Source organism: Malaya genurostris, chromosome 2 (assembly GCF_030247185.1).
Source record: "Malaya genurostris strain Urasoe2022 chromosome 2, Malgen_1.1, whole genome shotgun sequence".
Classification (NCBI taxonomy): domain Eukaryota; kingdom Metazoa; phylum Arthropoda; class Insecta; order Diptera; family Culicidae; genus Malaya; species Malaya genurostris.
In genome coordinates, this window is record NC_080571.1 from 54606200 (window position 1) to 54678288 (window position 72089).

General features: G+C 36.4%; 2 protein-coding genes across 6 annotated transcripts in view; one reads left to right on the forward strand and one right to left on the reverse strand.

Annotated features, from left to right (window-relative positions):
* Nucleotides 1-8141: 8141 nt before the first annotated feature.
* Nucleotides 8142-50066, reverse strand: LOC131429553 (zinc transporter ZIP1). 4 transcript variants are annotated; one of them, XM_058593751.1, is made up of 3 exons: nt 49923-50066; nt 8969-9638; nt 8142-8908 (listed from the first exon to the last, which is right to left on the reverse strand). In XM_058593751.1, exons 2-3 carry the CDS (start codon nt 9466-9468, stop codon nt 8308-8310), a joined length of 1101 nt encoding a protein of 366 aa, XP_058449734.1. In that variant the 5' UTR covers nt 9469-9638; nt 49923-50066; the 3' UTR covers nt 8142-8307. The 4 variants fall into 4 exon arrangements, with proteins under 4 accessions (XP_058449734.1, XP_058449732.1, XP_058449733.1 ...); XM_058593749.1 differs by having other exon boundaries at nt 49872-50031; XM_058593750.1 differs by lacking the exon at nt 49923-50066 and adding an exon at nt 19071-19138.
* A 16072-nt stretch (nt 50067-66138) lies between these two features.
* Nucleotides 66139-72089, forward strand: part of LOC131431627 (tubulin polyglutamylase TTLL13-like) — a 14384-nt gene continuing 8433 nt past the window's right edge. For both annotated transcript variants that reach the window (XM_058597453.1, XM_058597454.1), the window contains exon 1: nt 66139-66750. In XM_058597453.1, coding sequence (XP_058453436.1) covers nt 66416-66750 — 335 coding nt within the window. In that variant the 5' untranslated portion in view covers nt 66139-66415. The remainder of the gene's footprint in view (nt 66751-72089) is intronic.

The window sequence follows — 72089 nt, forward strand, 5'->3', positions numbered from 1 at the left end:
GGCTGCACGAATGTTGTCCTTCAACGCTTGAATTTTCTCTGGCTTGTCCACATAACACTTATCTTTGACAGCCCTCCAAAGATAATAGTCTAACGGCGTCAAATCACAGCTCCGAGGCGGCCAAACGACATCCGAATTTCGACTGATAATTCGATCTTCGAAGACTGTGCGCAGAAGATCGATCGTAGCGTTGGCTGTGTGGCACGGAGCGCCGTCTTGTTGGAACTAAATGGTGTCCAAGTCTTCCTTTTAAAGTAACGGGAAGAACCAATCGCTAATCAGCCATTAACCGTGGCGGCGGCTCCTGCCTCATTTTCGAAGAAAAATGGCCCAATGATGCCGCCAGACCAAAATCCGCAATAAACCTTCACTCTCTGAGGATGCATCGGCTTCTCCATGATAACGTGCGGGTTTCCGTCCCCCATATGCGACAATTTTGCTTCATCCGAGAAGATGATTTTTTGGTAATTTTTTCCGCAACATTACCATTATTTTCAAAGTAAAACTGCACTCTTTTCACACGTTCCTCAAGCATATACACAACCATTTTCGATCAGCGGAAGGATAAAGCTAAGTTTCTGTCAAATAAGAAGTGACATTAAGGTTACCAATGTCGAAATAACCGCTAGTTCAAAAAAAAAGTTAGATGGCGGACCCTGTACTACGTGTGGTTGAAACGGTCAAAACAAGTTGTCTCAATTGCCTCAATAGCTAGCGAAATGAGTAAAAACAAAGGTCCCTAGTCCATCGCTGTTCAGCATGAACTTTGCACAATGTTAACGAAATGATTTATTTGAAATGACTAATTTTGATACGGTTCGGATAATTCATGCAAAAACGGCATAAGTTGCATATTTAACTAGCTAAATAATTCATACATTTCAGATTTGTTTAGTCTGTTTTTTGTGAGTTGATTTTGCTCTTGTTTAGAAAGCAAGAAAATCTCTTCCGATAACCGGTTCCAAACAGCTCAACATTGTAAGAAAACAACTAAATATTTTAGATCAACTAAATTTTTCTTATCGTACCTGTCATGTAACTTTTCTCATTCTATTCTGAGTAGCAACTAGAGCAAAATGAGATTTTATTTACTGTAGAATTGACCATACTCTTAAAAGTCAAGACCACTCCATTGAAAATTTGGCAGGAACAAAATGTTCCTTGAAATATTTCTCTTATCTGATCGAGATAACGATCAATTTATTACTTTTTATTCGAAGATGGAACTACCGTATGCGTGATTATGTTTGCTATATTGAGCCACGTCAGAATTTAAAAAGTTCGCTGAAATTTTGGTTTCGATTTTTTTTTGTTTATTCAAATGGGGGATGTTTTTACGAGTCTTGAACTCAAAGTCTTCTTAAATCATCGATTCAGTTTCCACTTCCTGAAAATACGGCGTTTCCGAAACGCACGGCAGGTTCTAGTATTGTAGACAGAATTCGATAGTCCCACGACAAAAGGGCCTAACTGCGTATGAGAGCCTCTCGTTGTTTACTTTCTCTTTTGATTATTACGGAGCCATTATTGCAAATTCTCTAAAGTTTCCAACATAAATCGAAAGCTTGTAGTTTTACTTTGAAAGTTTTGCGAAGAGTAAAGCGTCAAATATAAAATCAGTTCGGTAAATCGTTAAACAAAAAGTAAACAAAGAGAAACTGTCATTTGCAGTTAGGCCCTTTTGTCGTGGGACGGTCGAATTCATATATCTCCAGGTAAGAAGTGTATCGAAAATAAGCTATCCACAAATTTTTCTTTCAAATTATGATAAAAAACGATATTTTATTTATACTAAAAATAGATCCTTTATTGTACGAGGTTAAACTTGAGAGTAATGAAAACCGAATGAAATTTAAGTTATTCCTTCAAGAATTTTCGAACTTTTGATCGAACGCTCTTCATCAAGTTCCGGGCAAGTGTTGCATCGCATTTTTTGTAAGCTTGAGACCAAACTTTTTTGAACTCCTGCATGTTCCCAGCTGCCTTAGCAGTCTTCTTGAAGACCCTCTTCACGATTGCCCAGTAACGTTCGATGGGTCGAAGCTGAGGGAAATTTGGTGGATTGATATTTTTCTCGACGAAATTTATACACCCTTTTCCGCAAGTCAATTGAGAGTGGTTTTGACATAGTGAGCCGACGCTAAATCCGGCCAAAACAGTGTAGGTGTACTATGCTTCTTATATAAAGGTAGCAATCTCTTCTGGAGACACTCAGATCGATAGATTTCTGCATTTATAGTTCCAGTAATGTAAAAAATGGCTGACTTCAAACCACAGGAACATATTGCTTGCCATACCAGTACCTTTCGACCGAGTTTCTCTACTTCCCAAGTAAAAATTTTTGTTACGCTAGCTTATTTGTGACTAGATTGCAACCAGAAATTTGAGTAAACTAGTTGAAACTTAGTCACCATCGACATTATAAACATTGAATGAATCCAGAATACTTTTCCATCAGCAATAAAAAGGCAGTAGAGTACTTGAAATCACAAACTTGATACAAGGTACAAATTTCACAACGATTTTAAAACTGTCGAACGGAATTCAATTTTAATTAACTGTTTTTTATGCGTCTTCAAGCAAGATCTGTTTATAAGAGCAAATTCAGCAGCTGCGAGATTCATATGGGTGGTCTATAATTTAACTGAAACTGAAACAAACGTATCCCCAGCAAGCCGTTCTAGTTTTATTTATTCGACCAGTTCTTCTGTCAAATTTAAAACTGGTCTACGATGCCGTTCTATTTTTTTTGTATATTTGAAACACGAGTAAAACACTGCTGGGGCTGCCAGTTTGTTTTGTTATAAAATCCAGATTTAAATTTTGTAACTGACATAAATTATGCATCTAGAACTAAAACACTTCTGAATATGCCCTAAATATATTAAAAATAAACAACGAAATATAGGGTTCTATGGTCAGAATGCTCAAGATTAATCCATTATTATCGCCAAAAAGTAGCTTTTATAACAGTAATATCCTGGTTTTATTTAAGTTTTATACACTTCTTGCGACTCCATAGTGTGTTCGCTATATTCAAGCCAACAAAAGTTTTCTAGGTTACATTTTCGTTATCATTACGTTGGGAAAACCAACCGATAGCTATCTATATCAATGCAGAAATAGTATGCTATAATCTTGTAATATCTATGTTACTGCTATATCAATTCACAGTAACGATTTACATAGACGCTTACGTGTTTATAATGGTTTTGCGACGGAAAATAAACCTTTTTGAAACTAGTAGCTAAAAGCATAGCTGTTTGTTAGAATCAAGTAACGATAACTTGCAAATGATAGTTAGTTTAAAGTTTATGTTATAAAGAAACACTGCTGTCACCTTGTTTTAACCAGTGTAACATAAAAAACATGTTCGTGCTCTTGTTTCAACATCGTTGGGCTAAGTGGTATCAGAACTAGTTACGGGTTGCCACTATTTAAGTAAAATAAACTTATTTCTAACTAGTAGTTAGAAGCATAGTTGTGATTGAAGATATGCTTGAATTAAGTAACGATAACTTATGAATTATAATTAAAGCGATATGACAAACAGATTTGGTGATTGGAAACCTTTATAACTATTTCGTAACTAGTTATGTTATGAAGAAACATTTCTGTCACCTTGTTTTAACTAGTATAACTTAAAAAACATATTCGTGCTCTTGTTGCAACATAGTTTGGACTATGTTGTATCAAAACTAGTTACGGATTGTTACTTGGGTTGAATCGACCTGTCCGCATCGCTCACATCCTCCCCAACAACGACAGTTAAGCATTGTGGACCTGAAAGGAGTCCTCCTTTACATAAGTCCCATCGTCCATCAAAACGCATGCATCCGGACACTGCAAAAGACGCGAATACAATTTCCGGGCCTTGTTGTTGCTCGCTTCTTCTGTTTTACACTTTGTTTCGAGATTTTCTGCTTCTTGTAGGTCTTCAGGTGATTTCACCTCTTGATATGCTGGATCATTCCGACACTCGTTCCTGCTTTTTTGGCCAAATCACGTATTGACATTGATTTTTTCTTCAAGACTATAGAGATACCACTTTCTGGTCCAGTTTCCGGGGTTTCTGCCTCTTTCTGGTAGCTCATCCAACGAATAGTGTTCTTCAAATTTATTAATGATGGTTTTACCACTGGCATGATGAATTCCAAACCGCTTTGCCAATTTTCGCATAGTAATACCCTTCTCACATATCCATGTGTCCAGAACCCTAATTTTCACTTCTTTTTCAATACGCGACATTTTCAAAACGCGGAATTTCAACCGCACAAACAAGTAAACATACGAAAGCTAACAGCCAAACACACAGCATGCTGTGATCTGAACATAAAAAAACATCACAAATACATGCGTACAACACGAATGTATGTGGATAGCTTATTTTCGATACACTTCTTATGTGTCAATGTTGTTCTGAGGCTTGCTATACTCGGGTGGCTTAAACCCTAGAACGCTTTCGTGACTATTTCTTCACGTAAAAGCTTTTTGCGGTACATTTGTACCCCAGAACTGAAATCTCTCTACAATCACTAAATTTCAATGTATTTACAAAAAAACGATATAGCCAAAACCCATCATAAAGAATCCTCTATAGTTTGGTCAATTTTACTATGAGATACCCGTACCCGAAGCTAGCTCCTATCCGGGGAAATTATTTCGCCAATTAAACTATTCTGCATATGGAAACACATGAAGTGACAGTCTAATTGACTAGAAGAATTCGAGATCACAATCGTCACTGCTGCAATCACACATCAGCTGAGATCATTAAATAGATGATGACGCTGATGTACCTCTATAAGCAGTAAAAGAGACAAAAACAAAACTTCAAATCAGCGTCTGACGGCAAAGCAGAATGCGATGATAGACTTACAATGCGCTGTGTGTGTTTTCTGTCAGCAGGGTTTTAATAAAGATAGGACTATAACTGAATGCTGTGGTGGTCAAGTAAAGCGAAGTATGCTCGGTTCATCCTGTCGATTCTCGATGAACATTAGAAAAGGTCCCAAGTGCAAATGACAGTTGCTCTTGGTACACTCTCTCTCATTTATTACGGCGAATTCCAGTAATTTCCAACAAATTCAACAGTGCATATCGAAAGTTGATGGTTTTTGCTATTATCCTATGTGAAATGTTAGATGGAAAGATTGCTGATTGGACCGTAATATTTGAAAGAGAAAGTTAACAAAGAGAAACTGTCATTTGCACTTGGGACCTTTTCTAATGTTCGTCTTCAATTAGGCTGTCTCTTCATGTGTTTTCATATGCAGGGTAGGTTAATCGAAAACTTTTTATGTATTTCAGGAACTTATTAAGCGCACAGGATCTTATTCAGACGGTGTCTTCACAAATACAGTTTTACACATGGGGAGGACGCTTAGAACAATGTGTAAATCACACATTAACACAATGTGTTGGTGCATTTATCAATATGGGCACTTTTGTTTTCATACAGTTGCACAGTTGCAGCACACAAAGGGCTCAGTTTGACAAGTAGCTGTTTCATGGGGCACAGAATGACACACTTAGGCTCACAGTACGAGGTCTGTTCAAAAAGTTCCCGGAATTTTTTAATTGCGCGCGTCTGGAGAGTCCGGTGGTCAACATTTTTTTTATTGTGTTGGTACATATGTTCCTAATATATGGTGAAATTTTCAGCTGTATTCATTGTTTACATTCTGTCTTGTAGCGGCTGGTGTAGACGTGTTTTTTTGAGCTCGGCGATTTTTGTTAGTTTAAACAATGGAAGAATTGAAGAGTCAAAAAATTTGTATTAAATTTTGCGTGAAAAATGAAATAAAGTGTAACCAAGTGTGCGAAATGTTACAGAGAGCCTACGGTGAGTCTGCTATGAAAAAAACAAGTGTTTACGAGTGGTATAAGCGTTTCCAAGATGGCCGCGAAGACGTTGAAGACGACGAACGCTCCGGTCGACCCAGCACGTCAATAATCGATGAAAATGTGGGAAAAGTGGAAAAAATGATTATGGATGAATAGTGATTCACTATTAGAGAAGTTGCTGATGAAGTTGGCATATCAGTTGGCTCATGCCATCATATTTTTTCAAATGTTTTGGGCATGAAACGAGTGGCAGCAAAATTCGTTCCAAAACTGCTGAATTTTGATCAAAAAAACAAACGCATTACCATCGCTCAGGAGCTGTTAAACGACGTCAACGACGATCCAAATTTACTTGAAAGGGTCATAACTGGTGATGAAACATGGGTGTACGGTTATGATGTCGAAACAAAAGCACAATCGTCCACGTGGAAGCACCCAACGTCACCAAGACAAAAATCGCCGAGCTCAAAAAACACGTCTACACCAGCCGCTACAAGACGGAATGTAAACAATGAATACAGCTGAAAATTTCACCATACATTAGGGACATATGTACCAACACAATAAAAAAAAATGTTGACCACCGGACTCTCCAGACGCGCGCAATTAAAAAATTCCAGGAACTTTTTGAACAGACCTCGTACATCACGTGTTTTTTTTAGAGGTACAATATAGTTTGTGTTAAGCGACTCTCCCCTTGGTTTTACAGTTTTCACATGCACAAGGTTTTCTACGTAGAAAACTTAGAATATAGTTACTTATGCAGAATACATAAACGGCACAATACCTTTTTTCATTTTTTCAATCCTTCTCACAAATTTTGAAAACATGGTTTTGAGTAAAACGCGTGTAAAATTTAGATACGAATCGAATTATCGAAAACCATTTCAAACCATCATTCAGAGCGACAATGAACAACATGAACGAACGAACGATAACAAAGTTACTTCGGTTATCGGTCCTCGGTTTCCGGTTTCGTAAGCACCGGAAGTTGAGATAAAAATCTTTAAAATAGGAATTATGTCCGTTTTTCTTATAAATGTTTACCACTAGGTGAATTAAAACAGGGTTCACCACTAGGTGAATTAAAACAGTTTTTTTTGGTCTACGGGAATACTTCCCAGTAAATTCGAACATCGGACGCATCGTGCACGAAAGCTTTTGATTGCGTTTCGAGCTTACATAGTATATCGATAGAACAAAAGAGTGAAGATATACCAAAGCAGAGAGCGGATATCCAATACTCAGGTGATGAGATATATCGGGGTTGGATTTCCAACCTCAAACATAGGGCCAGAGTTTTTCTGGCCCTAAGAGGCGAATGACCTAAAGGTTAAAGCCTCCATGATCGAAACAAAAGAATGTTTAACACTCTTTCACACCCTATCGGGGAGACGTCGGCTCCAAAATGCCTTGCTTGATATTCCTTCGCTCTGTTTCTCTAGCGATACATAATGTAAACATTAAGCTTTTTTAGGTCGACGCGGTTGATGCAAATGGTGCAGAATTGTCCGATGACGGGCCGATCGAAGCGCTACGATCGGCCCCATATCGTGCTCAATCGGTCCGATAGTCAGGCCGATGATCGGACTTATACGGGTCGACAAATTTCACTGGGTTAGATCTTCATAAGCTTTGAGAGTACAAACGGTAAGAAGACTAAGGGAGAAGTAAAATTAGTTAGTATACTACAAATCAGTATTGTATACAAACTAATGCGTATGAACCACTATGCATTATGGTATATAATAACTAAATGATCAATTTTCCAACACGGAAATACATAAAATCAATAACAATTGTATGAGAGAAAGCAGTTACATTGTGGCAATTAATTAGGAGCGTAAGATTGGGCTTTTGAACCACTGCTGTTCAATGTCTCGAAACGTGGTAATGGTACAATTTTTATTTTTGTATTGACATTCAAGTCTTTTTTTTATGCGAGTATACTATAACTTTGAAAATTCGCAAAAGAGACTTGAATGTATTTGAATCATCGATGAGTTACTTCGGTGTAGGACAGAAAAGGATGTCATGATTACACCCAAATTGAAACGAGTATAGACGCAGTACAGCACTAAAAACATAAACGGCATTCGACGTCTATCTGTCCAAACACTATGCTGTAGAAATCAACTGGAGTAAACTTTCTTTGCAAACCTATCCATTCAATCAATCGCTGTCGAGAATGATTAGTTCCATTTTACGCAATAATTCAAAATTCGTTTACCAATCAATTGTCATAACGCATATCAAGGTCGAAACGATTTCGGCATGGAGAAAGTAAATCGATATTTTCGTTCACTTGCTTCTAGCATCTTGCTATTCAAAAATGAATGCATTTATTGTGGAAGCATATCGGTACACACTAAACTTTTCTTCATAATTTTTACTATACATTACTATACATTCAAATTTTGTTAACTAAAATAAAACTTTAATAGTATCACTACATTAGCGCTAGTGCTCTGAGATAGCTAGACTTAAAATAGACATCACCGTGAAACCTAGGATCACTGCAATTAGTTGCAGAAGGCCGACTTGTTGCGAGCGCATGGTTGCCCGCTTTCCGCGTTCCCGCGGAAGTACTTCGCTGACTGTCACGTACAGTAGCGTACCACCAGCCACTCCCTGAAGAATCGGTATCACCAGCATGTTGAATGTTTGACCGATGTCATCCAGTACCATTCCGACACCGATGCCGGCGACCGATCCAACCGAGAAGGTTAAAATTTGCAAAACGTGAGACAAATTGTTATGGCTTCCATTGGAGCATATTTCCACACCAAGACAGAAGCCTACCACGTATTTGTGGGCACTGACGGCACCCAACAGCAGCAGTACCTGTGGTGCAGAGCTCTGGACGCCTATGGCCAATCCTTCGAGCAACGAATGCACAATTAGTGCTAATAGAAGGCTGAACGTGCCAGTAACTTGCTTCTCGCGGACACCGGCGTCCACCATCACCCGTGGAAGACTTTCGTTAGAGCTTCCAATATGCTCTATATTTTCAATGTCTGCCCTTTCTGACGATCGCTGCGGGATCTGAATATTACTTTCCCTGAAAAAGGTACATCCACGATATTACATCCGAATGTGCTAAATAATTGTACACACTTACCCTTTGGTTAACAACGTTGTCTCTTCACTGGTGCCATATCTACGACCATCCAGATCTCCGCCGGTAGAATCACGACTAATTCTCCTTGCCGCCACAATGGACTGTTCGCCATGACTGTGACCGTGACCGCCAACTCCGAACAGGTGACTGATTTCGTCAACCGTATAGATTAGAAAGAATCCAATGCAAAATACGATCTCGGCGTACTGGTTCAAAGCCGGGCGCAGCTCGGGCAGCATGTGGACCAGGGCCGTTGCCAGTAGCACCCCGGCACCGAAGCATAGTAGGAATGAGATTAACACCGGAAAGCGCTCTCTGTTGCGCTGTGAAATAAACAGCGGTAAAATTCCAGCGAGAAAGCTTCCGGCACCTAGAGCAAGGATGGCCAACAGTTTTGCCTCATTCTTACTGATATCCGATTCTCCGTCTGCCGCCACCAGGTGTGTGATGTTGGATTCCACTCCGTGCAGGAATGATTCGGTGACGCTGGAGGACTCCATCGTGCAGTGCGGGAGGAGACGGTCCCAATTCGAGATCGTTTACTGTGCTTCGAGACTTCGGTGGAGCTGGAGAGGCTCTTTCAGTATTGTATCATCGAAGGCACACGTCCGCTTATCATTTGTTTATCGTTCGTTGACAAAACTGTCCGGTAGTTAGATAAGAGCCGACTCTGAAACGTGCAAAAGAAAAGATAAAATGTGAGTTCGACGGTGTTTTGTTGTTTTTGAGAGAAATAAGAGGCCAATGTCACATTGTCTGTATAATTGCTGGGGTTATCTAAGATTGCAGTTAGTAGTAGAGGTATGATTCGTAACCGATTCGGTTGCAGGAATAATAGTAAACCTACTTGTTAAGTGAGACTATTTCAGAAATAAAAAATAAAACTAAATTATAGATTTCATATTGATTAATTTTAGCTCTTCAATAAAAATTGGAGTTAAAAACGAATAGTTTTTATAGTTTATTACACAAAAAAATCGAAGAAGAAACTTCACAAAAACTAGGCTGGAAAAAACTGATGAAAAGAATAGCACAGAGGAAGATTTGTGAAAGTCCAGTCTTCCAGACATCGAAGATGTAACTTTTTCTTCCTGGAGAACTCATTCTATCAATTAAACTACTCTGGATATGAAGAAAAACAACTCAGAAAGTAACCCAATTAAACGGAACACCACACATGCTCTGACTTTACACGGCCGCGTTTTGAGCTTAGTTTAACCCAATGGAAAAGCAGATTGGATAAAACTGATGAGTGAAATAATAAAAATGAAAAGTTATGCAAATAAGGCAGATTGGTATTTGATGATTGGGACGAAAATGACAAAAAAATGAAACTCATCGGCAATGCAAAGTCAGAACGAGTGCACAGTTTTGATCAATCATGTATTCATCACATTCAGAGTATTTCAATTATGAGAACGGTTTCCCCAGATAGAAGAAGGCTGCAAGTAAAAATTCTTCCTCTGGGATGAGGCCCAAGCATAATCGGTTTCAAACGACTTGAAAAAAAATTGGACTTTAAAGACGGAGTGCGCTACGGAGGGCCTACATTTTTGAGAAGGCTTTGCTGCAGAAGAATCCGAACCAAATGCATCAAGAGCTTACGGCACCATTGTGTGCGACACAATACGCCATTTTACTGCACACAAAAAGATTGAAAATCATCCAAAGGGTTGGAAATTGAGTGCTGTACAAATCGAATCCGAACGATGCCAAACGGCGATTTCACATGTCCGAAAAAATTGAGGAGCAGCATGAAAATAAGTGGTTTTAGCATAGGAGAGCCACTGTTGACCAAAATTGATCTTAATTGGAACAAAATAAACATTTCGAACCCGGCGAGCCGACCAAATCGGCTATGCTTTGCACATAGTACTAGTACAAACTGATTGCTAGCGGTTAAACCTTCAAAGCATCATTGTATTGAGACCGAATATATATTTATAGGCAGATATTAAAGGAAAACCGAAATAAAACAAAAACAAGCTCTAGTCCGAAAACTTTCACGAACACTACTTTTGATAATAATGGATAAAAAATCATGCCCTACCTGTCTTATAGTACAGTTTTGACACCATCCTACTATTTATTTCGATTCGCGTGGGACGCTCTTATCAGATTGAAAATTATGTAATAATTTCATTACAACAAAGTCTTAAATTTGGGGAAGATCAACGGAAACTTCCTTGCAGATCTTTTGTTAAATGGTTTGGGAAAATATATTTTTTAGTAGATAACTTCGGTAATCGATATATCGTAAATTATTGTTCAAACTATTTCAGATTTATTATTGTTACCGTAGTGGTAGTTCGCACTATTTAGATTCCCATAATAGTATAACAGTTCGGCTGAAAAGTTCGTATCGTTTAATAGAAACACACATTTTTTGACAAAATTCGTTTTTATTATTCAACATAATTGCCATCAGAGGCGATACAGCGATTATAGCGATCTTCCAACTTTTCGATACCATTTTTGTAGTACGATTTGTCCTTTGCCTCAAAATAGGCCTCAGTTTCAGCGATTACCTCTTCATTGCTTCTAAATTTTTTACCAGCGAGCATTCTCTTGAGGTCTGAGAACAGGAAAAAGTCACTGGGGCCAAATCTGGAGAATACGGTGGATGAGGGAGCAATTCGAAGCCCAATTCGTTCAATTTCAGCATGGTTTTCATCGACTTGTGACACGGTGCATTGTCTTGATGAAACAAAACTTTTTTCTTCTTCAAATGAGGCCGTTTTTTTTTAAATTTCGTCCTTTAAACGCTCTAATAACGCTATATAATAGTCACTGTTGATGGTTTTTCCCTTTTCAAGGTAGTCGATGAAAATTATACCATGCGAATCCTAAAATACAGACGCCATAACCTTACCGGCCGATTGTTGAGTCTTTCCACGCTTTGGGTTCGGTTCATCACGTGCAGTCCATTCAGCTGACTGTCGATTGGACTCCGGAGTGAAGTGATGGAGCCATGTTTCGTCCATTGTTATATATCGACGAAAAAATCGGTTTTATTTCGATATAACAGCTCCAAACACTGCTCAGAATCATCAATTCGTTGTTGTTTTTGATCGATTGTGAGCTCACGCGCACCCATTTTGCACAAAGCTTTCTCATATCCAAATATTCGTGAATAATATGTCCAACACGTTCCTTTGATATCTTTAGGGTGTCAGCTATCTCGATCAACTTCACTTTACGGTCATTGAAAATCATTTTGTGGATTTTTTTCATGTTTTCATCGGTAACTGCCTCTTTTGGACGTCCACTGCGATCATCGTCTTCGGTGCTCATATGACCAGTACGAAATTTTGCAAACCACTTACGAATTGTTGCTTCGCCCGGTGCAGAGTCTGGATTACACTCTTCAAGACATTTTTTGGTATCGGCGGCACTTTTTTTCATCAAAAAGTAGTGTTTCATCAACACACGAAATTCCTTTTTTCCATTTATTTCACAATAACAAAACTAGCTTCACTCAAAATGCAATATCTCACAAACTAATAATCAGACAGCTGTCAAATTTATACACGTATCTTTTGAAGGTTGGTACTAACTGAAAATGGTATGGATTTATTTCTAGTGGCGCCCTCTCATAGAAACGATACGAACTTTTCAGCCGATCTGTTATACGTGATTATGAATACAAAGTCATCAATACATGGCTAGATAAATTAAAATAGAATTTTGTATGATGCATTCAGTTGTGTTAAAAAGTCTCAAGTTAAAATCAAGGGAATTAATTTTTGTAATTGATTTTTATTAGATTGACGTGACGTCACAAATGAACAAGAATTCAACCTTGACAGTTCAGCGGTACTGTTTACAAACAAGCTTAAACTAAATCGAGGAACACATCTCAAACAATCATCTTTACACTTCACAACTAGTCACTGGTATTTGATAAATCTCAAAAACGAACCGAATCGTTAACAAATGTTTTGAAACTCTATTTAGGCGATATGAACCGTGAACGGTCTCATCCGTTTGTCTACAGACTAAAAAAAGTCTATTCACAAACGATACCGCTGAACTGTCAAAATGTGTTTATCCGATTGAGGTTAGCTGTGAAGGTAATAAACCTGATTGTAAAGGGTGATTTTTTAAGAGGTATAAGATTTGATTGTCAAAAAGTAACAAAAAAATTTAGAAAATTGGTGAAATCTTTATTGGAATCGATAGGACGATCAATATAATTTAATGTTTGAAGATGATTTCATGCAAATGTTAGCCGCGGCTCTGCTTTAGATGACCCATACGCAAGATCCGACCCATAATCCACACCAAACAGTGATTTTTATTTTTGGATGCATAGGTAGCTCTTGCAATGCTTCTGGCTGGTCTTTACTCCATTGCGCAATTTTGCTTGTTGACGTACCAAAAATGAGCTTCGCCGCTGAACACAATTTTTCGATAAAAAAGAAGTTCTTCCTCCAACTTTGCTAGCGCCCATTCATGATTACATTATAGACCAAACGACGATTCATGATTAATTTATAGAACACCGTGAAACAGTGTTGTCAAAAAGATATCAACAAAAAAATCACCCTTTACTTAATAGAATTATACAATGTATTTATTTAGCTAATTATTATTTGCCAAGTAACTATAAAAAATCAAAAAATCTTATTTTTAAGAATGGAAGATATTTTTCAAATATGGACGCTATGTGTCAAAGAATTTTTCTGAAACATGTATGCCCTCTGACGAATTCTGTGTGTCAAGTATACTGAAGTCTTTTTTTATGCGAGTTTACCTACCGCATGAAAAAAACGCATAAAAAACCGCATAACTGTGAAACTTCGCATAAAAAAACCGCATAACTCTGCAACTTCGCATAAAAAACCGCATAACTCTGAAACTTCGCATAAAAAACCGCATAACTTTGAAAATTCGCATTAAAAAGTCGCATAAAAAAACCGCAGAAAAAAAGAGCTCAGTGTATATTCCTGTCATTGTTTACATGCGCGAAACCGACTGTGATCGCGGAAAATGGCTCGAAAAAAGGAAATTTCACATGTAAAACATTTACAAATGCTTTTTTTATTTCAGATAAGTGGGAATAACTATTCGTGTTTGATGTTTAAATATTCAACGAAAACGCTATGGTCGACAAAAAAATTAATCTTTATCACGCTATTTGAACACACCTCATAATTCTCGGTTGAATTTTCATAAGGCCGTAAGAGCAAGTGACTTTGTGTTATTTCTCTTCTATTAATTACCAAGCGGTTTTAACGATTATCACTTAACTCTTTGTATAAAATGATACCCAAAACTTTCCATTTCCAAACAGAATTGTAAAATCCAAGAAAAAATTTACGATCACGTCACAATAATCGAAAGAGAACAAAGAGAAACTGTCACTTGCTCACACGGCCATTTGAAAAATGAACCGAGCATTTGAGTTTCGACCATTCGAATCCGTAAACAGGAACAATATGTCAAAATTTGAGTATGGGTTTGAGTAAAATTCATTCAAGCATAAATCAAATAAACATAGATTTCCCAGTGTAATAGTAATGTAGTTGAGAAACCCGTGACACCAAAAGCACCGTCTGGTGGAGAATGGGTGCGTAAATGCTCCTAAAATGCATGCAAAAAGTTGCCTGCGCATTTAACACAACCACAGTAGCTAATGGAAATAAGTACACCCGTTTGTCACTAGAGGTGCTGTTAGTGTCACCGTACTGTGAGAAATCTATGTTTATTTGATTTATGATTCAAGCCATAAGTTCTCTCGCATTTAATCATACATTAGAGTAGGCGTTGAGATTTCGAACATTTGATGTGAAAATAATACTTCAACCAAATACAAATAATAATACCCCTAAGTCCCATATAAACGAATCGCCAATGTTTGGTTCACAGCATGAACAAGTAAGCCTAGCAAATATCTCCCTTTCGTTGCGATAGTGTGAAAATGTGAAAGGAGATCGTTTCTGGCAACGCTTTATGCTAGTTGCTACGGTGCAAAACAAACTTGTTTGTTTATCGTTGCTGTATTAAACTGCAACAATCAGTCTAAATATCGCCGGCTAATAAACCGAGAAGCTTTCGAAATGGTGAGAAGTTGCTTAGTAGAGGGATGTGACACACGAACAGGGTCGTCCGAAATTTCGCTCCATAGTTTTACTAAGGATCAAATATGTAAGTAATATGTTTACATATTTTTCATTATAATAAACAGTAACTATAGTGAACGTGTTCAGTGTTGCTAGTTTTATAGGAAATTCGTTAAAGTACATTGTCACTCTGACAGTGTATCATGACAATGTACCGCACGATGCAAAATGTGTCCTTGAAAATTTGTCGGAGTACTCCGTATTATAATTTGTATTTGCTTCAACCACGTTTTGTGTGTATTTTTCAGTGTATTTCCAATCTTGGATCATTCTTATCAAATTTTAAAATGCAGGAAGAAATCAATTCTCGTGGCCGTATCCTGAACTTGTTTGTAAAACTATCAACGATCAATCATTGACCATGATTTTAATAGAAATTTGTGCGGTTTCAATTAGTGTTGAGTGTTTAGTGAGAAATCCAAAATCGTTCAATTCTGACTAAGGGCACTTTTTTTAAGAATGAGTAGCGTGTCACTCATTTTTGAGTTATGTTCAATGAGGATGATGATCGAAACATTTTATTGATGCAAGCAAAATTGGTCCGAAACAACAGCATACAGCATATCGGTATCAACAAAAGTCTGACGAACTCAATTTCGGCGGATTCTGTTGAACGTCGATTGTGAGAAAAGAGGAATATTTAGAATTTTTGTTCTTTCAATGCACGATTTTTATGAGGTTTTTACCCGGCTCTTTGATGCAGATTTCCGAAGTTACTCGTTTTTCCGAAGTGACGTGTTTTTTACGCAGATTTCCAAAGCTTACGCGGTTTTTTACTTCAATTTTCAAGGTAATCCGGTTTTGTTGTTCTGTCTTAGAAATCCATGAAACATTGTAATCTTAAGTTAATCTTTGGCATAGCTTGTAATGTTGTAAAGCCGTTTGGTATGCCATTTGATATGTGGTATTATTCACAAACAAATACAAATAATAGTTTGTATTTGTCACTAGTACATGTTTATTCATCGCTACGAGTACAAATGTTTGTCAAGATAGCAATCCATAGTTTCCCCTACCGCACAGTGCACAGTGGTTCAAAAGCGCAATTTCACGCTCTTAATTGATAACTGATAGGAACGTGGTTTGTGAGGTACAGTATCTTCAGCAAAGTTGCTCAGAATGCCATCTTTTGGCAAAATTTATTAATGTGATTAATCCCCCTAAAAGGGAGATAAAAATATTATTTTAGTTCAGAGCAAATATTGGGGCTAAGTTACTTCAACAAAGTTGTTCAGAAAGTTATTTCAAACAAATTTGCTGAAGGTACTATTCCCGTAGCTTGAGTGTAATTCATGATATAATGTATTTTCTGAAAAAGGTGTCCTAAAACCAGTTTTTGTAAGAAAACACATATATTTTCAATGTATATGAGTTTTTCATGTTATGCAAAGTTTTTCGTCATTAAAAACTACACAACTTTCTCAAACATACTATGCTGCTATCATTTCAGTTTAATGCAATAGAGCCATTTTTTATGTTTTTTTTTACAAAATTTCAAACTGTCTATCATCAAAAAGCGCAGAAAGGTGCAGATGAGACTACCTTCATATCAAACTACTTCAAAAGAGCTTTCATACCGTGGTTGAATTACTCGTCCGCGATCGTCTGCAGGCGAAATATGTTTCTCTCAAATATCCTTGTCCTTGACATTTGCAATGATAAGGTTCACTTCATGTCAGATCAGATTTCAATATATATTCATTACAATGGTAGTTGCCACAAAATGCGATTTTTTTTCACATCGAAGTCTATAAATTGAATAGTTTAGTAACTGTTTTTTCACGACTAAAAAAAAAGCAATCATCAAATCGAATTATGTTATGTCATCTTCTGGTAGAGAAAAGTATGATCAAAACTAATTTTTTTAGTTATTTGTATTTATTTTATGATAGCTGACAATGTTCTTAACCAGCTAAAAGACTCTTAGCATCGTCCGACAGATGCTTCTAGGACTGTTTTTACCATTCACGAATATTTGTAACCAAAGGATTCGATGAAACTAATAACCAATTCATGGGATCCCGATTCATAAGTAAATAAAAAAATAATTTTTGTATAGAAATTACGTGAAAAACACTCAAAATCTTATTTTCATCAAAACTGTAAGATGAAAAAAAATCATTGAATAAAAATATTTTTTTACTCGAAATTGTTACTACCCTCTTAATAAAAATTAAGGGACCTCCTCCAACAGTCGCGTCATACAATACTGAGAAACTTTTGTAAAGACACCTAAGCACGTCAATGAAAGCCAGTACAGACTTTTGACCGTCTTTTTTCAGTTTCCGTCCACTGTGTACCGCTCTGATTAGTTCACGCCTTTTTTTTTTGTGATAACGGCCAATAAGCCAACTGTCAACTTCCACTATCGAAAAAAATTGCAGACGAGCTATGAAAAATAGAGTATTAAATTTAACACCAGACGAAAGAGAAAACTTTTCTCTGTCGTTTACTATAATGACTAACTCTCAGCGAGTGCCGAGTCATTCGAAATTGCTCTTCAAAGTAAATGTTTTTGGATGGTTTATTGCCCGTTATCACAAAAAAGGCGTGAATTTTTCTTACGTTTCGTGTTCGACTCTTCAGTGCATAGCAGTTCAAAATATTGTACCGTAACGTAATATTGCTACTGATATGCTCAACAGCGTTCTGATAGAAGGTTGTGACACGATGCCTGATTAAGTTTGTATTCATTGTCCCGCCAAATCTATGTGCCAGAAACTACGCAACATCGATAACTTATAATGGATTTTTTATAATATAATTAAATATATAATCATTATATTAGTTTAAAGTTTAACCATTAATCAATGAAAAATGCGACGTTTCCGGACTTATCATTCTAGCGGTTCTATCACTCATCGATCTGCTTTTATCAAAAATAAACAATATAATAAACAACACAATATAACAATATGTCTGCTCGTTACTATTGTGAAAAAGGTAAACTGAAACACAGAACAATGATCACAACAACATGCTATGATTCCAGATTCACTACGATTTATTACATAGTGCATCGAAATTCAATGATCAAATATTTTTTCTGTTCCATTGAATTTCACATCACCCTATAACGAGTCCCTTTGCCACCGGCCTATTCATTCCGTTTATGTATCCATCGAATGAACTCACGACCAACCTGTATAAAACGAATATAACGAGCTACTTTGCAATAGATCCTATCAGCATTGGATTCACTGAACAAACGATAGACGATAAAACCCATGAAAACAAAAATAAACAGATTCCATGATGACAAAATCAACACTAAAATAGATTGAATTTTTTTCTAACTATAAAATCTGAATATCTTTTCGAAATAGACAAATAAACACTCTTCTGGTAAATGAACTCGTAACGAGAAAATGCTTATACTTTTCGCCGACACTACCTATCGAAAATGATGTCTATATTGGCACCAAATGAATGAGTCAATAACTGCTGCGGCATTGCGAAGCATATGAAAGTGATGCCCTGCTCGTACCCGTATCATCTCTATTTTGTTTTCATGGTCACGTTTATCACAACAGACAGAAACCGAATACTTATAGTTTGCCTTTGTGTTTTATTCCAGAACCAGAATAATTCCAGCGAGAAACTTTAAAACTATATAAATCCAAAACAATGCACCTGTTGATCAAATTTGACGTTCATTTCGCTGAAACTGTCATTTAACTGTCAATTTCACTCGAATTTAATGGCATAAATTTCCAATTTCTGGTGCAATTCAACATTAATAGCACTTAAATGTCACAAGAAATTAAGACACTCTTCGGGTCACGAATGCATCTTTCACCGAGCGCATGATTACTCAACAACGCGAATGTAGGCCACAGGTGCTACAGGTTCGACTAGTCGCGCGTCTGGTGCAATAGTCCGATCGCCGTCGAATTCTGGTCGAAGGTTGCTTGCAAAATTCACTCGGATCGCAATTTCTACTTAAATAAACAATTATTAGACTTTTACTGACTCACCCTGAAATCGATGTTGATGTTTTCCCGATCCGCTGCTGGTTGGAAATGAACTAAACGTGAGTGCTAAGTAAAACACCGAGACACCGAGCAATATTGGCACTGGTACCGATGGATGAGTCTTATGTTGTTCCAAACGATATAATAACATTTTTTTTGTTCGATTGGAAAAAGTCAGCTTTTCTTGATGTTGTAATCATTGTGATTTATTCGAAATAATCTGCGCTCATTTTCAAAATGCGTATCGACAGACTTATGTTAAAGCATGAAATAAATGGTAATATTTTTTGACACGTTTAAAACATTTCATTCGTCGAAATTCTAATATCAGCGTTTCCGTTATAAAATTTGTATGCTTTTACATGATGATTTGGAGCTATTTCGAAAAACAAAACATGTAAGCATATTTCATCAGGCGTCTTTCACAAATTTTGACACGCTTCAAGAGATGGGCGTGTGAATTCCAGATATTATGACAGATTGCGAGCGACAAAGCGAATTAAAGGACTCGGTAAAACCGACGACACGACCAGGTACTCAATAGAAAAATCCGAATTAAAAGTGTTCGTGAACGATTCACCTTTAGTTGGAACAATATTGAGCATCCCTTTTTTAATGATAAAAATAATTTTCTCGACCAACACTGTTCTAATAAGATAAATAAACAAAAACAAAACTAGTCAAGGAATTTTCTAATTTTGCTCCCATTTCTGGAACGGACACCGAACCAAATTCAGATATTTTTTTTTCAAACATGCTCAGAAACATCAAGTTGGGTTTAATGCAGTGCCGTAGTTGTTCAAATTTAATTGGTTAGTCGTTGACTTTGTTGATGGGGCGCCTGGATTTCCGTGGTACAGGGGCGCATTGCAATTGACTGAAGTTAGATTTTTTAACGGGGTTTGCTGTTTCTTCATCTTCGTATTTTTGTATACAACAGTTATATAGTTCTATTATCAGACTTATTTGTTGCGAGCGAGGCGCCGTATTTTCCTCAACAACTCATTTCTAACTCTTTTGTAAGTTTCGTGAAACTCTACAATTGCCACACAAATCAACCATGAAGACTCATTTGCAACAGACATAAGTGTTATCATAATCTGAATGTTAATGTTTCTAAGTACCCAGGTGTTGAGATTTCCACTTTCTGTATTTATTATTCTTTCAAATAATAGTTCCGATTGTGTGATTTTGAGATAGAGTTCAAAATCTACTTCTTCAAAACTGCACAGAAAGAAATTATGAATTTTACAGGTGACATAATTCTTACTAATTAACAGCCAAGCAGATATGTGCTTCTGTGGCTCAGTCGACTATCTGGTGTGTTTTGTGATCTAATGTTTCCGTCTATCATCAAAAACCATTTGAAATTGCATATTGCACCAAATGCATGATACTTGAGAATATTAGATCATGCCTAACGTGCAACCTAAACTGATGTAGAACTCATCGATAACGTAAAAGACCCCGTGTGTAGTGGAGGATGTACTGAAACCAATTGCCAATTGCACCTGTGCTAAACTTTTTGCACCGATACCACTTCGCAGTTTGGAAGAAACCTGTAAAATTGAATTGAATCAGATGTAACAAAAAGTAAGTAAGTGTAAGTAAGTGAAATTTACGCGCTAAACATGTTAATTTCAATCAATCATGATGGAAAATACAACTGATAGAAAGAAAATGAAGAATTATCTATTTTAAAGTTTACTCTGCATAAAAAATTTAACGGCAACAAATTTAATATTAATATGTGAATAGATTTTTTGAAATTTATGTTACATTTAATGGAAAATTTTGTCTAATGCAGATTTCCGTTTTCACTGTTTTTGTAAGCATTAAGATTCCATTTTATTAACACAGGAAAAAATTGTAAATTTTACAGGTGACACAATTCTACAAACGATACGATTCATAACAACTCAATATATCAATTGACGCAATATTCCACTCGAGCAGAATTTTACTAGCTCCTAATGTAATTTGCACTTGGCTACCAAGTGACGCTGTATGCGTTTAGAGGTATCAATTATTCACTAAGCAGATATGTGCTTCTGTGGCCCAGTCGATTAACTGGAGCGCTTTGAGATCTGATGCTTCTTTTGTTCAAGTCTCGCGCAGTTGCTATTGATATTTTGTATTTTATTTCATTCGTTTTCAAGCCATGTAATTTTCATATCACACAATTCTACATGTTCTTGCATATAAATTAGTTTAAAACATGACGCTCCATTTATGTGCATCTTATAAGATGTAAAATCACAAGATTTTTTTTGAACTGAGAAATTTTCAGATATTTTTACTGTATAAATTGTAAAATGACGCAAAAATTGACGTAATTTGAACTTGGTTAGCAAGTGGGACTATATAAATTTGTATGAACCATTTACTCATCAGCGGCTTGGGTGACTCAGTCAACTAACGGACATACTTTGCCATTTAATGATTTTTGGTTGAAGTTACCATTGTTTGCTCTATGAGTTTTTATTTTTTGTTCATATCGTTGAATTTCATGCCATATAATTTTCAACACTCACAACATTACATGTTTTTCACGTAAGTTTGCGTGAAGCATCAAATAGTGCATGTTTTGATAATTCTGTGAAAACTTATTTCAATCTTAGTTTGTTTAAAATTGTAAATTGAAGACGGCATTCATTCCTAGCAGCTGTCCCGGATTGTTCTTCACTGTATCAAGCATATGTTTCAATTCCACGGTTCATGGCCCAAAATCTTTTTATAAGGAATTACAACTGGCATTTTTCCGCGCTTGACAAGTTGTTATTAATAATATATATTTTAAAATTCATAAAATCCAAGATGACGGCTTTTGGTTTGTGGATATTCTATCAACTCGCTATACAATTAGTGTTTTCGAAACAGGTTTGACAAGTAAGTTATTGTAATTAATGTCATATTATTCTCATGTGGTCTGCCGTAAAATTTTACTGTTACATTTATGCAAGTGACGCATTGAAAGTTTGCAAATCAACTAGTACGTGTGATTGTCGATATTCAGATATGTAGAAAAAGCATGTCGTTTTATTCGTATTTACGTCATCCAGTTATGTCTGACATTACTCACCAGTTTTTTCTGCTAAAAATAAAAGACACTATTCTGGCTTACTGGCTTTCCCCTAACGGAGACGATGGTTTTGAAAGAATGGGGGATATATAAGCTGGAACGAATTGGTCAATCAATGCAGAAGCGAAACTGTGGAGGCTGTGATCAATTGTTATTAACTCGATGAAACTTTTTGCTATGTCGTTCTCGCCTAAGATATCTGCTACTACCCCAGATAAATCTTGTGTGCTTAAGATTAATTTCTAATTTAAATAAGATTATCTTGGTTAATCTGACATAACTGTTTACAAATTGAAAAGGTGATGGTAGTTTATACCGAAGAAAGTTTTTAATTTTATTCAAGTTTGAAAAAAAGAAATTTGACAGAATCTTCTAGTCATGTTTTTGAAAATATTAGTAATATGAAAAAGGCATCATTACACCACTAGGTTTTTCATTTTCACATATTACCTTGTAACTCCGAAATTCGGTTCCTGATGAAATTAAATAACAAGCTATGGGACCATAAGACCTTTCATTTGAATCTAAGTTAGTGAAAATCGGTTCGGTCATCTCTGAAAAAGTGATTGCGGTGATGGCGATACCAAAAACCTGTTTTAATCCACCTACTGGTGTAATTATGCCTTTCTCATACCAATCATACTATCATATATAATACTGTAGTATTCTTCAAAATAATTTTCTTCGATTCTTGAAAGAATAACCGAAATCGGTTTGTTTGACCGTCTACTGATAAAAACTATCAATTGGAGAAAATTTGAGGTGGAATTAGAAAATTTTCGCCCTTTTTTCAGTTATGGTATAAAATTTTTAACCCACTTTACCCTATATTTCCGGATCCGGAAGTCTTCTTGGTAAGGAAATTTATCAGAAATAAAAGAATAAAGAACGCAACAGCTGTTTCAACGAATTGTATTTAGCCATGAACTAACAAGACCTGCAAATTGATTTTGCGTACTTTTGCACTGTCTCTTTCAAATAAAATATTCGTGGAAATTGAAATATTTAACACTTATCACCCTATTATCCCGGAATCCGTTGTAAGATTCAGATGAAATTCAATTGAAATTTCAGTTAAACTGTTATAATACTTTTCGTTTGAATTGAAATTTATGCAAATTAGCCAAACAATTATTGTGAAAAATTTGTCAAATATTTTGACACACACCTACACGAACATTTTGCCATCTAGACTAATTCAAATGATATAGGGCAGTTGAACCAATAGTCGTCTCATTAGTCAAGACATCACAGTATTTATCCGATTACTCGGTCTTCAGCACACATAGTCACATATGATGCATTCGGAGCCAATATCTTCGCCGAAGCAGCCCTAACAATCAAAATTAGTGTGAAAATGAACTATACTTCTGTTATGAAAACGTGAAAATCGGAGCAGAATGCATATATTTTCTTCTTATTCTTTGAACCAATGCACAGTAGGGAAAAATGGATCAAAAACGCTACGACTTTTTTGGAGGCAGATGACCACAAAGCATTTTTTGGTGTAAAATGGTCAGTAAAATCGATTCTACGTACTTAGAAGGACCGCACTAAATGCTATCATGTTCATTTTACCTCAAGGTCCCTTTTGTCGTCGACTAAAAGGCGCCTTTTACAAATTTCCCCTCTGAGAGAGTAATAAGTTTTTAATCGTGAGTATCTCTTGTTGTATCTAACGTATCAACATAATTTTTACTACATGCCATCAGAAATATCATCATCAATTTATGATAACATTTTCAGTTGTATGACATAATCACAAATAATTCAAAATTAAAGTGTTCTGAAATTTTTGGTATAAACGAAAGAAAAGTCATGACGTTTTTCTCGTACCTGGGTAGGTATAAAACGTTAATACTTGATATATTTCGTTCAGCTCAGGTTCAAGTATCAAGAATTCAGTTCGATATTTCATCAATGGCGTTCAGTATTTAATCCCTTCAAAGCAGATCGATTGCGTAATCCTGCTGCTTATCGTTTGTATTCTAACAAAATAAGTGGAAAACGATGGGGAATATTACGCAAAATCAGTCCTTCTAATAGATTTAAATATTATCTAAAGGACTATTAGAAATACTTATCTGGTGAAATACCTATGCAAATCAGAAGTGAATATAACCAGTTTAGTGAAGGTTCACAGTTTAATTGATTCTAATTGATAAATTTTCGCATTTTTTCTCGACTTTTTTATTTGGATTTTGGTAGTGACATGTTTTAATGTTCATTATATTTGCATTAATATAAATTTCAAAATTTTTCGTATTGAATAAAAAAGTTGAACGTATACGTCCTCCTTTTTTATCATGAAGAACTATATAAATTATTTCATAATATTGAACTGTATGTCAGAACGTTTGATGTAACTAATCCATACTTGAGTGCAGTGCATCGTTTCAAACTCTAGTAAAAAAGGGGAAAGCTTGCACAATTCACATAATCGATTCACTAACTGATATTCGGGAGTGTACCAGTTTAATTCCTATTCAAGTCATCCAGTTATGTCTCTGACATTACCCACCCTTCTTTTTGTACTGGATTGTAATAAAGTTTAACCATATAACATATCACAGAAGAAGTTTCAGAAGACCGAATAGAATGTTTCTGATGTAAAAAGGTCTGACAAATCATTGGCATATAGTTTTAATGACAGCAGGAAACTCGTTGTACCGTTTTTAATCTACAATCCAGAACCAGATCCAATACGATCTATCAATATTGGTTCACATTACGTAGGAAACTGCAGAAATCCAAGTACATACAATAGGATTGGTAGTACTAGCCCTTTTAATCCGTTTTACACCAATTTATTTCATAAATCGTATCATTGGTTAAAATTTCTATCGCATTCCGAAAGGAGGCTTATTGCGGCTGATTAAAATTATATCAGTCAAAAAAAAAGAAGAACTAGAAAGAACTTAAACTTAAAATCATGTTATACCGTTTCACACCAATATTGATAGGATAAATTGGAGTAACACGGTATAGCATGATTCGTGCGGTCATTGAATCTATTTGTAATCTACTTTTCATGGTATTCTGCACAATATCAGTAGGTTTTGATCAACCGCAGTAAGCCTTCTTTTGAAATGTGAACGAAAGTTTAATTAATGGTACGATTTATGGAATTAATTGGAGTAAAACGGGTTAAACGAGCTAGTATTGTTATTCCCATTGCATGTACTTGGATCACTCAAAATTGAGTTTGAAGGACAATTGGGGTAGAACGATGTTGCACGATTCATGGGATCATGGAAACTACCTGTTAATTAATTTGTAGGGCTATGTGCGTAACATCGAACTATCTTGGTTTAACATAATTGATTGAAGAAAATGATTTGAAGTAAGACAGAAAACAGTTTTTTGCAATCGTTCTAACAAACAGCAATCTATTTATAAAACTAATAAAAATGCCAGGAGTCATTAGTCGAATACATTTTTCAAGGTTTTACAGTTAGTGAGGTAGGAAAAAAGAAAAAATTGGGGCAAAACGGCCATGATAGTGAATTTTGTGGCAATTCTAATTATCATCAATCGATTCTACGGTCAATTCTACATAAGATAAACATACTTATAAATATTTTCAAAGATTTCTATGAAATTATTGAGTAAACTCGCGTTTTTCATCCTTTTTCCCCACAGTGCAATGTATTAATCAAAGACAGCAGATATCATTATTAGTAATGATCCTAAAATGTTAAATTAGTGGTAAACCTGAGATGATCTAGGGTACAGATACCCTATGAAACTCAAGCTCGTTTTAAAAGATGGTTGATGCAATTATTGCATAGTTTTCAAAATGAAAAAAACAAAAAAGCACGTCTCACTATCCATGAAATACAGTATCTATTCATACCCTAATGGCAACGACGAATGGAGCTCATGCCGGTAGAATCTATCTACTGACAACTTTATTCATAAAAATGTCATTTAATACATGCTGGGTACAGCTAACGTATACGCGGCACAATATTATAATCCAGTCTACTCTAGTTCATTATCAATATTTTGGCGATTGATTATTTTCCATTTTAGTCAAATTGCCTAAATGTATGCAATTTCGTACTACGCGTCTTGTACACAAACGAGTATACATTGACAGAAAATACCAGCAAAAAGCTTCTCGAATTAATACAGCTTGTCATATCATTGAAAAAAATCATGATGTCTTCAAGTGGCTATCATAGTCTATAGCGTTAAATGAGTTAGATCTTCTGAAATCGGGAGATCCGAAGTTCGAAACCGGTTTACGGTTATGAATAAAATAATCCATCACAGAATTCTTTTTTCGTTGTTGCGAATAAAATCACTAAAATGTAAATTCCCGGATGAGATTTTGTTGTATTATTTTGCCCATTCTATTTTTAGCCTTTGTTAGTGGTGTTTTCAGTAATGTCAGAGCAGATCAATAACTGATTATGTTTTTCAATTTTGTTTTTGTTATTTGGCAGTAAAATTAAACTGAGAATAAGTTTTGTTATTGACTAGAGAAATTCCATATCTCTTTTCGATTTCAGTATGTTTTTCGATATTATAGGAATATTTATCTGCTTTCGATTTTGATTTTTTAACTTTTAAGGCGACCAATACTAAGCAAATTGAGTAACCGATAAATACGAATTTATTTTAGCGTTTAGTGGATAGCTTTTTAAGAAAATAAATTCCATTTATTTCTACAATATTAAAAATTTCCTAACTATTTCCCACTAATGTCACGAAATAGTAACAGACACAGATACTAATAGTGGGAGGAAAGTGCGGTGCTATCTCTGTTGTACTAGTACAGGTGAATCATTTTACATCTTACAGATAACTCATTTTGATAAGTTACATTTAAATAAATGGTAGATTGGAATGTTTATATTTTCATATATTCTTAAACTTTCAGCTACGTTTAGATTCCATCGGTTAGATGTTTAACATACAATTTTAATGGAATGATAACTTTATCTAATTTCTCCGAAGTGCACTTTGTTTATATGATCCGGATTTTTTCAAAGTATCTCTATGGTCTTACGTAGATCCTAGTATTATTCTTACGGAATACCAAATCCAGACCAAAACTTTTTAGTTTTGTTTTGGGCAGATGTTTAATATCATAGCTGAAATCTATTAAAACTATTTTTAATTTTTCTGATGGTTGGGTTGAAGTAGGAAGTGATTGTTTTCAACAGTTTTTTTTTATCAAAATTTTTTTGAATTAATTGCTTCGAATATTAATTGAGCTTTCCAATATCGAGAATGTATTTTTTCTCGTTTCTTACCGCATTTTCTCCATGAGCTAGGTTATGCATTCAATGAATCATGGTGAAAAGCTGCCATTTTGTGCTGATGAGAAAGATTAGAAGTATAACGTATAATACTTTCCGTATTAGTTAGCTTTCTATATATCAAAAAGGATAAGTTTTCCGTCTTCCTCGTGATGAAAATGTCTAAGAAGTCTGCTATTATTTGCTTCTTCACAAGTGAATTTAATGCTTTTGTTCATGTTATCGAATGGTGAACTACCTCACTATGTATTGAGTAGGTCTTTAATCAAAATGATAAAATTTCATAAAGTCTCATCTCAGAAGCATATAAGAAATTGGAAAATACTAATGAAACCCCCATCAGTTGAATTCATGTGGTAATTAATTCTACTATACCGACCTTCCACTATACAAGGCTGAGTTTTAAGAAAAGATGCCAGTATTTATATTAATTCATCTCGTTCAAAATTATTGAAATTCATCATTTCTTATTCAAAACTTCATTATTGTCAAATTTTTCAATAAAGTCAACTTAAAACTATTAAAAGCTGTTAATGAAGATTACAAACAGTTATAAATGCTAGTATATTTTATGTTTGAATATAATAACTGTTAGAAAAATTGTTGTTAAGGCAGCACTGCTCAAAGCTGACTTGTGCATTGCTTCCTCCCGAGATTCTATTTATAGAATTCACAAACAAAGAAATAATTTGCGCTCCATTTATGCTTTCGAAAGCTTTGTAGTATTAGGTAAAAAAATTCGTTCTGCACCCTGATGTCAATCCTGAGGCACTCCTTACTTATGCTATATATTTAGCTTGAAAATAAATAATGATTTGCGTCTCAGTAGAATTATTTACAGTATTTAAAACGATTTCCACCATACGCCCGAAATAAGTTTTAAGAGCACCCTTTTTAATTCTCCTACCGAGATTCTGCGCCCTTAAAACATTCCTAAGGCATCCTTCCAAATTAGGCGTACAAGATTTTTTTTGCTTGAAAATAGATAGTGATTTACGCCCTCAGTTGGATCATTGGATGTATTTTAAAATACTTCCACCCTGCACCCTGGAATCATTCCTAAAGCGTCCTTCCAAATTATCTTTGCAAGATGTTATTTATTTAGCGTGAAAACAAATAAAAACTTGCGCCCTCACTAGGATTATTGATTGTATTTAAAAATACTTTCATCCTTCACTCCTTCATTTCCCTATCGTGATTCTGCGCCTTGGAATAATTCCTGAGGTGCCCTTCCAAATTATCTTTACAAGATGTTATGTATTAAGCTTGAAAATAAGTAATAAGTTGCGCCCTCAGTTGGATCAATTAATGTTTTCAAAAATACTTTCATTCTGCGCCCTGTAATCTATTGTATAGGTCGCCATTTTCCCATTTCCTGCGCCCTGGAACTATTAGTAAGGCAATCTTCCAAATTATCCTTCGATATGTTATTTTTAGCTTGAAAATAAGTAATAATTTGTGCCCCCTTCTTACGATTATTTAATGTATTTAAACTACTTTCACCCTGCGCCCTGGAATTAATTATATGGGCGCCTTTTTCAATTTTCTAACCGTGATTTTGCGCCCTAGAATCATTCCTAGTGCGCCCTTCCAAATTGTCCTTACAAGATGTTATTTATTACGCTTGAAAAGAAATAAAATCTTTCGCCCTCACTGGGATCATTTTATGTATTCAAAAATACTCTCATTATGCGCCCTGAAATCTATTTCCATTTTCCTCCCGTGATTCTGTGCCCTGGAACTATTCCTAAGGCGCCCATCCAAATTATCCTTACAAGATTTTTTTTAGCTGGAAAATAAGTTACAATTTGCGCCCTCACTACAATTATTTAATGTATTTAAAATACTTTCATCCTGCGCCCTGGAATTAATGATATGGGCTCCCTTTTCAATTCTCTTACCGTGATTCTGCGCCTTAGAATAATTCCTATTGCGCCCTTCCAAATTATCATTACAAGATGTTATTTATTTTGGATTGAGAATAAATAATTATTTGCGCCATTAGAAGTATATTTTACTGTAATCAAGATTACTTTCATCCTGCGCTCTGGAAGCAATTATGTGGGCGCCTTTTTCAATTCTCCTACCGTGAGTCTGCGCCCTGGAATAATTTCCAAGGCACCCTTCCAAATTATCCATACAAGGCTTTATTTATTTAGATTGAAAATGAATATTGATTTGCGCCCTCAGAAGGATATTTTACTATAATCAAGATTACTTCCATCCTGCGCCCTGGATTCATTTCCCAGGCGCCCTTCCAAATTATCATTACAAGATAATATCTATTTATATTGAAAATAAATGATGATTTGCGCCCTCAGAAGGATATTTTACTATAATCAAGATTACTTTCATCCTGCGCCCTGGAAGCAATTATGTTTGCGCCTTTTTCAATTCTCCTACCGTGAGTCTGCGCCTTGGAATAATTTCCAAGGCACCCTTCCAAATTATCCATACAAGGTATTATTTATTGCGCCCTCAGAAGAATATTTTACTATAATCAAGATTACTTTCATCCTGCGCCCTGGGAGCAATTATGTGGGCGCATTTTCAAATTCTCCTACCGTGAGTTTGCGCTCTGGAATCATTCCTAAAACGCCCTTCCAAATTATCCATACAAGATGTTATTTATATAGATTGAAAATAAATGATGATTTGCGCCCTCAGAAGGATATTTTACTATAATCAAGATTACTTTCATCCTGTGCCCTGGGAGCAATTATGTGGGCGCATTTTCAAATTCTCCTACCGTGAGTATGCGCCCTGGAATCATTCCCAAAACGCCCTTCCAAATTATCCATACAAGATGTTATTTATTTAGATTGAAAATAAATGATGATTTGCGCCCTCAGAAGGATATTTTACTATAATCAAGATTACTTTCATCCTGTGCCCTGGGAGCAATTATGTGGACGCATTTTCAAATTCTCCTACCGTGAGTCTGCGCCCTGGAATCATTTCAAAGGCGCCCTTCCAAATGATCCATACAAGATTTTATTTATTTAGATTGAAAATAAATATTGATTTGCGCCCTCAGAAGGATATTTTACTATAATCAAGATTACTTTCATCCTGTGCCCTGGGAGCAATTATGTGGGCGCATTTTAAAATTCTCCTACCGTGAGTCTGCGCCCTGGAATCATTTCAAAGGCGCCCTTCCAAATGATCCATATAAGATGTTATTTATTTAGATTGAAAATAAATATTGATTTGCGGCCTCAGAAGGATATTTTACTATAATCAAGATTACTTTCATCCTGCGCCCTGGAAGCAATTATGTGGGCGCCTTTTCCAATTCTCCTACCGTGAGTCTGCGTCCTGGAATCATTCCCAAAACGCCCTTCCAAAATATCCATACCGGATGTTATTTATTTAGATTGAAAATAAATATTGATTTGCGCCCTCAGATGGATATTTTATTATAATCAAGATTACTTTCATCCTGCGCCCTGGAATAAATTATGTGGGAGCCTTTTATCAATTCTCCTACCGTGAGTCTGCGCCCTGGAATCATTTCCAAGGCGCCCTTCCAAATTATCCATACAAGATGTTATTTATTTAGATTGAAAATAAATGATGATTTGCGCCCTCAGAAGGATATTTCGCTATAATCAAGATTACTTTCACCCTGCGCCCTGGGAGCAATCACCTTTTTATTTTTTTTGCACCCTTCAGGGTACTTGAATCAGTCATTACAAAATTTTCAAAAAAAAATTTTTCGGTTGCAGTTTCAAGAGCTGGTTAGTCACTGACTAACTGTGACTAACCGCAACTACAGCACTGGTTTAATGTTAGCGAATTCGTTCAGATCTATCGTTCTGAAAATGGGTGGTTAATGTCAAAGACATAACTGGATGACGTGAATACGAATAAAACTAACACATTTCTTCATACTTATGCATATCTAAAATCGTTCTCATAAGTTGATATCCCAAATAGCACGTTATTCATTCATCTTAGTGAACCCGACATACGTGATACGTACTGTAGGTATTATTTTGGTGAGCCCATGTACTTTAGTTGCAAAAACAAGTTGCTCAAGCGGTAATTTATAACTATGAGAGTAACTATGATGAACTTAACTTTTCGTTCAATATCTTTGAAAAGTGATGTTAGATCTATTTCTTTTTTTGCGAGATGAAAACCGAATACAAATTATCTGATTTGATTTTTGTTTCATTGCGTATGTAATAATGTATTTCTGAAACTTTTATGATATTATTCTCATGTCGGCAAGTTTTGCGTTCATTTCAAGCAGATAAATCTGGTACAACTTATTTTCAAGTTTCGACTTGTGTTTCTAAAAATGAAGAAAACTGCACACACTGACCTAAAATTTCATGATGCAGTAAAGACAATGCGGACTCGGCAGCAAAATAGTTTTCACTGCGAGGTTTTCAATTCGGCTTATCAGTTTTTGCCTTGCGGAGAGCATAATATCACTATTTTTTTCTTCACAAGAGATAAACAGTAATTTCGGCATATATTGAGTCGGATACAATTATGACAGTCATTTGGAAAAATTTTGATAAGTTGAACAATTGTTTTAGTTACTTCGTTTTTGCATGACGATGTGAAATTTTTTGCAGAGCTTCTATAACTGCAAGTGCAACGTGGGCAAGTTGGTGATTTGCTGCACAATTGTTTCAGATGTACCTTAAATTGTTCTATAGTAATTTTTTGGGTAGTATTGTAAAACTTAACAGTTATAAGTTGCACAACCGATTTTAATATATTTGAAAATCTGTCTGAACTTATCCAACATAAAAAACAATTCTAAAACAATTGTAGAACCTCTTGAAATTTCAATAAGTTACATTTGCTACTTGGGTATACTATGTAAATTGAGCAAAGGTTTCATTTCTTTACTTCCAGAATTGTAACGGTGCACCTACACCAAACTATAACGTATTCACGACAAACTTATTCTAGCACACAAATCAATAAGACAGGGCAAAAGAGAGTAAAAAATTGTTGGCTTGCATAAGTACACACCCTCACGGTACGAATTACAATAATTCCAATGGAAGAAAATAATAGATGTTTTCTAGACCCCTACGTTTTGTTATTCTATTTTAATTTTTTGAATTTTAGATGTTTTTTTAAAGCTTAAAATTTGAAGTTTTCACGAAAAAATCCGCCATTTTGTAGCTTTTAAACCTCCCCAAACAAGAAAACGAAAAGGAAAACGTTGGGATTGGGTATTCTATATCTATAAAGTATGTGCGAAATTTGAAAATAATTGGTGAAGTAGTTTTTAAATGACGATGAACATGGACTTTTAAAACGTGCTTTCGAGAAAAACGCGTTCAAAGTTTATTGTCTATAAAATCGAAGAAAACAATTAATTTTCCTAGAAGGTGCGTCTAACACTTTCGAAAAATCACACTTTTTCTTTGTATTTTGTTACGATAAATCATTAAAAAAATGTTTTGTCAAGTTTTCAAGGTAATCGAAGAAAAATTCTTGGGCCTGTGCGCTGAGCTCTTCCCGCTTCGTGGTATGAGAGAAGAAAAGATGAAGGCCCATAATTTTCAGAGTTTTGTTCCGATAGGCTTGAGCTTCTTGAAATGTTTTACTAAAATACATACAAAAAAATAAATAAATGAATAATAATGAATGTGTGAGTATTGAATAAAAATAATAAATGGGCATACCAAATTTGTCTATTGGATTGTCCACCAAAAAATGACTGAATTCTACACATTCTTGAGGTCGTGTAAAGTACGCGGAACTACTCTATTCTATACTTCGATCGAATCGGAATAATTCTGCAAGACGAATCGAAGATGAATGGGCGAAATCGGCTCAGCTATATATGAGCAAAATGAGTGACATTATTTTAATTTCATTACATATATCATCCTGTAGGTCCGGAACCTGAAGTTGGATCCAAATGAAATTCAGAAACATTATATGGGGGCATAGGACTGTTCATATGAGTTAAGTTTGTAGAAATTAGTTAAGCAATCACCCTGTAATTCCACCAGATCAAATTCAGCAATTCTATAAAGGACTGTATGCCAGGCCCGTGCGCGGAGGATTTGGGGGATTTTCCACCTAAAGTTTCATTAACGTATTATATAAAAGTGCACGCAGAGTTAAAACAATAGAATGCCTTTATTTGAACAAAACACGTCATATCTTTTTTATCAACCTATAAACTGACATAATTTATAAAAATTTGAAACCTCTTGAATGACCCCTGCACACGGGCCTGCCGTAAGCCCTTCCATTTGATTCAAATTTAGACACAATCGGTTGAGCCGTTACGGAGAGAAGTGAGTTAAATCCATTTTGGAGTTTTTGGCCACTATTTCCGGTACTTCCGGAACCGGATTTCGGAAACCGGTATATCTGATGTGATTTTATGTGATCTTCAACTTTCAAGAACTGTTAACTATAGAAATTAATTTTTGAAAAGGTAGATCATCTTTACATCCGAACAAACTTTTAAATTTACAGTTTTTTCACTCATTACCCTGTAATTCTGGAACCGAAAGTCAGATCTATACCAAATTTTAATGGTTTCTATGGAGCAATAGCACTTCTCATTTGAGTCTTAAATCGGTTCAGCCGTCTCGGAGAAAAGTGAGTGCACACACCGAGGTTGTTTTTTACGCGGGCGATACGTGCCACGTTAAAAAACCATGTAACATCGGAAATCCGCGTAAAAAAACGCAAAATTATAGTATTTTTTTGATACCAAATGCCTTAGAAATGCATGAAACATCCAGATCTGGTGTAATCCCAAAAAAATATTTTTTTGAAAAAATGTGTCAGAGTTGATTTAAAAAAAAAATTCAGGATAACACCATATCTAGGCATGTCGTAATATCGATCGATTAATCGAGTAATCGATTAATAACCCTGATAATCGAGTAATATTTAATCGAGTAGCTTAAAACTAATATTCGATTATTGAGCTAATCGAATAATTAAAAAAATCCCATAGTAATAATCGAATGAATAATCGAGTAATCGATTAATAACCCAGATAATCGAATGAATTTCAATCGATTAATTTCAAAATTATACTCGATTATTGAATAATCGAGTAATACGAAATTTCCGACATCCCTAACCATATCTCGATGTTCCATGTATTTCTAAAAAATCCAAGAAAACCGGAGTACTTTGAAAATTCGCGTAAAAATAGTGCGTAACTTCGGGAGTTCGCGTAAAAAAATATGCGTAAAAAAACAAATAAAAAAACCGCAAAAATAAGACCTCATATATTTTTCTATCTCAAATTGCATAGCCTTTCTATATAAGAAAGACTGATTTTATCATTCTTGTAAAATTAACTCAAAGTCATTGAAAAAAAAAACGTGTTCGACAACGGCCATTTTGTTATGATTGTAAGAAGGAACAGTTACCTTTTTGTTATGATTGAATGTAGAAAGCAGATGTTCAGTCTTGCATGTGATCTGAGTGTGAATTTCTGAGCGAGATATCATTTTGTTTTGTTGTAGTTCAATGTCACAAATGATCATTTTGATTGCAATATAGTTCTAACAGAATAGGCAAAAAATATGAACTTATAATTGGGAAATATCTTAAATTGACAAAAGAGCACTGTTACTGTTCAGGAACGAAATAGCGGCGGTGAGTTTTTTCTTTCCAAAGTATAGCAAATATAAAGCTTACACATGTTTTTAAATAATTTTGTTTCAGCCCAAATATCTAACCTTGAAACGGTTTTATTACCTTTATTGTATGCGGTGCATTTGTACATCAGAACGATAACAATGAGCTACCACGAAGACGAACTAGAACGATTTGAAATGGCCAGGTAGAGGTCTCGTACTTAGGCTAAAATGTTTAAATGAACGATTTTTTTTATTCGGAGTAGGCTGTGAGCTATATTGCCTATTAATTTTCGTTGTTCTAGTCATGCGGACTTTATTGTCACTTCACTACCAGGGAAACCATCGCTGTGTTACATCCTCGAGCCGCCAAAGTGCGGATCAAGGTACTCGATTTTTCACCGCATTAACAAGATAAAAATACATTGAAAATAAATTGGCAAAACGATTCCCTAGGATAGAAGAAATGCAAGTTCCAGTTCGTCTCCGCGGTAACTTTTTCGCAAATGTTAATTTCTGCTGTTTCGTGCATCAGTCTTTTTCTTATTGCTTTTACTCGTCAAAAGACTGCCAATAGATAAACAACCTCAACTCGAGTTTTGCGGCTTGGTTTTGGGTTTTCTTCACCTATGCAGGAATTCATATTGTGTACCGAAAGAACAAAGCCTGACCTGGGATTTTGTTTAAAATATGTCTCCAAGATTAAGCAAGTGACAACAATCCACAAAGTAAATTTTCAATACGTCGTCTCTGATTGTTCTTTCAATGCTAAATTTAAACAGTTAAAAAGCGCGAATTTGTATATTTTGCTATAAACTTATTAACGCTTCAGTCTCATATGAGAAAGATAGGCTTTAATAGGCCTTCGTTAATTAAGAAGGTAAAAACCACAAGACTGATCTGTACACTACAGGAAACAGCAACGCTCCCTCTATTCTCACTGGACTGGATGCATTGCTATCGATCAATTTCCGCACTTTTTTAGATGTAAATCGTGTTTTCAGACAAAACGCTCGAATGTAAGGATAGTGTTTTGCCTACCAACTTGAATCCTGATTCAGGCTGTCAATTATACTGAATCAGCGCCTTGCAAGCAGCTGTGCATTCATAAGTGATTCAAATAAGTCTACCATTGGCATCGACTTATTCGTTGGTGAATGTCACGGTGATAAGGGAAACCATAACAAACGAACTGCCCTCTTGTTTTGTATAGACAGATTTTGATGTGGTGACTTCATTTGTTGAAAAATGAAAACCGCTGTAATGGAAATTACCGTTGACCGATGGATTAGTTACATTGCATTATTCTGTAGAGCACCTACTTTGTCTGATATCTGATGTCATTGCGTCAGACGAGAAACATTTAACACAATAAATAGAAGGTTGAAATTTGACTAAGGCAGCTTACAAACATTTTTTTTGGAATTGGAAAGTCCTTAACTAATAGCATTAATGCGAGAAATTTAGCGACATTTCCATATACGATGAGAACGTTATCTATTACAAATTACATTATTACAATTGAAATTGTTGGGGACGGGTATAGCGTGATGGGTTAGACGATGCCTTTCACACAGGCCACCTGGGTTCGATCCCCAACCCCGCACATAGGGTCAGAAAGCTCCAAAGAGGCTAAGAGCAAATTCAGCAGCTGCAAGATTCATATGGGTGGTTTATAATATAACTGAAATTGAAACAAACGTATCCCCAGCAAGCCGTTTTAGTTTTATTTATTTGAACAGTTCTACACTGAAATAAAAATCTTTTTTATATTCATTAGATTCGTCAGATGAATCGTATGCATCGTATAACTCATTGAAGCCATATGGAAATTTATATTTTTTATTAAGAATGAACATTAAGTCTAAATTAGTGTAACAATAATGAATTGATAAGCATATCACATACAATTTATCTGGGAGTGTGAGTAGCCCCCCGGCAAAAGAGAAGAAAAATCAGTTCTTACACGATTGTCGGTTAGTCAACACGCATCTCGTGTATATTCATATATAATTTAAATAAACATGGTTTACGTATTTCTCATCCGCTCCTTTCACTATTTCCTACATGGGGGCTCGTCCGGGATGGAGTAATCGAGAAATTGTTCGGTTTACGCGTTGAAATATTCAACAATACTTCAGTTTATGTCAATTTCTAAAAACGCGAAAAGAAATCAATATGGCGGAAAAAGTAGACGAGCTGTGCATGGTATTCACCAAAGCTGGAATCGAGCGAGAATGCCAGAAACGCGGCTTACCGTTAGATGGAAGCAAGAAAGAGATGGCAAAAAGAATCGTTCACCACGACACGGAGATAGTATTAAACGAAGGTCATTCGCGTGCCAACGACGAGGCACGGAATGGCAAACAACATAGCGACGTTGGGAATGGTGAACAACACGACGATGATAACGACACACACGATGATGGTAACGGTGACGGAAGCGATACCAATACCAACGATGATGGTAATATTGACGACGAAGATGATGGAAACGATGACAACGACACAAACGAAAACGATGGAAGTGGTAGTGATGCCTCAAGTAGAACTTTGGCAATGTCCACCAGGAAAAGACTGAAAAATTATCCTGCACTCAAAGAAAAACAGCCATACTCGTTCAGAGACGTGGAAGAAAGCATTGAAGCATTCGGTGCTGAAGATGGACAGGATATAAAGATTTGGATGTTACAATTCGAAGAGATGTCTAAAACAGCTCTATGGAACGACGAGCAAAAACTTATAATGTGCAAGAAAAAGATGTCAGGAACTGCCCGTCGATTCATGTTTACACAGCGTGATTTGACATCGTTTACAAAACTGAAAAAAGCTCTCATTCAAGAATTTGCCCCTTTCGTACGTGCAAGTGATGTGCACTGTCAATTATCGACGAGAAAGAGAAAGCCTACAGAAACAATTCGTGATTACATTTATGAAATGCAACGAATCGCTCTCTCAATCGAGCTCGACGAACCAAGTATCTGTGAGTATGTTGTGGATGGAATAACGGATGACGAGTTTCATCGATCTTTGCTGTATCAAGCACAAACGATTCTGCAGTTGAAGGAAAAGCTTATCAGCTTCGAAAAGGTGCAAAAGAAAAGCGGAGCCAAACCTACACAAGAAGATCATCTAAGAAAAAAAAGTCAACGTGACAAGGAGATAAAAAAGCAAGCAGATAAAACTGGTCCGAAGAAGCACTGCTTCAACTGTGGTGAAGAGTCACACGTCGCTGGCAATTGCCCACAAAAAGGCAATGGGCCGAAATGCTTTGGTTGCAATTCGTTTGGACATGTATCGCGAGATTGTCCAAAAGCAGTTGAAAAAACGAGACAGCATGATGGCGGTAAGAAAAATACTTCGAAGGTGAATATGTTGAAGTGTGTTACGAACGCTAATCCCACTGTGTTAGTGAAAACCCACGGTACAGTTGTCAATGCAATCGTCGACACAGGAAGCGATGTTTCGCTGATTCGGAACGATCTTTGGTCAGATATTGCAAATTACGGAGCTCAACTTGAAAAATCTAATATGAAAGTACGCGGATACGGCGGAGACGTTAACTCTGTGAATGGAGAATTAATGCTGAAAATATCCATCGGAAATGAAGTTTACGAAATTCTTGTTTACGTCGTGCCGTATCGTGCAATGAATATGAAAATGTTGATCGGGATGGACTTTCTTAGCAGTGTTGATTATTCCATTACTCAGCAAGGCGTTTGTATAACGAAGAGACCGATATCGAAACCGGAATACGAGATTAAATGGATCGGAAGAATCGAAGAATATATTGGTGAAAACGAGATCGTTGTTCCGTATCGGTACCGCGACGAGGTAATGAATCACATAAAGAATTACAATCCGGATTCATCTGCTATTGCAACGAACAAGTTGAAAATTAAGTTGCGTGATAACGAAGTTGTATGTGTAAATCCCCGACGATTAGCTGCTGTCGAGAAGAATGTAGTCAAAAACCAAATTGACAAATGGCTGGAAGCCGGTATCGTTCAGCCTTCTGAAAGTGAATACGCGAGTGCGGTAATAGTGGTACCAAAGAAAGATGGATCGCATCGGGTATGCATCGATTATCGCGAGATCAATAAGAAGATGATTCGTGACAAATTTCCCATGCCAAACGTGGAAGAGCAGATAGATAAACTATCGAACGCGCGAGTGTTTACTACGTTGGACTTAGAAAACTCATATTTTCACGTACCTGTCGATAAAGAAAGTCAAAAATTCACTTCGTTCGTTACCAGTGATGGACAATTTGAATTCTTACGTGCCCCGTTTGGTTTGTGTACAAGTGGAAATGCTTTTGGTCGCTTTATATACACTGCATTGAAGGAATTGATCAACGATGGGACAATCATAGCGTTTGTCGACGACATAATCATACCCACAGAAGACGAAGAAAATGGTTTAGAGGCATTGCAAAGAGTGCTGAAGGTGGCTGAGAAGGCAGGATTAAAGTTCAATTGGGGAAAATGTGTGTTCCTGCAACGACGTGTCGAGTATATTGGTTACGTAGTTCACGATGGCCAAGTCGAACCGGCGCCCGCGAAAATCGAAAAGGTAAAACAGTTTCCGATGCCTACCACAATAAAGCAGCTACAACGATTCTACGGTCTGGCAAGTTATTTTCGAAAATTTATTCCCTCATTTGCCAATGTCGCACGACCTCTATCAACTATGTTGAAGAAAGATGTTAATTTCCATTTTGATGACGAAGCAATCACTGCATTTAATTGCATAAAGGAAATTCTTGCAAGTTATCCGGTACTACGAATTTTCCAACAAAACGCCGAAACCGAAGTTCATACGGACGCGAGCAAACATGCTTTAGCAGGTATTTTGATGCAACGCGCAAACGACGATGATAAGCTCCACCCTTGTCATTATTTCAGTCGTTTGACGAATACCGCAGAAAAGAACTATCACTCATTCGAACAAGAAACGTTAGCTGTTGTTGAATCGATTAAAAAATTCAGATGTTACCTCTTAGGACACAAATTCAAGGTCGTCACAGATTGTAGAGCTTTTAAGGACTCGTTGACAAAGAAGAAGATAAATGCACGTATAGCTAGATGGATTGTTGATTTAGCCGAATTTGATTTTGAAGTTGAACATCGTTCTGGAGATAAAATGCCACACGTCGATGCCATGTCTCGAGCGAACGTTTTGGTGATGTCAGCATCTGTCAGCGCCCGAATTTCCGAAGCCCAATTGCATGACGAGAGGGCCAAGGCGATTAGAATAGCACTAGAGCGCGGCGACCATTACGAGGGTTTGTCATCAGCAATGGCGTTCTGTATAAAGGTAACGAAGAATCCCGACGAGTTTATGTGCCGCAATCCATGGAGTCAGCGATCATACAGGCAGCTCACGAAAAAGGGCATTTTGGTGTAAAGAAGACCAAAGAACGTATTGACAAGGACTATTTCATTCCTGCATTAGAAGAAAAAATCAATAACTGTATTGCAACATGTGTTCCTTGTATTGTCGGTGAGAAGAAGCGTGGTAAGCTGGAAGGAAAACTGAAACCGATCCTGAAGGGTGATGTGCCATTTGACACCCTGCACATCGATCATCTTGGGCCGATGCCATCAACTCGAAAGGCGTACAATTATATCTTGACGGTGATTGACGGGTTTACTAAATTTGTGTGGTTGTTCCCAACGAAGTCGACGGGGGCTGAGGAAACGTTGAAAAAGCTTCGGATTATTTTCGATACATTTGGCAACCCACGCCGAATCGTCAGTGATCGTGGTGCAGCATTTACGTCAAAGGTGTTCACCAAGTTTTGTTGTAACGAAGGTATCGATTTCCATACGATCGTTACTGGTGTTCCGCGTGGTAATGGTCAGGTGGAACGTGTTCATCGTATCATTATACCAATGTTAACGAAATTATCAATTGATAAACCTGATGGGTGGTTCAGTCATGTTGCCACTGTCCAGAAATGCTTGAATAACAGCTGGCAGCGGGCGATTCGAACGACTCCGTTCGAACTCTTGACCGGTGTGAAAATGAGAACGAAAGAGGATGAGGTTTTGCATGAAATATTACAGCAGGAGCTTCAGGATGATTTCAAACAATTTCGAGGTGAAATGCGAAAGGTCGCCCATCAAAGCATCCAACGAATACAGGAAGAAAATAGGAAGTATTATGATCTTCGGAGAAAACCATCGTCAAAGTACAAGTGTGGTGATGTGGTAGCTATACCAAAAACGCAATTTGGTGTAGGACAGAAGATCAAGCAGAAGTACTTTGGGCCCTATGAAATTATTGCAGTTTACCCGAATGATCGGTATGAGGTTAAAAAGTTTGATCCCGAGTCGGAGGGACCAAATAAGACGACGACATCAGGAGATTCCTTGAAGCCATGGTCACTTCCGAGGCGAAAGTGATGTCAGGAAAGGCCGTCTGGGAGTGTGAGTAGCCCCCCGGCAAAAGAGAAGAAAAATCAGTTCTTACACGATTGTCGGTTAGTCAACACGCATCTCGTGTATATTCATATATAATTTAAATAAACATGGTTTACGTATTTCTCATCCGCTCCTTTCACTATTTCCTACATTTATATGAAAACTCGATAGAGCTTATCCCATTTCATCATGTATGTGGTGAGTCCTCGATATTCATCAGCTGCTTCAGGCAGTTCACCTGGGATTTCTGCATCATAAAGCAATTTAAAATTGCAGACACGTTAGCTCTTTCAACTCCCATTAAGGATATATTTACGAATCATGAAATAATAAAGTATGTTTCATTTTTTCATTACTGACTAGTAAAATGATTTATTTTTTATTTAATAGCTTTGGGGTCACACTTCTTTACCGTTAATATCAGAAAGTGCTTCCAGGGATTCAACAGTAGTAAAGCTCGAATCCTGAAAGAACAGCGCGATAACAGAAAATCACTGATAGACGTAAGTGTGAAAACGAAATTATTTTGTAATGATAAAAATAAATAACAAAGTTTTTATAATAATGCAACTATTTTTTATTGCAGCTTTTAATTCCTCTTAATATAATAAGCCCATTGTTTTTAACAATATTGCATATTCGCATCACTTGTTTAATAAAATAGTAATCATTTGATCTATATATTACTGGTATATGGGACTATAATGGCCTGCATTAAAGGCTATTTATAAATGTTATACAACATGCCATATGTTTTACATGAATCTATCTATATAAATTCTGATTGAATAGAATATGCAATTCATAAATTGTCCCAATATATGTTGTGTGATTATCTAATAGTTGTTATGGGGGGTGCTAATAAATTTTATTGAGTCTGGAAATTCCATTCGCTATATGAAATTCTTATGAAAATAACTTTAAGAAAAGTATTATGTTTTATATGATTATCTCATATGTTTGACATAATATTGATACACCATGCAATTTTCATTGGAATTTCCAATAGTGCAAATATATTAGAATATCATGAAAAAATGAGAATTTAGCTCAGCGTACTGTCAAATTTGAAACTGGTATGCGCTGCCGTTCTATTTTTTTCTATATTTGAAACACAGATAAAACGCTGCTGGGCTGCCAGTTTATTTTGTTATAAATTCAAGATTTAAATTTTAAAACTGACATAATTTATGCATCTAGAACTAGAACACTCCTGAACATGCCCTAATGATTTTGAGTTTAAACCTCTGATTGAAACAATTGAAATTGTCTATTGAGTTAACATTTATTTTACTTTACACTTCGGTGCAAACTATAAGTGTATTGTAAATAGCAAGCGCCTAGCGATTTATGTCGAACGGCAGGTGGCATAACAGTTCAACATAAACTTTTATACGCTGACGAGTCTAAGACGAAACGTAAATATAATGAAATTGGGTATGTAGCATCAAAACGTTAATCCCTGAAAGAGCAGTATCCCAATATTCCTCTCTTCTAGAGTACAGAAAACGGAAAACATTCAACGATTTGTTGTTTAGTCTTGTTGATACGTAGAGCCGTCTTGAACTATTTTTAAATTTGATCAGCACCTAACAGGGAAATCAGATTGGAAAAATAACATGCGAATGCAACTATGTAATGAAAACCGCGAAAATGTTACCGCAGAAACGGGACTGGAACACGTAGCTAGCTCTTAACCGGGGAAATTGTTTGGCCAAGTCAACTACCCTGCATATGAAATCACATGAAGAGACAGCCCAATTGACCAGAAGAACCAAGCATGCTTCGCTTTACCTGGCCACCACAGCATTCAATGTACAGTCCTATCTCTAAGGAAACCCATCCAACAGAAAACAAATGATTTTTGATGTGAATGCCAAACGAGAAACATAATTGTTCCAGGCGATTATATTGTTGAAATAAATCACCTATTTATTGCATATCAACAAAACTAGAGTTGATTTTATTGCAACATCTAAGTTGATTAAATTTTGCTTTACCTTCAAGTCAGGAAAAAAATTGATTCATTTTATCTTTGATCTTATTTGTGTAATGATACAACAATCAGGAATCAGAACAAATTGGCTCAAATGGCACGTTCCCCTTGATATTTGGAGATTTGTGCCTTGCCATCAATTTGTTTTTAACATCATTTTCCCGATATATAAGAGAGAAGGATTGAAGGGAAATGGTAAGATTTGGACTACGAGGATGGGGAAAATTGACGACACGAAAACACAAAAAAGCAGAAGTAAATTCTGCACCCCTAAGGGATGCTGAACAATCTGCTGGGGATCACATTTAGTGGAAGCAGAAGTAAATTCTGTACCTCTACGAGGTTCCGAACAGTCTGCTGTAAAACCTATTTAGGTTTGTTTCTATGTGCGTTATTTCTGATGAACGATGCACAGTTTATAAAACCTCCAACCTCCGAGAGGATTTAGAGATTTTACACCATTCTGCACTCCTGGAAGAATGCAGAACGATTCGCAGTATGTACGAGCAGAAGTAAATTCGGTACCCCTTAAAGGATGCCAAACAATCTGCTGAACCCTATTTAAGGTGAACACAGAAAGAATTTATTCACTCCAAGAAGAACGATTAACCCTTCTGACTATAGCTCCTTATCACATTGGGTGAGAAACGAGAGAATATCCTTTTGTTGGCATGTTTGGATGCAGCCCAAGAACGAATCTTGTGCTTTATCCAACTAATTGAAAGTGAAAAGCTGGTTCCGGACAAACGAAATCATTCGTTACACCAGCTCTAGCCAACTAATCATTGCCGATTGTATTCCACACAGAATCGCGTAGATTTCTGCTTCGAACACAGTACAGTATTAACCAAGTGAATGAGACTGCTCTAGCCTCATTTTACGACAGTGCAAGCTCTTTTAATCCTGAAATCAATGTGAGCAGACCAATTCAGTTTTGAGTCAAGAATAACCCCGACGTATTTAACTTGATCGACCACAGTGACCTCTGAACTGAAGAACTGTAACGGACGAGCTCCTGTGATTATCCTACGATAAGTGAAAGTGTTTTGCCCGGATTTACAGATAATCCAACCTGACAACACCATTGTTGAACAGATCGCAGGACTTGCTGCATTAAATCAAAGAGAGTGGTAATGCTTATACCGGTCATCAATATGTGATAATCGTCGGCAAAACCATAAGTCGGAAATCCAAGGTTATTAAGTTTCCTTAACAAACCATCAGCGACTAGGCTCCAAGATATTCCGTTTACGACTAAATTGTTTAATCTCCTGCAGACATTCAGTCCTCGGCACGGAAATACACCTTGACTTAGGAGTTTCTATTTTTGTGGCCTTTTACGACATGGAACAGGAAACCAGTGGATCAATTCTTGGTAGAAAATAATTCCGCTGGATGCCACACGGCTTACCTGTTTAGTGGACTTATACCACCGGTACAGGTGGACCGTAGCATTATTCTTAGCCAGTTGGGAAACCGCTACCGACACTACACAGCTATCTAGGCTGCTCAGAAAGGGAAGTTGACATTGATGGACAACTTCCATGGATGGCCGAGCAGCCGTGTTGAAATAAATCACCTATTTTTTGCATATCAACAAAAATATAGTTGATTTTATTGGCAATATCTATGTTGATTAAATTTTGCTTTACCTTTAGGTCAGGAAAAAGTTTGATTTGTTTTATCTTTGATCTTATTTGTGTAATGATACAACAAAGTTAATAGTTGAAATGAACCGATTCAGAGTAGTTTTCACAACCGTTACTGAGCAGAAAAGAAACTTTTTCTTTGGACTTTTCAACCATCCAAGCGTATTGATAATAATATTAGAAACTGCATAACATTTAACACGTTTTTTTCACAACAAATATTTGATGCAGGTTGTATACTATAAAAAGTAACATACCTGGGCTTGATTGTGGTATGTAAATAATTGGAATATAATAAATGTGAGTAATTGGAATTGTTGAAAAATATAAAAATCGCAGAAAATTGTTAGAAAAACAACCCTTCCAATTATTTTGAAGGAAATCGTTTCATTTTAAAACCTATTTCTATATAGGGTTGCAAATCAGAAACTCAAGGAAAAGCACTCGTAGAAATGTGGTCAGGTTTTAAACACTTACAGCTCATCCAATTTTGCAACAAATAATAATATTACTTCATCATTTGATTGGAAATATTCCTAAGTTTCGATTTGAATGTATCAAACCACATATTTTCAATTATAAATGATTCAAACCAAAACCGCTTACGTTCGGGACAGAAGAAACCAAGTACAGTATTGTGTAGTGAACAATAGAACGATCTCGAAATGAGTGAACCAAACGAACAAAAGCTACCGCCGGTACGAAAGAATACAATTATTGTTGACTTCAGACAGTGCAAAATTCGACCTTCGGTACGAGAACTTGAAGGTTTGCTTAAGGAGCAAATGCATCTTGACATTAAACATGTGCATTTACTTCAATGCAATAAGACCAATCATGTTGTTTATATCCAGTTCTATAAAGAGTTGGATGCAATTCAATTCGCTAAAGACAATAAAAATGTGCACTATGTGGAGCATGAAAATATCAAGTACAACATTCCAGTATATATGGAAGATAGTGATATAGAAGTGCGTGTGCATGATCTTCCCTCAAGCGTAATCGATCCTTATATTCGAAAAACTATGTCTAAATACGGAGAGATTCTCTCTATCGAAAAAGAAAAGTGGAAGAACTTTTTCTCCGGTATTCTAAATGGCGTACGTTTGTTACGCATGCGCTTGAAAAGTCCTATACCTTCTTATGTGATTTTCGGTCAGGATACAAGAATTCCGTGCGAATTACTTGTTACCTATGACAATCAGATGGCCACATGTCAATATTGCCAAAAAGCTGTTCACTACGGTAAGCCATGTGATAAACTGTGCAAAGAGACAACTACACCAAAGGACAACGGTGCTTCCTTCACACCAACCCCAAGCAACCCCAGTACATCTGTGACAGCCACCAACAACAGTGAAGTATCCCCTTCATCGAAACCATCCAACGTAACCCCTATAGAACAAAGTACACCAGCTGCAATTGACAGCTTACCATCTAACCAACCAGCAACTGCAAACAATGTACAACAAGGCGCATCTACAACTACATCAACTAGCAACGAAATCAACAACAATACCACGGCAATGGATGACGAGACGAACCATGAACAAACTGCCCCTCAATCCTCGCAGGAGGAAAATGGAAGTTCCTCTCCCCCTAGAAAAAGGGTGACAACGAGATCCAATACAAAAAAAATTATCTAAAAACTCAGCTAAATCGGCCACGTAAAGCTTGTACGCAAATAGGCCTGAATAAAATATCTTTTAAATAAAAAAATTATAAATGATTGAAATTTTGATCAATAACGAGCAGTGTCCTATATTGTCTGCTAAAAATCTCTGGCATACCGGATTTCCCTGCCATAGACGACGGTTTTGAAGAAGTAAGCGATATATCAAAGGGAAAGCATCGCTCTGATTGGTCAATCGATGCAAAAACGAAGCTGTTGGAAGTACGCGAGTCTATAAATAGAAGCGAAATAATAGCTAACGTTTCAGTCCTACGCGTAGCATGCTAGAGGTAGGTTGTTGCTAGACAGCAAGACAAAAAGTGCCATAAAAAGATTTGAAGCTTTAGTTGGTATGCTCTGATCTTGTGTCATGCAAGCTCGGATGAAATTCCATGTTAAATTTTTGAGTGCTTAAAATAAATTTTTAATTTATATAAGATGAACTCGATTGATAATCAGATAAAGTTTATCGCTTCAGCCGAAATCGCAGAATGGTAGAGAAACTTAACGCTATAAAAATAAGTGCTTGCATACAAAACTTGAACACAATCTTAAATATCAAAATCGTATCGTAAGTATGCACAAAGATATAATTGCATACATTTGGGATATTGGTGTAATTTTGTCGGCTATAAAACAAATACAAATCAAGACAAACAATGTTCGGTGTTGGTACCTAATCAAGATCAATCTAAGCAGACTCTCGTTTAATTGCGGACTCAAAAGTATGACGATTGATTGAACTGTTTAATTGTAGATCATAAGAAATCAATGGCTCGAACAACCTCATGACCTGATCCTTGTAGTTTTTACAGAAAACCTTTTTAATCTAGATTCGGTAAAGTTTCTATTTTTGCAACTTGAATAAAATCCAAAACTTTCTTCGGTATAAATTACCATCACCTTTTCAGTTATGTCAAGTTAATAAAAATTTTAATGTGGCAACCCTGCACGCTATACAAAATTGAACAAAGCACGCTGTGTTCTAGACGGTGGTGTTTTCTTCTTCTGTACCAGCACGCACCGATGCGTACCGATTTTGCATCATTTTGTATGACAGTTTGAAAGTTTTGATATTCATCACAGCATCTTTTAGGACACTGAGAGCTTCAATTTGAATGATTAGAGAAAAAACTATTTAACCGTTACTGAGAAATCGAAGTGAGTGCCGTCTTATTTTCATTATTACCGGTGCGTTCGGAATCGGAAATCGGGGACTAGTAATCTCAATGCAGATGTATATAAAAAAATACTAACAAGATCCTCCAGCTAGATGAATTTACCAGTACTAGTAATTCAAAATTTCACACTTATCGCGCCGTAATTCCGGAACCTAAAATCTAAAATCTTGATCAACTTTTTGGGGACATTTTAAAGACCTTTTATTTGCATCGTAGTTTGTAAAAATCAACTAAGAAATTTCCGAGAAAATTGAATGGACATTTTATCATAGATTTGAACATATTGACTTGTAATTCCGGAACCGGAAGTTGGATCGGAATAACATTCAATAGCGATTTATGAGACCATAAGAACTTTCATTTGCATCTGAGTTTGTGAAAATCGATTCAGCCATCTCTGAGAAAATCGAGGCACATTATTTGTCACATTCCCACATACATTTCGTGATTTCGACGAACTGACTCGAATTGTATATGACACTCGGCCTTCGTGGCCCCCGTCAAAAGTCTGTTTTCACAGTGATTTCTTAGTCTTTCTATATGAGAAATGCAAAAAGCGTAAGTTGAAATACAAATCATTTTAAGCCACCCCTATTCTGTTCGTCGATGTGCAATTTCAATTCTGCATTCCGTTCGAGTTGGGTATGAACTCAAATATCGTTCGTTCGAGTTGTTCAATTTTCGAACATTACTCGATCGACTTGCGTACGTATTATGTACTATTCGGTTTAGAATCGTTCTAATTTGTTTATACAAGTGTGACGGTTTTGTTATATAAATGAATAATATAAAAAGAACGAGTGAGTAGTGTTGGCAACTTTGATGGTTTGTGTTCAAAATTCACGTGTTCCCGAACGAGAGTCGATCGAATCATACAAGTCGAACGGAATAAAGAATGCAAAATTCGAACTCGAACGAAAGTGTAGATTCGTTCGTATCACAAATCCATCGGATTGCAGAATCGGGGTGAATATCTTATCATTTATTTCAACTGCCAAGTTTATATACACCACAAATATAACCTTTATCTAAAGTTAATTCATTGTAATCTGACTTCATTCGCCCTTTTCGAAAATTTGTATTGAGTCAAATTGATCTTTCTGACTATGCAAAAACAAATGGTTTGCCATACCGAAAACGTGTATAAACTTTCATTAAAATCAAAGCAAGTTCTGATTTTACCATCTTTCCTACTATTAACTTCTGGAGTTGCTCTAAAGAGAGGCTAACCAAAGTAATATTCAACGAAGCGAATCTAGAATAGCTCATCGACACATTCTACACTGGATACTCAATAAAGAAGCAAGTGATCAGAAAGTGAAAGAACAACAACAGAAGACCATGTGACATTGAAATGTACAAATCGATTGGTGTTGATCAAACGATGAGAATAAAAAACAATCTAGCAATTGAAAAAAAAAATTGTCATTATTTTCACCGCTAGAATTCGGCCAAACACTTAATAAAGATGTAGAGTTTCAAATTCAATAAACATATATCACTTCTTAATTGTTCATTAGAACATCTCAAAATGGATTGTTAATAACAAATATACATTCCAGTTACATGGGTGACAATGAGTAAACGAACTCGAAACGCGTCAGTACCGCATCATTTTGTGGTGGTATTCAACTGTGCATGATAGAATTTTTCCCCTTGTCTAAGTCGATATTTAAAGATTTTTCGAATGGGAGTTTTTCAAACCGTTCGTTACTGTTTATTGCGTTGCAGGTATTGAACCCAATGAATACAGATTTTTTTTTTCGAATTCGTTAACGATTTGTCCTCTAATTTTTCAAATATTACTCTTTTATTGAACTACATAATCCTGCTGAATCATAATGATGAATAAACTACATCAAACCTTGCTTTGTGTTCAAATATAATTAAGGCACTATATCACAGTACTCAGGATTCGGTTTATATGAATCACTTACCAACTCGTAACTAGTTCTGAGCAATAAACTCAAACAAAATAAAACACTAACCGTGCTAATGCGCCAGGCCTTCGAACAACACCACCGGCAGTGCCTACCGGTACAGAGAGCGAGAGAATTGGTGCCTTACTGCACGGTTGTCGCGGAAATACTGACTCTGATACACTCAAACGAGTCATTTGCCCGTTATTTGCAACTGGTGCTACTGCGACCGGACCGAAGCATGCTATCACGACGTGAGCAAAACAAAACGGGGATGAACCGACCGATTGCAGAACTTGCGATTCTGATGACTGCCGGCTACAAATTTGCTGCCTGTGTTCGCAGGTATACAAACGTCCCGATAACCGTTTAACGACCAGGCACTTGCTCTGAGTATAACGTCAGTAAAACGCAAAATACCACATTAGTGTACGTGTGCCGTTAGCAACAACCTAAACGGATAGGGTAACTAAGGAACAATAATCTCGCTTCCTTTATCACATTTTCATTTCTCCATGGCTCCATGAATCTACAAATACAGGGAAATATTTTTTAATCTTTATCTCTACCTGAAAAAAAAAATAAAACAGTAGAATGTGCCGAAACATGAAAATTTACATATTTACATACGTTGCTAACCTAACTAAAATCCTATTTTGTACCGAAACTACCGGCTTTTATAAATTAATTCGCCATTGCCGAAATAACCAATCTGTGGACAGATATGTCGAGTCTCGTTTACTCACTAGACTAGAGATTTCATTGCAGGTCTGGTTAGCGGTTGTAAGTTGTGCTTCGGACTTGCTCTAGTAGTTCAGTATAAACAGTTATACGCAGATGAGTCGAAGACGAAACGTAACAGCAATTACGAATCAATGACACTGACACATTGATGAACTAGCGGGGTACTGAGGAGGATTACTTGGATCCATTGGCACAGTTAGTTTAAAAGCTCCTGAAAACATTAAATATGAAAAGCAATAAAATCATCACCTTATTTTCAAGAACTCTCTGTCAAATCAATGTGATTCAAAATTGTTATTATATTTTGTTTCGCTGACATAACTTAAGTTAAAGTATCTATAGAGTTCAACGCCAACCTCGCGAGCGACAGATGTACAAGGTTCCCCTAGCATCGTACCGAGAGTAAGAAAGAGAGAGAGAACTGTGTTAGGATATACAGCGACTGTGGAGTCAGGATGCAACTAGAAACAATTCCATAAATTAGACGTAAACATTTCAAAAAGGCCTAAAACAATTGACAGATTCTCTTTCGACTATATCTGCGTTATTATGCAACTGTTCGTTACATATCTGAAATTGTTACAAAGTTGGAAATTTTTTTTTCATTCTACATGAATATTTTGTAATTAAACGTGAAAAATGAGGACTTAATAACAGAAGAAAAAGTAAACAATAAGAATCTTTCATTCGTTTATGTAACTTTTTGAAATGTTCAAATCGAATTAACAGTAGAAAAGGTGTGACAATCAGGATCGACTTGCTCCGATTTGGATAAAAATTTGTACACATCTATTGTATGAAAAACGGATTGTTTTACACGGATGGCGAGACGAATTTGATTCAAAGCTGAATTTTTTAAGTATATCGGATTTAAACCGATACACTGAAGAAGGATGTAAATAACACTCCGAAATACGTATCTGTATTATAACGTTTGATACACTTTCGTGAAAATAGTGTCTGTGAAAATAGTGACTTTGTGAGAGTGTAATGACGTGACACAGTGAAATTAAACGGTACAACAACAGTACTATTAGCAATCTTTCAAACTGGTGTGAAGTCAACAAGATGATACTAAACCCTTCAAAGTGCTCCGTTATCTCCTTCAGTCGCAAACGCTTGATTGTGAGCTTCGATTATAAGATCTCAAATACAGTTCTAGATCGAAGATCGTCAGTCATAGATCTAGGAGTTTTATTAGATTCCAAATTGACTTTCAAGGAGCACAAAAAATCATTATTTCTAAAGCTGGTTTCATTTTTCGTATTTCCAAGAATTTTGACGATATTAACTGTCTGAAAGCACTTTACTGCAGCTTGACACACTCGACTCAACACACCTAGAAAAAATCGTGTAAATTTACGTCTTCTGAGACTGACATATACGAGCCTCAAAAATGGTTCATTTTCATAGTAGATCCAATACATATTTAATGCTTTCTGACATATTTTTAAGTTCTGAAGCATGTAAATTTACACATCTGTTTTAAAAGTAGTGTATGTTTGACACATTGGTAAATACTACTTGTAAAATTCAGTCATTTTACAAATTACGTTCTTATGAGTCATATACGGATTTACGTCACAGTTCGATTTAATAATTTTTTACTGTGTAGAGTATGCATGTATCGTTTGGACACCTGTTTACCTTCGAGACATTCAACGCCTTGAATCAATGACAAAGCAATACTTGGGAGCAACGTGAAACACGATTTCACTGTAACATACAATTGTACCAAAACGACTGTGTACAGCATCTTTTTTCATGACTTTTTGCCTCGGACCGATTTTAGCATGGATCATTTTTGGCAACATAATCGTTCGAATATGACATATGTAAACCTGATAATGGCAGCATTGTCGAGTTGAAAGTAATTTTATAATTATATTAATTTAAACTACTTACAGCAATAAATGCTGGAAGAACATAACAGCCATATACCATTCGAATCAGTTCGTCGAGATCAGCAAATGCGTGTGTGACAAATAATTTCACTCAATTTTCTCGGAGATGACTGAACCGTTTTCTACAAACACAGACTCATATGAAAAGTCGTATGTTATGCTGTCAATCAAGGTTCTTGGATTACGTTTGGTTCCGACTTCTGGTTCCGGAACTACAGGATGATATGTGAAACGAAATTGAAATAGTGTTACTCATTTTTCTCGTAGATGGCTAAGGCGCTGTCCATAAAAGACGTCACGCCGCAAGGGGGAGGGGGGTGTTTCATGAAACGTGACCTTTTGTGACAGGGGGAAGGGGAGGAGGTTTTTGGAATGTGACGTCCAATATGTTCTATGAGCGCATTTTTGAAATACCTAATTATATTACTGCTTTGCACTATTTCCTGAAAAAATCTCCACAATAAACGTTTACATTCTATAGGAAATCGTGTATTTGTTGATGTAAAAGCTTCTTCTTGTAAATTCGGAAATGAACGATGCAGGAAATCATTTCTGTTGTGATCAGCAAAAGTGCACGGAGGAGCGAGTAAATTAGCCAAAATAATATATTTAGCCTCACGGAACGACCGAAATTAGCTCTGTGCCTAATTCGTATTACTGTTTTTGAATTAGTTGATTTTAACAACAAATTTTCCAAAATAACTATGAAATTAGTTAAAATTGAGAATTTACTTTGCTAAAAAAAACTTTTATTTCTAGAGAATGTGTTTATTTGGCGAATATCCTAGACACAAACCAGCAATATTTCAATACAACACGAAATTCTCATTGACAACTAATTTTGTTATTAAAATTTAAAAAAAAATGTTTCTATTTATCTATCCCCATCATTACTGAAGGACAATACAAAGAAAGCAAAAATGAAATTGGTTTTATTAACAAGTTTGTTAGCCAAAAGCTCATGAGAAGTATCAAAGCAAAACAATCCATTAAAAAGCTTAAAAGGACAGCCTTGTTGAAACTGCTTGCAAATTGTTTTGATGTTTTTCGCATGTGTTACGATGTATCCATATATAAATTTCTAAACCAATATGTAAAAATGACGTAAACTCTTAGTGGAAAGTGTATTTATTCAGAATTTGTGCGCATTTGAAGCGATTGTGCGTAATACTGTTTTTACGTGGAACAGTGAAGTGAGTTTTGAATGTTACATGCTAATTGTATATATTAAATGAAATTATTTTTTCTTCCAACCTTCCGGGCTACGCCGTCCGGTGTACTGCTTGTATTCGGTTTTTGTTTCCGAGTGCTTAAAGTTTTCAGTGAAAGAGTCGATTTCGCGAAGTCGAATGAAGAAAACAGTGATTAAGAAGAAAAAATTTCAAAAAGAAGTTTATGTCTCATTTATGTCTTTTTCTCCAATACAACATCGTATTTATACCTGCCAATATAGAAAAGACAACCGCGACATAAATTCTTTACGGAAGTAGTGTGCCATCTAGTGGTTAGTAGTCATTACGGTGTTAGCGTTATTTCGGTGACAGAGCGCCATATAGCTGCAAATGGCAGAAACCAATTCAACCATTTATGCTGGTTGAAAACAACGTTTTGTTTCTCTAATTCAACTAAAAAATTAGTTGAATGGATATGAAGTGTGCCTTAGCTAAGAAATGACAATTGGTGAATTCAACTAAAAAAATAGCCATTTCAACAAATAATTTATTATTATCAAGGGAATCAGAATTAAAAAATCTAAATTAGCAAAAGTAAGATTTTTTTAGTTGTCTCAAAAAATAACTAACTAAAATCAGAAAATCAACTAATTTTTTCGCCAAAATGCTGATTTCGGTCTTTCCGTGTAATGAGAGCATGTAATAAATCGATTTTTCTCTCATATTTGTATGTTTTGTCATACATATTGAGAATGTATTGAGATGAATTTTATTTATTTTGAATTCGTGACATGTGACATAGGGGGGTCTTTGCTTCTGTGACATTTTGTGACAAAGGGGGGATGGGAAGTCAAAAATCGTCAAAAAAGCGTGACGTCTTTTATGGACAGCCCCTAAACCGATCTAAAATTCGAATGAAAGGTCTTAAAATACTATAAAAAATCTTACTTTTAGTCAGACCCGACTTTCGGTTCAGGAGATACAGGGTGATTAGTATAAAAATGTCTATTTCACATAAAATAATCAGGTTTATCGGGTTTGCAGATTTGGATAGTAATTATGCGGATAGAAAAACAATAGTTTGACGATTACGTCGCCGGTACAATGATATCTCCTGAAACTTGACGTGTCAGCCATATTATCTTCAAAATTAGCCCAATTTTAGTCCTGAACGGACTTAAAATTATTGATATCGGTTAATCCATATCCGAGAGAATCGAGCGGTAATGGGTTTTAACGGTTACGTCACTAATATTTTTATATCTCCGGAACCAATCACCGTCGATCATCGAAATTTACCAATGGCTTATTACACTTTTTTGAAATTTAAACGACTTCATATTGTGTATTTATACCACTGGAAACGGAAATCATAATCATCATAAGCATAAGTATTCAAGTGGATTGATTTCTAAAATCAAGAAATTGTAACACTTTCTTCGGAAATGTTGACGAAATTGTGGAATTGGCATTACGATGAATTCGTTTCGTTCAGCGTTAACATTTCGAGTTTTACATAGATTGAACATAAATTTCACGTATACCTATATAAAATAGAATTTTTGTTTTAACGATGTATTCTCACTCGAATTAGTAGAAGATTGTATTTTAAGCTGTATTAAAGATTTTTAGTGCAGTGAATATTGAAAAATGTTCAGTGTACTGATTGGAAAAGCTGTCATATATGTATAAAAAAAATTGTAGTGTATTAGTAACCTTTTTTTACCACGGCAATGTTACTGTGATGTCCACAAGTACAAATTGTTATAAAATCTGCTTAGAAAATTTCGTATTTACCTGTGTCGTAAATACTCTTTCCCGGCAAACGAATACCATAACTTGAATTACCTACAAATGTAGTACAGAAAATTACACTCAGCAATTTGCGTTATTCGAGCTAGTTTGGTTAGCATGGCAAACAAAAACATTGTTACTAGACACCGTACCTCCGATGTTGGTGCATATATCGATCACGAAAATACGCATAGTCCCGGTGATACGACTCGAAACTTTAGTTATTGCTTGTTTAATTTATTTAATGAAGCAAAAGTTGTTATAGTAACGATGTAGCAAATTTTGTCGATGCATGTTACTCGGATATGACGCGGGAAGGACCGGCCTAGCACAACTTGTTTCGAATTATAAACGTCGTCATTTGTTTCGTACTAAGCATCTGTCGATCGATGGTGGCATAATTTCGTTAACGTTTGTCGCTTTTATACGTTTCTATAAACATGCTGTTACTCGATAGTTGTAATGCAAACATGCATGCATTTATCGTAATTTCATTTATTTATTGTTTAAGATTTATCAAGAGAATGAATAGGATGAATAGTAATTATTCATAAAACTACCTTCGTGTAGTGTCCTTCGATATGAGTGTCTTAAATTCATACCAAACCTTGAAGAATTTGACCTACACTACTCTACCTAGACCTAGACTCCACTACATTTCTAAAGTTCGAGTGAAGATATTGGATTCAATTCATATCAAAATGGATTTTGTTCGTAGAAACTTGGTTTAACACAAAGTAAATGCTTTATGAAAAGTTAATTGATCGGGGCAACATAACTGTTGTCAACTTGGGCACATAAAACACGTACTTAATTTACCTAACAATGTAATTTGATTTAATCATATTTATAAAAAATTGATCTTATAAACAGTTATTTACTCTCTCTAAAATATGAAAAAAAAAACAAACGCATACACAAACATGTCCAAAAATTTTTGAATTCATTGATTTTTGGGTCTTTCTGACATTTTAGCAAGAAATAACTGTAACGTACGATGTATAGAAATGTAAAGATCGTTGAGTGAAATATCAATATAAATTTTGAACAGCAGACTTTTGTAAATTTAGTAATTTAAGGGAAGCTTTGCCCTGTAAACAGGGTTCTTCGTTTCTTCATTTCGAGCGTAGATTAAACAAAACATGGATTGCCAAATCTTCCATTTTTATGTATTTACTGTTCTTTGCTAGAGACTATCGAGTTGTTTCTGATACATGGTTACTTAAAGTGGGGACATATGATTTTCGCAGAGGTAAACGGTGTGCATTGTAGAGCCTCAGGAATTGATTCTGGAACAAACAATAATATATGTTTTTTTAGTTCTCCATGGAACGTCGTTTTTGTTTTTTAGAAAAGCTTTTGAAAAAATTACAATACAATTTTCTTTTTTTTCTCGTTAAATTTGTTTTAAAAAAGTTGGACGAATTTATTTTACAAGCCTAGCTTAGACTAAAGATAGACCCTAGCTTTGGATAATCCAGGCCAACGCTCGTAACTAGATGATTTCTACGGGGGCACTCCCTCCCTGCAGTGGCCGACGCGTTCGCGGTCTTCGGCTGTCTCGACCTGAATCATCTATGACGAACGGAATATTGTACTAGCACTAAGTGAGTTGCTTAAATGAAATGCTTATATATCACAGAGTTTTAAAAATCAAACATAATAAGGCTATTTCACCTAATACCATCGAAATATTTGGAACGAACATAAAATTCAAACCTTTCGTTTGAGTTTTCTTTGCAGAATATCACTCGATCGAAACACAAACGAAATTTAACATTAGATAAAAATATTACGAGTCCAATTATTATTATGACAAATGGTATTATGCCTAATGACCAAATAACTATTATGCCAAATAACCATTATGCCAAACGGCGTTCTGCCAAACGGGCCGCCCCCCAAAATTTATTACGCTTTAATCCTATTTAAAAAAAAATTTAAATCGTTTAAGTGGTTCTTTAGTTATCGTTCATACCAGGTTGAGAGTTTTTTCTACTTTGAGCAAGCAACCATATTTCAGCAACAATTAGATATTCGACAATCTGTTTCATACATTCTAGGCACCCGTCCACCATGAAGAGGTAGTTTCGCTCGATCCGAAGTTTGAATCTAGACTAAAAGGCTAAAAGTTAAATTTTTGAAACTAGGTTCGGAGGTTCAGGTACATATTTCAGTTACATTTCAGTTCTCGAATTCAGGTCCAGAATTGCATGTTCAAAAGTCATGGTCAGGAAATTCCAGAAATAAAGTTCAGAAATCAGTTTCAGAATTCAGGTTCTGAGTTCAATTTTTGGTCCAGAATTCATGTTCAAAGATTGTGATCAGAATTCAGGTTCAGTAATGCAGTTCCCAAATTCAAGTTCAGAATTAAAATTGATAATTCAGGTTCAGAGTTCAGTTAAAAAAATCAAGAATTCAAGTTCAGAATTCAGTTGCTAAATTCAAGTTCAGAATTCATTTCCAGAATTCAGGTTTAAAATTCAAGGTTCAATTTCTGGTTCAAAATTCATGTTCAAAAATCATGGTTAGAATTCAGGTTCAGAATTCAGTTCCAAAATTCAAGTTCAGAGTTCAAATTCAGAATTCAGTTCCTAAATTAGAGTTCAGAATTCAAGTTATGAATCCAAGTTCAGTATACAAGTACAGAATTCAGGTTTGGAATTCAAATTCAGAATTCAGAATATAAATTCAAGTTCAGAATTCAAGTCAAGAATTCAGGTTCGGAATTCAGGTTCTGAGTTCAATTTTTGGTCAAGAATTCAAGGTTCAGAATTCAAATCAGAATTCAGTTCCCAAATGAGAGTTCAGAATTCAAGTTCTGAATTCAAGTTCAGAATACAAGTACAGAATTTAGGTTCGGAATTCAGGTTCTGAATTCAGTTTTCAAATTCTTACTCAGAATTCAAGTCCAGAAATCAGTTTCCGAGTTCAATTTTTGGTCCAGAAATCTTGTTCAAAGATCATTGTCAGAATTCAGGTTCAGAATTCTGTTCCCAAATTCAAATTCAGAATTCAAGTCCAGAGCTCAGGTTCAGAGTTCAAGTTTAAGTCCAGAATTCATGGTTAAAGATCATGGTCAAAACTCAGATTCAGAATTCAGTTCTCAAATTCAAATTCAGAATTCAAGTCCAGAATTCAGGTTCAGAATTCGGACTCAGAATTCAGTTTACAAATACAAGATCAGAATTCAAGTCCAAAATTCAGAATCAGAATTTATGTTCAGAATCCAGTTCCTGTTAGCGACGGTTTTCGGAGTTCTTGTAGAACACTCTATTTGGTATAAATGTTATAACTCAAAGCTGAAATTATATTTTCTTAACGATTTTACAGCTGCTTAAAAGATGTCTTACTCACATTCTAGTCTCTTACTATAATATCTGTCGCGTAACAGAAATGATCTTCATGATCTAAGAAAACTTTAATCTATATTTTTATAAAGGAATTTTAGATTTAAATCAATAATATTTCGATAATTCATTAAATAACTTACTTGATTAATTAGTTATTATATTAATAATAAACTCACTTTCAAATCACATACGTATTCAACCCGACAACAGCTTTTCGTTTTATTATCCGTTTGGCTGTCACTCAATTTCCGGTCAAGAATTCACGTTCAGAATGCAGTTCCCAAATTCAAGCTCAGAATTCAATTCCAGAATTCAGGTTTAGAACTCAAATTTAGAATTCAGGTTCAGAATTCAGTTCCAAAATTCAAGTCCAGAATTCAAGTCTAGAAATCAGTTTCAAAATTTAGTTTCAGAATTCAAATTCAAAGTTCAGTTCCAAAATTCAAGTTCAGGATTCAAGTTCAAAATTCAAGTCCAGGTTCTGAATTCAGTTCCAAAATTCATATTCAGAATTCAAGTCCAGAAATCAGTTTCCGAATTCAGGTTCTAAGTTCAATTTTTGTTCCATGTTCATAAATCATGGTTAGAATTCAGATTCAAAATTCAGCTCCAATATTCTTGTTCAGAATTCAAGTCCAGGGTTCATGTTCAGAATTCATTGTTCAATTTTTGGTTCAGAATTTATGTTCAAAGATCATGGTCAGAATTCAGGTTAAGAATGCAGCTTCCAAATTCAAATGCAGAAATCAGATTCGGAATTTAGGTTCAGAGTTAAATTTTTAATCAAGAATTCATGTTCAAAGATCATGGTCAGAATTCAGTTCCTAAATTCAAATTCAGAATTCCAGTCGAGAATCCAGGTTCTGAGTTCAATTTTTATTCCAAGGTTCAAGTTCAAAGGCTATGATCGGAATTCAAATTCAAAATTCAGTTCCTAAATTCAAGTTCAGGATTCAAGTTCAAAATTCAAGTCCAAAATTCAGGTTCGAAATATTCATATTCAGAATTCAATTCCAGAAATCAGTTTCCGAACTAAGAACTGACCCAAAAACAAGTTTAACAAGAAACATAATTATCTATTCTGGGACAAAGTTTTATTCAAACTAAGACTAACTAAGGTTTTTTTTCGCAACTTGACTCTAAATTTTTAAGATAGATTTTTTCAGTGTACACTGAGGTCTCTTTAGAAGCGGGGGAAATCACGTAACTTCGAAAATCCGCATAAAAATCGCAAAATAAAAGATTTTTTTTATGCCAAATATCTTAGAATGGAAGACACGTCCAGATTTAGTGTAATCTAAAAAAAACTGGGATTTTTGAACAAATCAAAAAAAAAAAATTGTGAAGATCGTTTTATGCAATTCTAGGACATAACAAAAAATCGGATAACTTTGAAAATTCGCGTAAAAACCGCGTAACTTCGGGGATCCGCTTTAAAAAAAACCCCTAACTTTGGAAATCTGGAGTTTAGAATTTATGTTCAAAGATCATGGTCAGAACTCAGGTTCAGATTCCAGTTCCAAAATTAAAGTTCAGAATTTATGTTCAGACTTCAGTTCTAGAGTCCAAGTCCTGAAATTATTCAGCTCCAGGTTCACAATTTAGTTAGAAACCTGGTTTCCAGGTCTAGGTCCAGAATTCAGGTACATAATTCAGGCCAAAAATTCAGATCCAGGCCCCTAAGGGCGCTTCGCATCTTCATCCTTTAATTTGTCGTCCCACTTCTCAATCCTCTCTCGTTTATTCATAGCTCGCCAGCAGCTTTGCTGTTTGCGCTTGGCTGTTGCCCAAAATTTTTCTATTGTCCAGGACTCTGGAGTGTTGGTCAGATTCATGCCCTTGGGCACCGCCTAGACCTAGTCCACGTCTTAACGTTCCATCATCTATTTCCATAATAGCAAGATGCCAAATCCCACCAAAAAGCAATTAAGTTACTTAAGAAAAAGCAACAACCGTTTTTCCTGTCCCCCTGTATATCAATTTTCTGGTTGATGATCCAGTTTCGATGTAAATTTCGTGTTTTAAGTAACAAGAACTGAAGGCCTACTACATGTGATTTTCCATTGCAAATTGCGACAACTTAATGGCTTTGTAAATCTCTATCAGTCATATAAAAAATCCGTTCTAATCTAAAATGGATTAGAAAATCTGTTCTGATGAGTATGTTCACCCGAAAAAAAAATTCAGCCGATTTTCGATTTTTTGTAATACTGTGAATTATGCCAGTTGTAAGATTCGTAGCTATTTATATGAGATAGTATAGGATAGAATTCGAATTTTTTGAAAATACTTGCTTCTATGCATTTTAAGAATACTATGTTTTTAAACCGAAAAATGGTTTCAAATGAAAAGTAGACAAAATATATCTTGCTTGTTTGCTGTACCTTTCAATTCACAAATATGGATTCCCGAATATTGGGCAATAAATAAACCGTTACAACAAAGCAGTTATTTACAGAACATTACTCTGCACAAAGTTTTATTTATGTCACTAGAATATTCTCCACAGACAGAACCGGACGAAGAAGAAACAACTTTTGAAAACTGGTTTAGGAGACGCATCAAGTCGAAGTTTTGCTATAAAGGCATCGACAATGCTTCTATTTTTAGCATAACATTTGCTATTCCGACTGTTGCCTGCACTCTCACCATAGATACGTGAGCTCTTGTGAACTACAGCCGTAGCACATAAGCCGCTGAATATACATAATTTTATAATTTCCCTCATGACCTGGCAGGTCCAATCGGTTGCTAAAACAACTTTTCCCGTGTAGGAAACGAACAAAACTGGAGCCCTTGGCGAGGGTGGAACGAATTAAACAGTGGATTGTGGCCAACTCCTCCATTCCTGAAACAGGAAAAACTAGGAAGTAGGATTTTATTCTCGTTATTTTAAGACATGAAAGCATGAAATGTATCAAAAAGTTGGGTAGCTTTAATAGATTTTCTTTATTTATTTACATACCATGGCCCTAGCCAATCAAAGACAATTATGAGTCTCTGCAATAGATGTGGAAGAACATTTGAGCTCTTATTATTCTTGGGTTCTTGGGCATTTTGGAACTATTTCAGAACTAGCTTAGAAAATTTGTTTAGTCAATTCCAGAAGATCAATGTATTTTGTCTAATTTTAGCCTTTGCTCTCCATTTTACTTTATAAAATCCTAACATAAGCATCAACTAAGGAATTCTTAACAAACATTTCAAAGGCGGAAAATTTGGCTCAAACTTTTGTCTCAATACGTTGGATATCGTAGCATATTCAATCACACAAATACGCAATAAAGTTCTTTCAAGCAAGCAAGTTTTAAGTAACGTGAATTCGATAACATAAAATAGTTTGAATTTTTCAGCAAAAGATTGTTTGATACACTTAATCGAGAAATTTAAATCGTTGAGATAAATAACGCTCGTATAACGCTCAGGTAGGCTACTACTTAGAACGAGAAGTCCCGGGCCTAACAAAGAAAATTTATTCTTCAGTACAATCTCCATCTAGAGCGATACACTTGACCCATCCGTCCTCGAACATTTTGATTCTCTTCGAAAAAAAAAGATTTGTCACGGCCTTCAAAATAGGCTTCCATATCTGCAATGACCTCAGCATTCGACGAAAATTTCTTTCCCGTGAGAAAACAGTTCAGGTTTGAAAATAGTTAACAGTCGATGGGGGCCAGATCTGGAGAATACATTCACTTTCATCGTTCCTTTTATGCATGAATGCGCCTTTTTCTATAGCTTGATGAAAACTAGAACTCGTCTGACACGATTTAAACACTAGTGGATAGATTGTCATTTGTGAAATTTAGTATTGGGCCATTAGAGGCTTGTTCTCAACAAAAATATACACGGTTCGAAACTATCCACGTATTTTCTGTGAGAGACCCGGGACTTTTCATTCCATGTAGCAAATGAAGCAGTCAATCCGGGAAATATTAGGAAAGTTTGGATGACCGCAAAATCATAGTTCGTAAGATTGCTGCGATGATTAGCACATCAACTGGAAGTGCTTTTACGAAATTTTCAAATAGGTACGCGTTCGTTTATAATCTAACCAAAGCAACAACGCATAAACGATTCAGAGAGCTGTTTGAAACTGTTTGGTAGCAATAAACAGAGCCTATTGCATCCGTATGTGACATTAGATGAAACATGGATCCAACATTTTACTCCGGATTTGAATTGGCATAATAGTCAAGTAATCGACTTGGGCTTCGACTTACTTGCACAAGATATCCTGTTTTCCTAACAATTTGTATTTAACCTTGTTAAAACGTACAGCCGTCTTGAAAACAGATTTAAAAACGTGCTTAATCTACTTAGCAGTGAGATAATACCATGTGTTTTTGCATGAATATTCTTCGGTGTTTTAGTTCTCATGACATAATTTGAATGACCGTCGTTTTAAGCGGCAATTTGAGAATTTTCCACTCATTATTCTGTAATGTCGAAACTGCAAATCGGATCGAATTTGAATCTAAACGTATGCCATTTAATGAGATGTCGAAGTAAGTTCCACTTTAGAGTTTACGGTTATTTACGGTATTTCCAGAGCCGGTATTCAGGAACCAGCATAACCCAAAACGATTCGTATGGCCAAAAAAATAAATATGACGATTAAATTGCAATAGCTTTGAGTCAAACTTTGAAGCTTTTTGGAATTGTTATCTTCTATATCGGTTTGAACTTTAAAAACTCATCACCTTGTAATTCCAGAATCGGAAGTCAGAATCGAATAAAATTCATTAATTTTATATGGGACCATAAATCCTTTAATTCGATTTTTTTTAAACTCAATTTGACCTTTTTTGAGACAACGATTCAATACTGGAAACGGAATTCGAAAATCGGTGTAGCCGAAGTCAGTTAAATTCACCTGAGGATCACATCAGTTTAAACATCTTCGAGAAATCGTAGTGCCACCGCTGAAACTGAAACAAGTTTACTTGATTATCGACTATCCAAATCTGCAAACTTGATAAACTTGATTAATTTATGTGAAATAGACATTTTTATACTAATCACCCTGTATCTACGAAACCGGAAGTTAAATCTGACTGAAAAACAAGATGTTTTATAGAATCTTAAAACTTTTCATTTGAATCTTAGATGATTCTTAGATTTCATTCGAATCTTAGATCGGTTAAGCCATCTGCGAGAAAAATGAGTTACACTATTTTAATTTCGTTTCACATATTCTCCTGTAGTCCCGGAACCAGAAGTCGGATCCAAACATAATTCAGAAACTTTATTTGGGAGCATACGACTTTTCATATGAAGCTGAGTTGGTAGAAAACGATTGGGTCATCTCCGAGAAAATTGAATGAAATTATTTTTCACGCACGCATTTGCTGATCTTGATGAACTGATTCGAATGGTATATGGGTGTTATGTTCTACCAGCATTTATTGCTGTAAGTAGTTGAAATCAATATAATTATATTTTCCTTTAAACTCGACAATGCTGCCATCATCTGGTTTACATATCTGTCACTTGCTTATACGCCCTTTTGAAAAATTAACCGAGATATGTCATATTCGAACGATTATGTTGCCAAAAACGAACCGTGCTTAAATCGGTCCGAGGCAAAATGTTATGAAAAAGGATGCTATACACTGTCGTTTTGGTACTTAGAAACAATTGTATGTAACAGTATAAAAAATCGTGTTTCACTTAGCTCCCAAGCATTGTCATATAGCACCTTAAACTCATACTACTGGAATAAGGCGAAAAGTCGCTTACACAAAAATATCGATATCTCCGTTAAAATTAGACGGATTTTAACAATCTATGGCTTGTTGGATACCTATTTTCATGCGAAATCTAAGTCTAAAAACATATTCTGTTTTTAAGGTCAATTATGACAGATATTGTCAAAAAACTGAAAATTGTGCCATAAAACTTCGTATAACTCAAAAGGTAAACATCCGATCTCAAAACCATTCAAGAGCGGTCAAGGTGAAGGGGAGAGCCCTTGGCATCTTAGAGCTTAAGCAGTGTGCCTTAAAAATTATATTGTTGAATATAAAAAAGGTGAAGGTGAGACCTTTAATTTGCGACTAATTTGATCAAAATCCATTCAGTCATGTCTGATATCTCGACCTCTTTGTTGACAACACACATACAGACACACACACGGACATATGCTCAGTTCGTCGAGTTTAATCGATTGGTATATGACATTCGGCCTCGATAAATTTTTCTAAAGTTTGAGCGAATTCTATACCTATTTTTTAAATTTATAAAAAAAGGTAAAAATGACATGCTAATACAACTATGTAGTGAAAACCGCGAAAATGTTACCGCAGATACGGGACTGGAACCCGTAGCTAGCTCCTAACACGGGAAAATTGTTTTGTCAATTAAACTACCCTGCATATGAAAACACATGAAGAGAAAGCCCTATTGACTAGTAGAACCAAGTATGCTTCGCTTTACTTGTCCACCACAGCATTCCGTTATAGTCCTATCTCTATGGAAACACACTCGACAGAAAACAATCACACACCGCATCACAGGTCTATCCTCGCTATTCTGCTTTGCCGCCAGTCACTGTTTTCCTAGTTAATCCCAGGAATTTTTTTTTGAACGATGTCCATCAATAGAATATGCGTAAAATTTTATACATATATCATAATAGATATTGAACTTATGCAATAGTAATAAAAGAGATTAAATTAAAATTATTTGATAAACACAATATAATCGAGGATACCCAAAGCCGATTGCCATGCTTGTTCCTTAGTTATTGCCTCATTAGCGGTAGTAAAGTACAATTGTTTACATCATATGAATGGTACTATCATGTTACCCAATACATAAAAACGATTACTAGTCGAATGCCAATAAAAAATCAACACACATTCGTTAGAGGCATTCTAGACATTAAAGGCATGGCAAACGTAAGCAAAAGTACATAAATATGCTTCCAATTGGCGAAGGTTTTCCGTCAATGGCAGAAACGAACTATCGAACGTGACCGTGCATGGGGCAATCGAACTTCCAAAATTTTCACCAAGCCCATGAATGTTGAACTCGGGCTCGCATATAGGAAATGTGGAAACATTTGAGCTACGAACCACGTGACTCACTCATATCGTTATTTCCATCCTGGGGAGCGAAACCCGATAGACACCGTTTAGAACACCGGTTAGTTATAAAACAATTTTCCGCATATCCTTTCCCGTCCATTGTACAAGTTTCCAACACAATTGAAAAGTAAATAAATAACCGTATCCATATGGACCGCCTTGGAGCGGGGTCTGCTGGAAGTATTTTTAGTCAAAACGGCAAAGTTCAGTCACTTCCAGACAGTGGTTCGGTTCGGTTAGGAATAATTGGTACCGTTAGCGAATGCTTCTAGGTTTAATCAAACGTGTGTTCAGTGCTTCGGTGTTCATAGCCTACTTTTGAAACGAGGTCTTACTCAATCGATTACTGTTTTTGTAAAACTGCCAATGTCAAACATTACAATGCTGCATCGGAGCAACAATCATTTCGACAACATTATTTAGGCCATTTCGGAATAGTGTGGTGCTCTCCAGTTTAGTTCGCCAGATCAGTAGTGGTGTGTAAATTGCGTATCCGGTAGGACAATGCTACCTCGCCGAGACAACCTAGTGAAACCAGCTAAGCTTACTACCAAACGGAAATCGTCCAGTGAAGATGATAGCTGCGAGGAAGGATCGAGCACATCCGGCACGACGGACGGGTCCAGCTCAAGCTCCGGCTCGGACTCGGAAATGGATACCACCGAGACGTCGTTTTCCTCGAAAAGTGCCGTCGAGTGTGTCGGAAGCAGCAAACAGCAAGGATTACTCAAAGTCAATCATAGGTCCTACGCCGTATATTGTGATTCGGGTAAAAATTCCAAAAGTTTCTGTCACAGTGTGAACGTCGAACCGCCCGACGACGTCCGAAGGGATCCTAAGTGAGTAAACTGATCTGTTTGTTCCATCGCAAGGTTCCATTACACTTCCATTGGTGTGTTTGATCAATCTGTGGATCTGGAAATCGTAGTGCTTTTTGGTGTGGAATTGTTTGGCAAAGTATTTTGGTAAACTAAACTGTCTTGTTTTACTCAGCAAAAATAACCACAAAGCAGAATTTAGCAGTTTATATTTTTATTTCTACTTATCATTTTGAACAAATCGATTTGGAATATGGATATGATGTGAGATAAGAATATCATAAAATTTGATTTGATAAGATAAGTTTCACGAACGATAAAACTAATTACTTTTACGGATTCTCTAAACATGATTGGAATGTTTATTTAAAACATTATTTCAATTGAATTATTAGATATAGTTTTGAATTTATCGTTTCGGTGTTCCACAATGTAGTATACTTATTCTGTATTAGAGCTGGTACAATACATAGTTTGTATTATTTCCTCAAAACAAAAGCTCAAAATTAGTGTTTGCATGCGTGATTCAATCCGTATGTTGGTCTTCTTTATTCATCAGTTGAACTGATCAGTGAGCTTCAGTGGACCTTTTGAAAATTTGTTATTTGTCATGATCAGATGATGGACTTAAGTTTTGTGCGTTTGTTTGTGTTCTGGGTGGTGTTGATTGCTCTTGGTTATATGGTAATATGGTTAATTAAAGATTGTCATTCAATTGTACACACTTAAAACTCAACACGCAATATTGCTAATGGCTCAGTTATAAATATTAGGTTTTCCGAGATTCATTTAGTAGATATACTATTTTTTCAGAAATGTGCATCTTTTTGCAGAGATTTATGATCAGTGATTGACAAATATCCCGAAACCAGAAAATGCGTTTACCGAAATTTCGTTGCGATATTATGTTGAACTGCTAATGCCACCTAATCCGACAGACGCAGACGTGAAGTTAATGCTTTTCGTCAAACACTTATTTGCACCGAAGTTCAATGTATTTCCTGACGTGCCGAAAGAACGAAACAAGTTGACAGCATACTATTCGCTAAAAAGGTTGTAGTCATTCAGGGGCTTTGGTGCCTCGTTTGTGCAAAGTCATGTCGATTTTTTGAATATTTTTTTTTACTGTAACTTTCGGAAAAAATGAAACTTTGTTTTGAATGAGAAAGACAAATTTTTACGTGAAAAGCTGAATTTTTTGCGTTTTTTCGTGATTTTGTTAACTTACTAAAATTTCTCGATACACATACGATTCTGAGATCACCCTCCACTTGATTGATCCACCTTGCTCGCTGCGGTCCTCTTCTTCTTGTACCAGTCGGATTAGATTCAAGGACCATTTTCACTGGGCTGTCGTCCGACATCCTTATGACATGCCCAGCCCATCGTAGACGTCCGATTTTAGCTGTCCGTACGATAGGTGGTTCTCCTAGCAGCTGTTGCAATTCGTGATTCATACGCCGTCTCCACGTTCCGTCTTCCATCTGCACTCCGCCATAGATGGTCCTCAGTACCTTTCTTTCGAAAACACTGAGGGCGCGTTGGTCCTCTGCCAACATAGTCCAGGTCTCGTGGCCAGGGTTGCAAACGGTACTGGAGAATGACACGGAACAGCAGACATTCAAACTGCGCAAATGACAGCAGTCGCCGATTGTACTTCGTCACGACTGCAGGAGATGAAAAATGTCATAGGTCTCATGACATTTTTTCTGGTGAATGTCGCCGTTTGCTCTCATCGATAGCTGTTCTAATCTTTTCAATCTGAGAATGGCTAGCCACAATAAACAGTAGCTCCTTCCAAATTCAACAACTTTCGAGAGGCAGTCGCCAACAAGGCTTAACTTTGAAATTCGTTTTATGTCGATTCTCATGAGGTGTAGGGGGACATGCACAAGAAAGTCTTGCTTCCCAATGCAGACGGTTTTTTGTGTATCCTTACGTGTTTTGTTTCTCTGCACTCCCGTTGGAAGGAAGCGGTTCAGTGAGAAAAGCAAAGTAAATGCTTTGACTTCCAGAATTTGGATGCACTTTTTCGATCAAACAATTGAAGCCCGTTTAGCATGAACAAAAATTGTAGAAGTAATAGGAGCGCCAAACTTATTCTCTCTGCTGTAAGATTTCTTGCCTTTGCGTCATATTAGAAAGGCAAAAGCTGCGCTCCTGATACTTCGTGAATGAAATTTATGTAAATAATTGTAATATTTTTGAAACATCTGCATGAACAAGCTTTGTGATTGAATTTTTTCAAAACTGAAATTGAACCGATAATAAAAACACCGCCGTTCGCATTAAATTTATCGTCACAGATCAATCACAGCGGATATAACAGTCCCATTATGAAAATGTCATGACATTTTGAGCTCGTGACATTCTCGAAACCCGTGACCAAAAATTAACAAAGCAGTTACTTTTCCAGTAAGTACCTACACTACCACAAAGCGAACGCTGTGGCTTTGACTGCTGTGAGAGAGTGCGACAAAATTAACTGCTCTCAATATTGCTGTCGTGTGTCGTGGCTCTCATGATTGCGCCAAGCTCTCGTGTCATTGCGAGTTGGCTACTGTTGAACGTAGCAGCTGCGCTTATCGTTGGCAGTGACTGTCTTATGCTTGGTAACAGTATAAAAAAATGTCAAATTTTCGCACCCCTGCTCGTGGCCATAGAAAACAACCGGTCTAATTAGCGTTTTGTAGATGGTCAATTTCGTGCAGTGGCGTACTTTTCTCGATCGGAGGGTTTTTCTGAGTCCAAAGTACGCACGATTCCCTGCCAAAATACGTCTGTGTATTTCTCTGCTGGTGTCATTGTCGGCGGTCACCAGTGAGCCCAAATACACGAACTCGTCAACCACCTCGATATCGTCACCGTCTATCAATATTCGTGGTGGGATGCGTTGTGTTTCTTCTCTAGAGCTCTTCCTCTCATGTATTTTGTTTTTGACACATTTATGGCCAGTCCGATACGCCTAGCTTCAGCTTTCAGTCCGATGTAGGTTTCCGTCATCTTCTCAAGGTTACGTGTTACAATATCAATATCGTCAGCGAAGCCATAAAGTTGTACGGACTTTCGGAAGATCGTGCCACTCGTGTCGATCCTCGCGCTTCGAATCACACCCATCACAATCAAGGCTGTATCTTGTGCTTCGCCATTCAGATGCTCGTCATAGTACTGCTTCCACCTGTCGATCACCTCACGTTCGTTTGTGAGAAGGTTACCACTGGTATCTCTGCACATTTCGGCCTGTGGCGTGTAGCCTCTACGTGAGCGGTTCACCTTCTCATAGAACTTCCGTGTGTCATTTGCGCGGTACAGCTGTTCCATCGCTTCGCGATCTTGGACTTCCTGCTGGTGCTTTTCCCTCCGGAAAACCGTGTTCTGTCTGTTCCGTGCCTGTCTGTATCGTTCCTCGTTCGCTTCGAACTACCATTCCTCGGAAGGCTGCAAAGTTTACGCATCGTTGACCGTTGTCGTTTGTTACCGCGTGCAGGCTCTCCAGCCCGATCACGGGTCTGTACATTGCCTCCCGGCCTACCTGAGCATTCATGTCGCCGATGACGATTTTTACATCCCGCCGTGGACAGCTGTCGTAGGTTTGTTCCAGCTGCGCGTAGAATGCTTCCTTCTCGTCATTGGGTCTCGTCTCATGTGGGCAGTGCACATTGATGATGCTGTAATTGAAGAAACGACCCTTGATCTTCAATACGCACATCCTATCACTGATTGGCTGCCACCCAATCACGCGCTGGCGCATCTTGCCCAACACTACAAACCCCGTTCCTAGAACGCTGGTTGTCCCACAGCTCTGGTAGAAGGTAGCCGCTCGATGCCCACTTTTACACACCTTCTGTCCCGTCCAACAAAGTTTCTGCAATGCTACGACATCGAAGCCGCGGATTTGAAGCCCATCATGCAGCATTCGGTCGTATCCTGGGAAGCCAAGCGATTTGCAGTTCCATGTGCCAAGCTTCCAATCATAGTCCTTATTTCGTCGCGTAGATCTTTGCCGATCATTCCGAGTTGTATTTCTCTCTTGATCGTGCGTAACATTTGTTTTCCGGGCGGCTTGTTAGGCCTGCACCAACCTCCTGTCTGGCTGGGGGGTCATCGTGTCAGCCCCGTTTAGAGTCCGACACTGACACAAGGACGGTAATCAGCCGCTCCTAACATGGAGAACAGACGCTGTTTCGAGCCGCCCCAACATGAGGAACAGACGCTCGGGTAGGCTTGCTCTCTGTAAAGAGAAAGTAAGCCCCCCTTCCCTGTCAGCATACGACCAAGGTCCCTCCGGGGTTGGTTACCCGATCTTTCCTCGCACCCCAGCTGGCACTGCGGGGAGGTAGGGATAGGAGTTACTGGACAAGAGGCTATGAACCACATTGGGGCCTGAATTGCGCATTGTCCAGTCGTTTACCAACTACTTTGATGCATGTGCTGTTCAAATCTCGTTGCCCCTTTTCTTATTTAAAGTAAATACAAGTAGGCGCTTTTATTTAAAAAAAAAGTACTTTTGGCAAACTGTTGACTGTTCGAACTGTTGACGTAGACCTCCACAACTATTGTCAAAATATTTGTTAATTTCTGTTTTGAACATTTTGGAGGAAGTATTTTCGTCTTTCACTTCAACCAAAGAAAGTATCAATGCCAACGTCACTCGTTCCCTTATGACAAAACGAACAAATTAACGTTTGTGTTTCGCATACACTTGTTTGAAACATACTTTCGAAAAATTCTTTGAATTTTCTGAAAAGTACTGATAGTCTCTATGATTCATCTCGAAATGAAATCCTTTTTGTATCAGGTGTACAACTTTGCTTTCGCCGTTTTCCGATAGGTGGCTGTACCGGCTGAGGCTGGTTAAAATACATAGATGATAATGCCTTTAAAGTGAGTGTGTACAGTGCCTAACGAATTGTCATCGCCGTTTCAGTGACAGTTGTTCTTGTTTTCGTATTATTCACGCTCGAAATTGTCTGTTTATGTGCTCAATTCTCGCCATTTGCGGGAAGTTTTACTTTTCTGTTACAATTCGAAAAAAAATGCAACTGAAGCGCATCGAATGCTTTCAGAAACTTATGGTGATGCTGCTCTGAGTAAAAGAACGTGTCGGGAGTGGTTTCATCGTTTTCAAAATGGTGATTTCGATGTCGAAGACAAACATGATGGTGGAAGAGAAAAAACCTTCAAAGATGAATAACAATTTACTACGAGCTCTTAAAACCGGGTGAAACCATTATAGGAGATCGCTACCGAATGCAACTGATGCGCCTTAGTCGCGCGCTAAAAGAAAAGCGGCCACAGTATCAAGAGCGACATGGCAAAGTAATCCTCCAACACGACAATGCTCGGCCTCACGTCGCAAA

What these genes read in the sequence shown, in the direction of transcription:
- LOC131429553 (XM_058593751.1), bottom strand. Translation starts at nt 9,468, where the DNA reads ATGGAGTCCTCCAGCGTCACCGAATCATTCCTGCACGGAGTGGAATCC. An exon ending in ACAACGTTGTTAACCAAAGG is followed by an intron (nt 8,909 to 8,968) that starts GTAAGTGTGTAC and finishes TACCTTTTTCAG; the next exon opens with GGAAAGTAATATTCAGATCC.